General features: G+C 34.1%; 4 protein-coding genes across 11 annotated transcripts; 3 read left to right on the forward strand and 1 right to left on the reverse strand.

Moving 5' to 3' along the window:
* Positions 1–25,345: 25,345 nt before the first annotated feature.
* LOC145807504 (uncharacterized) lies at positions 25,346–29,003 on the reverse strand. The gene is made up of 5 exons (XM_082905848.1): positions 28,768–29,003; positions 27,204–27,275; positions 26,888–27,031; positions 25,681–25,752; positions 25,346–25,521 (listed from the first exon to the last, which is right to left on the reverse strand). Exons 1-5 carry the CDS (start codon positions 29,001–29,003, stop codon positions 25,371–25,373), a joined length of 675 nt encoding a protein of 224 aa, XP_082761974.1. The 3' UTR covers positions 25,346–25,370.
* A 3,854-nt stretch (positions 29,004–32,857) lies between these two features.
* On the forward strand, positions 32,858–42,383 carry LOC145806665 (protein argonaute 4-like). 2 transcript variants are annotated; one of them, XM_082904142.1, is made up of 23 exons: positions 32,858–32,999; positions 34,880–35,139; positions 35,262–35,467; positions 35,566–35,781; positions 35,859–35,995; positions 36,078–36,175; positions 36,315–36,412; positions 36,595–36,763; positions 36,859–36,975; positions 37,049–37,156; positions 37,252–37,314; positions 37,426–37,539; positions 37,623–37,788; positions 37,875–37,987; positions 38,091–38,228; positions 38,502–38,632; positions 38,851–38,916; positions 39,887–39,950; positions 40,054–40,165; positions 40,249–40,322; positions 41,393–41,487; positions 41,601–41,632; positions 41,950–42,383. In XM_082904142.1, the coding sequence occupies exons 2-23, from the start codon at positions 34,894–34,896 to the stop codon at positions 42,123–42,125; spliced, it is 2,739 nt and encodes a 912-aa protein (XP_082760268.1). In that variant the 5' UTR covers positions 32,858–32,999; positions 34,880–34,893; the 3' UTR covers positions 42,126–42,383. The 2 variants fall into 2 exon arrangements, with proteins under 2 accessions (XP_082760268.1, XP_082760269.1); XM_082904143.1 differs by lacking the exon at positions 32,858–32,999 and adding an exon at positions 33,146–33,301.
* A 2,164-nt stretch (positions 42,384–44,547) lies between these two features.
* LOC145789379 (uncharacterized) lies at positions 44,548–50,058 on the forward strand. 7 transcript variants are annotated; one of them, XM_082904144.1, is made up of 7 exons: positions 44,548–44,905; positions 46,991–47,055; positions 47,136–47,401; positions 47,545–48,130; positions 48,483–48,709; positions 49,118–49,349; positions 49,421–50,058. In XM_082904144.1, exons 4-6 carry the CDS (start codon positions 47,970–47,972, stop codon positions 49,171–49,173), a joined length of 444 nt encoding a protein of 147 aa, XP_082760270.1. In that variant the 5' UTR covers positions 44,548–44,905; positions 46,991–47,055; positions 47,136–47,401; positions 47,545–47,969; the 3' UTR covers positions 49,174–49,349; positions 49,421–50,058. The 7 variants fall into 7 exon arrangements, 1 of the variants encoding a protein (XP_082760270.1); XR_014350024.1 differs by having other exon boundaries at positions 44,551–44,905; positions 47,136–47,425; positions 48,483–49,033; XR_014350023.1 differs by having other exon boundaries at positions 44,563–44,905; positions 48,483–49,033.
* A 4,567-nt stretch (positions 50,059–54,625) lies between these two features.
* Positions 54,626–56,199, forward strand: LOC145806666 (uncharacterized). Its single transcript, XM_082904145.1, has 3 exons — positions 54,626–55,388; positions 55,603–55,689; positions 55,788–56,199. Exons 1-3 carry the CDS (start codon positions 55,211–55,213, stop codon positions 56,093–56,095), a joined length of 573 nt encoding a protein of 190 aa, XP_082760271.1. The 5' UTR covers positions 54,626–55,210; the 3' UTR covers positions 56,096–56,199.
* The last annotated feature ends 15,890 nt before the right edge of the window (positions 56,200–72,089 follow it).

A 72,089-nucleotide genomic window follows, 5' to 3' on the forward strand; every position in this document is an offset into this window, starting at 1 on the left:
TTTAGCTGGAAATTTTAAACTCCCCTTTCGAATCTGCTCTTGGATCCTGTCTCGAAAAATAATGCAGTTTTTAGTTGGGTTAGACCAAGAATTATGTCATTTACAATACACTTTTCCTTTAAGTTCCTCTGGAGACGGAATTTTAACTCATTTTGGTAACTTCAACAAATTTGCAGCTAGCAAACGATCAAAAATGTCATCTGCCTTTGTTAAATCGAAAAAGTATTTCCTATGAAGATCTTTCTTTTTAAACTGCTGGTCAATTGTTGTGTCTTTATGAATTAATGCTTCACAGATCACAGGTTCTTTCCCTACAATCTCTACTGCATCAATTCATAATTAGGATCTCTATAATACGTCTTGTATGATGCATTATTTCGATCTTGTTCTTCTTCTAGTAATGCTTCATACTTAGGCATCTTATAGGTTAATTCCACTAAGTCTTTAAACTCAGTTGAGTTAAACTTATTTCGAAGCCTAAACTCTAGACCATTTTGAGCCAATCTCACAAATTCAGGCTCTGGTAAGAGGATCCTACATTTATTTCGTGCTCTTTTAAATTTGGCAATAAACTAAGTAGCCTTCTCATCGGGCCTTTGACTCAATCTTGCCAAGTCTACCATGGAAACTTCTGGCTCTGTTTAGAAGAATTAGGCATGAAATGCCTCTTCCATTTGTTGCCAAGTTTGGATAGAGTCAGGTGTAAGGTTAATATACCATACAAATGCTCCCCTAGTTAGAGAATTTAGGAATAATCTTAACTTTATATAGTCATTATTGGTAAATTCACCGCACTGAGCCACAAACCTAGTAATATGCTCAACCGTTGACTAGTTTCCATTCCCATAAAAAAGGCAAAATCTGGTATCTGAAACCTCTTGGGTATTCATGTACCCTATCTACCCATCCTGGGTACGATTTCCTATACACAAGAGTCTGAACCCCCCGAGCCATTGGTCCACACATCTCTCTAACAATGTCAGTAATTTGGTCCCTAGGGACCATATTTTGTGCTTGTTGAACCACTACTAGAGGAACAAACACAGGATTTGGTGGACAACCTTGTACCTGGGATCCTCTTGACCCATAGGGTGGTATATTTGGGACTAGTTGTCCTTGTGGTACTAGCTGCTGTTGGGGGTATGGGTGACCCCTTTGAGCCTGTCCTGCGAAAGGTGCTGGAATAGGTGTTGTGTCTCTTCCAATTGTAGGAAAACCTTCTAACCCCCCGGGTATAAATTCGAATAAAGGGTTGGTGAACCCCCTCATGCCAGGTATGGCTTCGAACATGGGATTTGGAACCATCCTTATGTCATTTTCTTGTACTAGGCCAAATCCACCAATTTACATGGCTTCACTGTTAAGTAATGAGGCATTTTGACTTGCTATAGGCCTCGAAATAGGTTCATACCAAGACTGAGGTGATGGTCTTTCATAGTTTTGATTACTAGTTTGACCATTAGAATGTCCATTAATTTGCATAGGCTGTTTATCTCTAGCCGATCTTTGCTGAGGGACATTTGGGATTTCCTCCATGTGTCTCGTGTTTGTTGGTTGGTGGGTATTCATTTGATCCAAAAAGGATGTTGCCCACATTTCCATTGTGTTTATTAACTGTTGTCCCATGGCATCTACTAGGTCACCCCATGGATTCATTGGCTGAGTAGATGGAATGGTGGATGGTCCAATTCCTTGGCCTCGTCCAATATTATGAACATGTGGTACTTGTTCCAAAGTGCTGGTCTGTTCGACCATAGGTTTTGATAAAATGGGTGTTTCCACAGGATGTGTTATCACATTATCCTTTGGATTAGGTATTTCTACCTCTCCTTCCACGCCTTCTTCCAAGCGTTCATTTTCTCCTTGTCTCCTACGTCTAGCCATTTGAATTAGTTGCACCGGGCATGCCAAAAATATATGTTGACTTTTTTGGCTTTCGAAAGTTATTTTTGTAATTGTGAGCGTGCCAGTAAGGATCAATCAGTCCTTATAGAATATTAATTGCCAACCAATTATCAGACGATTGTGTTTTAGTTCTTTCAGCCTCAATGAAGATGACTTCTACTGGTGGCTTTGTTTAGGAGAATTAACTGACAATGATCAAATAAAGAACAATTGCAGTATTTTATTAAGTAAAAATAAAAGACTTACAATGATCCAATTCAGTCTCATAGAGGTTTACAGAAATAATCTACTTGAAACTACTCCTATGAACGAAGTGCAGTGTAGGAATTTGAAGTACAAAAATGTAAAGAACAAGAAATGCAAAACTGGTTTTATGGATCTGAGACGGGAGCTTTTCTGGGGCCTTCTCTGCTATTTATACTTTTCAAGGATAACCATCGAACTGCACTTCTAACCGTCGAACCGCTCCTCCATGGTCGTTGATCATGTTGCCTTATAGTTAGCTCCGCTATGTCAATACCTGCAGTTAGGCTTCCCTCCTAATTTTGAATTTAAATGTGAGTAACCGTTGAAGCCACATCACTTTGCATCTCTTTGCTGATCCAGTACTACGCAGATTTACAAAAACCAATAATAACTGCCACGTGTGTGATCATGATTGAAGACTTGAATTGCCTTCTTGTGTTGCCCTCATCTTGCCACGTGTCAGACTGTAATTGGCTTATACAAAATATGTAGCCAACAATTACGTATCATATGTTTTTTAAAATTTGTGGAACCCTTTTTAATGTGGACCTTTTAAAAAAATAAAGTACACATCCAACAAAATAACAAATTTTTTTTTAAAAAAAAAAATTAAACTGTATTATAACTTATGGTTATATTTGGAAAATTTTGGGCCATTTTGCAAATGAGGCCTAAAGCCAACCCCTTTGGTTTTTATTATTTATCTATTAATTATGTATTTAATAAAGATGAATTAGCATTGTCTCACAAACACAAGTTTCTGCTATGTCATCGGTTGAGCGCATGACATGGACAATGGTTAGGTGGTATTTCAAGACTACTGAATGATTACTCATTAGAATAATTTTTTCGTTAGTGAAAAACTTATAACCTAATTGTAGTGGAAAATGATATGTCACAATAGTTATTTTACTCTTTCATTTTACTTCTTGCATGTATTAATGCAATAAATTTCATTTTTATTTTTAGCACTTGTCACATTTAAAAAAATAATGAAACCTACAATACCATATAGAAAGTTACATAAAAAGTGAAGATTTTTAGTAGAACTTGTTAATAATATTTATAATCACCCTTAATTGTAAATTATAGATTTTTCTTAAATTATTTAAATTATTGTTATCTTATAAATTATAAGTATAAGATATAATTAAATATTGTCCCAGTTTTTTTTTTTTTTTTTTTTTTAACTAGCCTCATAGGTTGCACAAACAATTCAATCAAAAAAGGAAAGAAAAGAAAAGAAAAGGTGTACAAATGATACCAATTATTTGAGGGAAGGACCAACTTCTCTCCCGTCCTGTGTATGGATTGGACTGTGTTGCTCAGATCCATAGGTCCATTATGAGTTATACTTTAATAATTTGAGTTATTCAATTTTTAGGTCTCAACCTGTAACATTCTTAAAAAGAATCATGTCAATCCAATGCTCATGGCTGCGTAATATTTTATATTTATCTCTAAAAAATAAATGATCAAATTTCTAAAAAATATTTACTTTTCCTTTTTTTATACAAATGCCATAAAATATTATAGTCACAGTTACCGAATTGAACTAAAATTTTTTATGAAAAATTTATATATTATAATTGAAAAGATAAATAATTTAAATTTTTAAGACAAACTACTGAAAAAAAAAACATAGGGCCTTCGAAGAAATAAGTGGGAGAATGGTACATAATCCATTCCACTATTAGTGTAGGGTGAACTAATATTTTAAAAATCAGACTGGTGAGTGAATCGGAAAAGGAATTGAGTGAACGGGCCACCGATTCAACCGTTAAGTTAAATCGGAATCGAACCGTGACGTAACAAATATATTAAAATTATATTTAAATAAAAATATAAGTAATAAAATTATAAATTAAAAATATTAAATTATCTTAAATATTTCTCCTAATATTTTTTTACTGAAAAATATAATAATATATTTTAAAATATTATTAATTTTAATTTTGGAAGAGGAAATCAAATATTCAATATCCCCTCCATATGATTTTAATTCAAATAATTTGATTGAAAGAAGAACAAAAATTTTGGAGGAATATCAAAATTTCAAATCTCCCTCCAATACATTTGATTGAATCCCATATAGATTGTTTGAGTTTTTTTTTTTAAAAAAAATTTCTTATAAATAAGTAGAGACTTTCACAATAATTTCAAGTTCTTAATGAAATTCCTCGTGAAAGGAGACCCTTGAAAGAGAATTTCTAATACTTATATATATATATATATATATATAATAAGAAAAGAAGAAATGAAAGAAATAAAGAATTAAAAAAAAAGAAATCAAAAAGAAAAATCAAAATTTCCAATTTCAATGACCCAGCAAACCAACTACGGCCCGACCGGTTTGTCGGTTCAGTCGTCAATTTTTCTAATTCTCTCTAAATAAGTTGATTTTAATTTCGAACGATTTAAAAAATATATCTAATTTAAAATTCTGACCGATTGATAATTTAACTGATCGGTCCGTTTCGATTTTCAAAACCATCAGGTTAACATGCCATGTTTCCTTTGAGCGTCATCCCACTCAGTAGATATAATCATTTATAATAATTATAATGGCCCCGTTTGGTAGAGCTATGGGAAAGTGCTTATAGCTTATGCCTAAACAGCTTATAGCTTATAACTTTCAGCTTAAGCTGATTTCCAGCTTATTCTTAAAGCATCTCCTGCCCCACTCAAAGAATAGGCTGTTTTCTGACTTCCACAAAGCTATAAGCTATAAGCTAAACCAAACACATCAAAATAGCTTAAATTAAGCTGAAAGCTGAAATAAGCTGAAATTAAGCTGTACCAAACAGGGCCAATATTTCATTGTGGACCATAAACTAAAAAGAAAAAATATATATACATATATTATCATTGTTTTAATAGTAATTATTTGCTCTATTTACTTAGATAGTAATATTTGCTCTATTTACATAGATAGTGATCATGGTAATGAGAGTTCGACTATCAATAAAAAGTAAAAAATATGAATAAAAAAATGAAAATATTTTATATATACTTTTAAATATTTTCATAAATTTTTAAATATTTTTATACGTCTATCAAAACTAATAGCATCTTTAATAGTAATTATTGCATATCTCTAGAAAAATATTATGGTGCATTCACTTTAAGTAGTGTGTACCATATATACTTTATAATTAAAAATAAAAATGATAGAATTTTAATTTTCTAAGTTATAACTAAATATATATATATATATATATCATAACTAAACACAACATGAGACATAACTTAAAAATTCATGAGTCATAATTAAAATAATGTTACAATTAAAAAAGAAAATTAATTATAACTAATAAAAAAATAATATAATTAAGAGTGTATATGATATACCTTGTTTAAAAAGGTATATATTAAAATTTTCTATATTTCTAAGGGTAACTTGGCCTTTTTTTTTTTTCTTTCTTTCTTTTCTTTTTTTTCTTCATTTTGAAGGAAGAGAGAGCTTGTGAGAAAAGTCTACGATTCCAATCTGACCATCTGTCATGTTATGAACATAGGGACCTCTTCCTCTGCGGACCATCTCTCATAAATAAAAGGAAGTGTTTTGACAAAAGAATTGTGACCCATTCTCATAATTAAATTGATGGTGCTCTTTTGTTTTTTTTGTTTTTTTCCATCTTTTGTGAGTCTATCTACCACTAAGTGTTGCTTGGTAAGGTTTGAAATCTAAAACATTATGCTCATACTTAAATTTTCCAATTCTTTTGATTCTTGTATTAATTTTATGTTAATCTGTGGCAATAAAGATTGAGAAGAATTATTTTCTGGTAAATGCTCCTCATCCCTATCCCTCATCCTTCTCCTTAAACTTTTCTCTTGTTATTAAGGCAACTATGTAGTGGCAAATTATTATTTTCTTACTCTATGAGCATCATTTAAGTGTAAAATTTAAGTAATTGTTGCCTTGTAAGAACAACATATTGAACTAGAATTTTTTTTAAAAAGTGGATGAATAGTTAAAAACATATTTGATTATATACTGAAAAAGTTTAGAGGTCAGCCCATACATATGGGCGGTGATCACTCCTACTTATCACCCTAGTTTCATTTTTAGTAATTTAAGTCAAAAAAATAATTAATTCAATCACAACCAAATAATTTTATCATTTTTTTAAATGAACAACAAATATGATTTTAAAAATAAATCATTTATTTTCTTTAAAAAAAATTGATGAAATTATGTAACTAAAATTATTAAATCAAACCAATGTTTTAAACATGTGAATCCCGTCAAGCATTTCATATTCAACTATGGCATTTACATATTTGGCATGTTGCATAGTCATGTTCTTTATTCTTGTAATTTGATACTAGTGGGTATTTGGAGACAACAAAAGTGACATTTTTTTTTATAACTTTTTTATCATTTTGACTCTTAAATTTTAAATTTTATTAATTTCATCTCCAAAAATCATGTAAAACTATGTTTTGATTATCAGAAGGGAATGAGAATCTCATTCTAGGAATTTAATACCTAGTAATATTCTAATACCCAAGATAATTCCATCCAAAAATTCCTCATAATTTAAGAGTCATATCTTTTAATTTCTTCTAAAAGAAAAATCTATTCAGGTATTTGGTTTAAACATGTTAGAAATTGGGCGCCCATGTGACATGACCCTTAGAACCTTTTGAACCTCATCCAAATGGGTTTTGAATTTGAATTCAAACCTATTTGGATAGCCACTCAGGATATATATCTATCATATCATGATATGGATAGATGATATAGATATCAGATATTATCTCATTTAACAAATGGATAAATGAGATAAATAGATTATATATCTGATATATGGGATATAGGTGATTAAGTGGAAAAACAACGTATGTTTGTTTTTTTTCAAGATACTGACTCTCTCCCAAAATAACGATAAAAGCCATTTGCACTGTAGTTTGTGTGGGTGATATTCAATATTGTAATATCACTTCACTGCTGGGTTGATTGACTAGATTCAGGAAGCACGTGATTTATCCACGAAGTTTTAGATCAAAAAAAAAAGGTATGATCTAAACATTTTATTCCGCTGCATGTTTTATACTTTGATTTACATTGGTATCAGAGCCATTGATGGATATTTTCGTGTTTCCTTTAATCATGTGTATATTTTTACATGTGTATGTTTACATTATATACATGAATGTTTGTAAAGGAGGAAAAAATCTACTTTGATTAGATTAAGAGCATAAATATTTTTTATGTTCATTAATGTCTTTTTTTCATACCATAAACGATTTTATTTTGAAAAAAGGAGTCCGGCAGTACAAAAATCGGACCAGAAAACACCCGGGAAGGCGGCGCGTGTGATTCACGCGCTGTATGACGCCTCCCAGCAGCGCCACGCCCCACCATGCGCAGCCACGCGCCCCCACGCGCCGGATGCCCTGCTGACGCGCCTGCACGCGCCATCACGCGCGCGTCAGCGGCGCTGTCCACGCACACGCCGTCCGCGCCTCGCACGCGCGCCGCGTGCTGGAGCCGAACACCGAGCCGCGGGCTGAGCCGCGCCGAGCCGCTCCTTGAGCCGACTCGCGCCGAGTTGCGCTGAGCGGCGGCGAGCCAAGCCGAGCCGTTTTTCACGCCTGGCTTGGCTATGCTATAAGGCTCTGTTTGTTTGTTTTTAATTCTAAATTGCGTTAATTGACCATAATTTATTCGTTATAGCTTTGTTTTAAGCATAGTTGGTACCGTTATACTCAGAATTAAATTTTATATCTTCTGTAAAATTTTGAAAATTTTACGAAAATAAAAAATATTTTTTCTGTGTTAATAATTCATTTTTTATGCTTTAAAATGATTCTGGTATTGCATAAATAATTTTCTGGGGTTGAAATTTTTATGGTGGACTTCTGAAATGTTTTACTATCTACTGGTAATATTGTCTCAATTTATCAGTTTCTGGATTTTTTATTTCTAATTTTATGTGTGTTTATTAGTTATTTAAAATTCCAGAATATTTCAGAAAAATTCCAGAAAATTCCAAAATGATGTACACTTTAATTATGGCATAATCTGAATATTGAATACAGCATATTTTTTTTGGGTTTGTAATATGTTGTAATTAGAAGAGCATGATTATTTATTTATTTATTAGAATTCCATTATTAAATAAATATAGCATGAGTTATTTGTAGATTTACATTAAAATACTATTGTATGGAATTTATCATGCTTTGTATATGCCATAGTCAGTGGGAGGTTATTCGGTTGAGAGAAATCTTTGTAGATTAACTCCTGAAAACCAATATTTTGCGCATAAATTAAACTAAATTTTGGATAATTGTTACTTGTGGCGCAAGAGATGATTACGAGCATAGCGGAGTTTCGATCTTGCGACTTGTGTAATATTGTCACTATTTAATTTAGATTTTTGCGGCAAAATTATATTATGCTAATCAAATTAATCCCAATGTGAATTTCTCTCTAAATTGATTTAACTTATGGAAGTTAATTTGGTTGACCTAGACTTAGTAGAGATGTTCAAAAGTGAACAAACTAATCCCATTCTTTAGATGAGCAAAAGTCTTGGAGACTTTAGGTCAAACCTTAATTGAGCCAAAGTAAGGAAACATGACTCAAAGTCGCCGTGGTTTTGTTGTCTTGTTCGGCACAATAAAAACTAATGTGTGCGCTATAGTTAGCGGCACGCTACATAGTTTTGGTTGGCGAGTTTTGGAGTTATGAAATTAGTAAGCCCTCAATAGATCTGTATATGATCTTGACTAATGAGCTGCGCGGATTGACTTTGTAATTTGACTTGTAAATAATGTTACATCATTGGATGAAGTAACATTCAAGAGTCACGTCATCCAAGAAATGCGAGCTTAAATAAATTAGTCATTAAGTGTAAGACGAGTAGCCAGTTTAAGCAGTGTTTTGCTCTCTACCCAATTATTGGGAGTGAATAAAAAAAAAATTTATGCACTATAATAGTGTGCGTTGAAGTATCACTTGTAGATTAAAAGATTAGCGCTTAGTAGCAGCAAAATCTATTAACACTAAGTGAAAAGATTAGCGCCAAGTAGCTGCAAAATCTATTAGCATTGCTAACTTGTCTAAGTCTGGACACTTTGTTTCCACACTTAAGTGTGAGACATGGATGAGGTGCTTCTTTGTGTGATTCCTTTACTAGGCTAACGTTTTGAATAACATTTACCACTAAGCGCAAACGTTGCAGCATAGTAATGAAAAGGTCAAGGCTGACAAGGTTGTTATGACTCTAAGAATTTGACGCATGGCTCGTGAGAGCAAGAACATTGTGTTGAATTAGACTATTTAGCCTAATTCGCGCTTAAGTTTCTTCAGGAGCTGTCATAGTTGATAGCTTATTCTCTCCTTCTTGTGGATAGTAGAATTAATTGCAAGTAACTATGAAGCGAGAAATAGATATGGCAAGAGGAGTATCGTCATCTTTCAACTAGATGTATTAAAGTGTATGGAGAATAAAATTGACTTGAAGGTGCAGGGGATTAGCACTTACTAGTTAAATTTGCGACTTAGGCGCAGTTGATATCTCCATGACATCTTTTTATGATCTAATGAAAATGAATTAGTCCTGAGTCATTACCTAGTTGGGCCTAAACCTTTTAAACTTATCTTTGAGAACTCACACATTAAGATGATTGGAATTAGTTTATGACATTGGTCATGAACCAGTGGCTTATTATAGTTAATCACATTAATGAGATGATGACACGATGGTTTGAGTAGGCCTTCTCGGGCCCACTCGCTTATGACATCCTGCTCTCATGTGAATGTGTAACTTTGTTCGCAATGGGTGCGCACAAGTGAGTAGGAAAGCCGTAGAAGGTCATTTGTTTTGGCGCATTTAGTCCACTATGATATTTGTGACTAGATATGTGTAAGGGTATGATAGCTAAGTCTCAATCTCGACATATTTATAGATCATGATACGCATCTGAGTCAAGACTATTTGATCTCCCATAAGTCAAAGGTTTTGAGATGATTTTTGACATTGCACATATGAGGTTGAGATCAATTAGATAAGAGCTTTTGTGCTTTTAGTTTTGACCAAGGTGGCGAGTATCTATTTGAGTTATTTTTAGAAAACTCTGTGAAGAGAGATAGATGCTTAGAAAATTGATTATTCCTAGTACTCAACAACACGATGGTGTAGTAGAGAATAAGGAATTAAATATTGTTAATGTTAGGTGGATAATGGCGCAAAATGTTTTCCAATTAGAACTTGCACTAGTTTGTTGCCTATATCCCTAACTAAGAGCCCTCCATATCAGATTTTACACTCCAATTTTGAGTAATAGGTTAGTGGAGAGCCATCTATGGGCGATCTGTAACCGTTAAGCAGCTTATCTTTATGTTACTTCTCATAAGATTGTGAAGTTAAGACCTAGGGTTCTATAGCGCATTATTGTATGTTGTCTTGTAAACACAAAGGGTCGTATGGCGCATTATTGTATGCGGTCATGCAAATCCTCCGGGTCATGTGCATATAGGTAAGCAGCTTTGTGGTAGTGTAACTAAGTCACATAAAGTTTTATTAGTAAAGGTGACGTGAATAGAGTTTTCGGAACTCTATAAGATGGAGAATTCCAAGCATAGCGCTCTATGTAGCCTAGTTGAGAATGGAAAGAAATTTCCAATATCCTAGGGACAGTGGGAGCGATGTGCCTACTAATGGATTACTCCATTAGAGAAGAATACTCTACATTCTTAGTTGCGTGGTAGCAAATGTGAAAATTTTCCACGTCATCACTGGGTGATTGAGAGGGAAACATTCATGATTGCTCCGCAAGATGATAAAGAGCGTAGGATAATGCCTAAGGCTCTAGTCCCCTATTTTTTAAAAAAGTGGATCAATGTTGCGCAGTTTAAGACAAAGTCTTTGAGGATTAACCATTTTTTATAATTTGGTTGACTTTTCATTATGACGCAAAACTGTTATAAAGTTATGCGTAATTTGGATAGTCATTGTTGAGGCATAAGGCTCGCTAGATACCGAAAAGTCGCACCATTGAGGAAAGTGTAGACCATGAGAAGACTTCCTCCTGGAGAGTGAGGTTATTTTGACTTAGGCTATAATTGACATAAGTTCGGAACATTGATTTGTGGACATTGTGACCCAATTTCTCATTAGAGAATTGGATAAGTAGATCCATAGGGATTTACCTTCTGCTTTTATGGTGAAAAGTTAGGAGCACAAAATGGTTGCTAGTTCCAATAAATCTTTTACAGCCTAAAGCAGTTATCCAAACAGTGGTTCTTAGATTTCATCAAGCCATGATAGGGCAACGATGATCGATGAAGACCACTGAGGCATGATCAATGGTCCAAAAGAAGTTTTTCCTTACTTAGTCATTATGAGCCAGGAATTTATAAGGTTGTCGCCACCTAGGGTGGGCAGTCCTCTATTTTAGATATGATGGACATGGGTGATGTAATTTATATGCTCGGATGTACGATCCTTAGGGATTGTTTTAGGAAAATTCTCGGTTTGTCTTCGATGACTTACATAGAGAATATCCTAGAATGATTCTAGATGCAAAATTACAAATCCATTGACTTACCTATCGGTAAAAGCCAGAGCCTTAGCTATTGAGTGAATCCTCGGATTGTCTTTGGAGGACCTATATTCCTTGATTTTCTTTGTTGTGGGAGCCTAAAGTACGCTATGTGGGCGTATTCGGCATGATAAGTGTTATCTTTGGTAAATGGTCAACTGAGTTGTTTAGACATTGACCTTACTCATTAGACTGTTGATAAAATGCTTTATTAGAAGCATATTAATTTGCTCCTTGTAAAATTCAATGCGCTAGTTGGGCGCATTAAGAATGAACGCAAATTAGTCACCAAAAATATCTTTAAAGAGGTTATTGTGCAAGAGGTAGTGATCTTAAATCATTTCATGTGAGGTGCACATGGTGGATTCCGTTGTATATACTTATCGCAAGAGGTGCTGATAAGGCTTATGTTTGGAATCTATAATTGCGCAAGCTGTGGTTATTTTTTTTTAAATCGATCACTTATTTTGAGATGATGGGATGTTGACACTATTATGGTTTGTGTGATAATGATTAGCAAATGATGATGTCAGCAGGCAAGATTGGCTCACTCACACGAGCAATCGCCCTTGGCGCTTGGGAGTGAGCAAGGATGAGACTGGTGGTTTATTTTTATTCGGAGCCAAGAGAGGCTTAAATCATCCACTATGTATGTCGCCTTGGTTATAACCAAGATGAGGTCGTGTTAAGGACCAAACATGGATGTTAGTACCCACTTTTCATGTTGTGCCTGTTATGATTAGCCAGATTCGAGATCTCATTTGGCGCCTAGAAGGCGAGCAAATAGAGAATTCGGGTTAGGCACTAGAAAGCGACTAGACTAATATCTGTACGGTGTATCGAGTATAACGTCACTCTTTATGGAAGAGTTACTCCACCGTAGCATGTATTCATACTATATGTGCTTGGCGACCGAGTAATGAGGTGAGAGAATGGATCCCTGCTTCCTCACCGTGTGAGTCTTACGTGTCATTATTGATATGACTTTCATTTATGTACCCTTTTGTGACTTTTGACTATGTCATAAGGTAAGGGGTAGATGTTCTGCTACTTTGGTATGTTGCCTGCGGTCATGCATGATTCGGCCTTAAGGGACATCACTGGGAAAGCGGTCAATCCTAAACTAAATGGCATGAGTGCAAAGGGAAGATCATCTAGTATTACACCACTGTTGTATATTCACTGCCGGCAACTCACATCGCTCTGTATGAGAGGCGAATTGAGTGTGAATATATTGCAAGAATTGAGAGGGTCAAACATGCTTTTTTTTTTAGGGATTAGAGATGTTTTTTGGACCGGTGTAATTAGATGGGTCTGGGGTATATGAGACACTATTTCTTTTCTTTTTGGGTTGATGTCTCTATGCTGGCTCATTTTGAGTTTCTAGTATAGAGCTCCCACATGCAAGTGTTCTCAGTAGTCGCACGGTGCAGTGGCTAGTATGAGATTGTTTATTTTTTGGGGAGATTGAGATTGAGACGTGACAGTGTCATGCCAACTCATGTCCGAGTGGGAGATGTTAGAAATTGGGCGCCCATGTGGCATGACCCTTAGAACCTTTTGAACCTCATCCAAATGGTTTTTGAATTTGAATTCAAACCTATTTGGATAGCCACTCAGGATATATATCTATCATATCATGATATGGATAGATGATATAGATATCAGATATTATCTCATTTAACAAATGGATAAATGAGATAAATAGATTATATATCTGATATATGGGATATAGGTGATTAAGTGGAAAAACAACGTATGTTTGTTTTTTTTCAAGATACTGACTCTCTCCCAAAATAACGATAAAAGCCATTTGCACTGTGGTTTGTGTGGGTGATATTCAATATTGTAATATCACTTCACTGTTGGGTTGATTGACTAGATTCAGGAAGCACGTGATTTATCCACGAGGTTTTAGATAAAAAAAAAAAGGTATGATCTAAACATTTTATTCCGCTACATGTTTTATACTTTGATTTACAAAACAATTAAAAGTAGAAGATGGTACAAATTAAAACTTATTGAAAAGAGTAATGTTAAGGATTATAAAAAAATTTGTCATGAAAGATTCTCTACTCTTAGATTATAAATACAATAAAATATCATACACTAATCAAAAGATTAAAAAAATTTATGAAACATTTTATAATATTTTTTTCATGATCACTATCTATTTATTTATAATTATGGAACTAGCTAGGGACAAAAATTAAAGAGAAAGACACCTGTGGTATGTGTCTGAAATGGTGTGTCCAGTTGTCAACACCAATTTCTATTTTAATAAAAAATAATAATATCAAAATATATGTAAATAAACAATTTTTTTTTTTTTTTTGGGTATCAATGTTATGTTAAAACCACCAGCGTTGGTGGCCTGGTCGAAAATGCAACGCATTCCTCAGTACTAAGCCAGGGTTGATTCCTGGGGGGGGGGGGAACATGATTTCTGCTGAGAGCTTATCTTGTATTCTGTTCGACACCTATCCTTAAGCTGTGGCATGTAGTTGAGTTCCATTGATGCCTTGATGGTGGGTCCCTTCCTATGAATTGGGTTAAATCTGGCTGGTAATCGGCTACCTCAGGGCCAAGGCCTGCGGAAGCTGTGATGACATTACAGAACTTCTTTTTTGTTGTTCAAAAAAAAAATGTTAAGTTAAAAATAATATGATTTTTCATATATTAAGGCAACTATATGTAGTGACAAATTATTATTTTCTTACTCTATGAACATCATTTAAAAGTAAAATTTAAGTAATTGTTGCCTTGTAAGAACTACATATTGAACTAGAAATATTAAAATAAGATGATGAATATTTAAAAACACATTTGATTATGTACTGAAAAAGTTTAGAGGTCAGCCTATACATATGGGCAGGGACGGATCTAGGATTACAATTTTGGGGGGTTATTTTATAGTTTAAAAAATTGGAGGGCTACTCTATATAATTTTGAAATTAAAAAAAAAATGGAAATGCGAACTTTTATAACTTTAAATTATATTAAAATTTTTAATATAATATATAATATTTTTCAAATTTTCAAATACCGCCCCCCCCCCAATATGGGCGGTGATGACTCCTACTTACAACCCTAGCTTCATTTTTAGTAATCTAAGTAGTTCATTTTAAAAGTTTCATGTATTAATCATCAAAAAAAATAATTAATTCAATCATAACCAAATAATTTTATATTTTTTTTAAATGAGCAATAAATTTGATTTTAAAAATAAATCATTTATTTTCTTTAAAAAAAATTTGATGAGATTATTAAATCAAATTAATTTTTTAAACATATGAATCCCGTCACCATTTCATATTCAACTACGACATTTACATATTTGGCATGTTATATAAAAGTGACATTTTTTTATAATTTTTTTTATCATTTTGACTCTTAAATTTTAAATGTTATTAATTTCATCTCCAAATCTTGTAAAACTATGTCTTGATTAACAGATTCTAAAAGGGGATGAGAATCTCATTCTAAGAATTTAATACCTAGGCCAAGTTTGGCGACGATTGAAAAATTCAAAAAGACAAAAAGTTAAAAATTTAACACTATTTATCAAAAAAAATATTAAAAAAATAATATACACATATTAATACAAATCAAAAAATAAACTCATGGATTGATACTGACGATATGGTGAAGTCAGTGACCGCGGGGGGGGGGAAATTATAGTAAAATATTCACTAAATTGGATGGTAGAGCTGGGCTCGTAGGGGTCCATCATAGATCCCGTTTTGATAATCTGAACCGTCAAAAAGTATAACTCGTCTAGTACTATATTTCTGTACAAAATCACATCTATCGGATATCGCTAAATACATGATCAAATCAGTTTTGTATAAAAATTGATGGTGTTATAGTTAACAGATAACAAACAAAACTAACACGATCAGATAGCTATCAATATACAATCAACGTGATTTTTTGTAAGCATGTAGTGCTCGACGAACTAAGAGAGAGTACATGGAGTGTAAATTTAGTAACAGTAACAATGGAAGCAGAGAAGAAGTGAAGATTGAGAACCAAGAACTGCCTAAGAGTGAACATTTTCGTTATTTAGGGTCGATTATCACAACAGCGGGAGAGATTGATGCAGATGTGGCCCATAGGATTAAGGCAGGATGGTGTAAGTGGAGAAGTGCGTCTGGGGTATTGTGCGATAAACGAATACCCACTAGACTAAAAGGTAAGTTCTATAGAACGGCTATTAGACCAGCTATGTTGTATGGGACGGAGTGTTGGGCAACCAAGAAACAACATGTAGATAAGATGAGTGTGGCTGAGATGAGAATGCTAAGGTGGATGTGTGGTAAGACTAGACAGGACAGGATTAGGAATGAGTGTATTCGGGAATGGGTAGGAGTAGCACCGATAGAAGATAAGTTGAGAGAGAATCGTTTGAGATGGTTTGGTCATATTCAACGGAGACCAACAGAGGCAGTAGTGAAGAGATGCGATGCTGTAACGATAGATGGAAGTGTTAGGGGACGGGGTAGGCCTAGACTAACGTTGACTAGCATTATAAATAGAGATATGAATCTACTTAATTTGACTAATGAAATGGCCTTTGATAGGGCCGCGTGGAGAATAAGGATTCATGTAGCCGACCCCATTTGATGGGACTTAAGGCTTGGTTTGGTTTGGTTTGGTTATGTAGTGCTCGACGAGTTCTATATATTGAACGATTCCGATTAGTAAAACGGAACCCGTGGTGGAGCCCCATGGGCCGAACAGAACCGACCAATTTATGCCCGAAAAGTAGAGAATCAATCTCCTACACTGCCCTCTGTCACGCTCCTCTTTAGGCTTCTAACCGTACGGCCTATTCCATCACTTTATTCCCCTATACATTTATTTATACAATTTTTTAATACACATTTTTTCATAAAAAGTCAAATAATTAACCCAAACATCCATATTTTTTTCTTCAACTTTTTAGTCTAAAAAGACAAAAAACGCACTTATTTAGGATATCCCAAACAACCCGTAATATTCTAATACCCAAGATAATTCCATCCAAAAAATCCTGATAATTTAAGAGTTATATCTTTTAATTCAAAAATGTTTTGGAATTCTAATTTGTAACCTCTAATAGCTCTAATGTATATGTGGGATTCATCTGATATGATGTTTTGACCTTTTTTTTTTATTATTTTTGACTTTCCACCTCACTAGAGTTAGAGGGATATGTCATTGTTGCTTTTAATTTCTTCTTAAAGAAAAATCTATTCAAGTATCTGGTTTAAACAATTAAAAATAGAAGATGATACAAATTAAACCTTATTGAAAAGAGTAATGTTAGAAATCATGAAAAAAATATATAATAAAAGATTTTCCACTCTAGAATTACAAATACGATAAAACACCATGTACTAATTAAAAGATAAAAAAAATTCATGAAACATGTCATAATATTTTTTTATGATCCTTATCTATTTATTTATAATTATGGCACTAGTTAGGGGTAGGGATGGCAATTTGAACCCGGCCCGACGGGGATCCGATCCCCCGACCCCGATGAGAATGGTTTTTCCCTGAAAAATACCCCTGTGGGGACGGGGATGGTATTCAAAATTAAAACCCCGATCAGTTTCGGGCCGGGGACGGTGATCAGTGTACAAGCCCCGGCCCGTCCCCGTCCCCGTCCCCGGCCCTGAATTTTCCCCGAAGCAAAATTATCATTTTGCCCATATATATATATAAATCAAACCTTCCACTCACACACACAAGCTGAACCTCACACACTCACTCATCCTCACCGCCTCTCATGTCTCTCGGTCTCCCTCTCTCAATCTTCCATCGCCTATCTCCATCCTCCCACAACTCCACCGTCTCCCCCACCGCCACCATCACCGACCAAGCTTTGCCGATCCGCCGCATCACTAACCAAGCTTCACAGATCTGGAATATTCTCTCTCTCTCTTTCGATTTGTTATATATATATATATATATATTATGTTGTTGAATTTGATTTTTGGAACTGATTTGAGTTCAAACTTTGAATCTGATGTTGAATCTGATGTTGTTGTTGAATCTGATTTTGGAACTGATTTGAGCTCAAACTTTGAATCTGATGTTGTTGTTGAATTTGATTTTTTTTTTTTTCTTTTGGTCGGGGACTTTTCGGGGTCAGGAAAACCCGATCCCCGTTAAGGGGCTGGGGCGGGAGAAGTGATGAGCTCCCCGTCGGGGTCGAGACTGGGGATCGGAGGAGTTTCCACCATCGGGGATGGGGGATGGGGAGGGTGATCCCCGGCCCCGCACTGCCCCGCCCCACCCCGCCCCATTGCCATTCCTAGTTAGGGGCAAAATTAAAGAGAAAGACACGTGTGGTATGTGTCTGAGATGGTGTGTCAAGTTGTCGACACCAATTTGGCAAATAATTTACACTTGCAATAAACTTATTGGACTACCACCAACATGGGAACTTTTTATAGCTTGGTATCTTTGTGTCGTATTGTAAAATATCTTTTCTTAGATTTTCTATCCAAACTAGTTTGTCATTTGCAAACAAGTCACATTCAGGTGTCGTTTGGGAAGAGCTCATTTGGACTCTTTTGGCTCTTTGAGCCACAAAAGACAGAATAGGTTATTTGAGCCACAACAGACAAAATATCACATCCAACCCATAATTATTACACTATTCTCTCACAAAAAAAATTAAAAAAGCCAAAAAGGTCTTCCCAAACCAAACTTTTGAGCCTAGGCTCAAATAGCCAAAAATGTTAAAAAGCCAACCCACTTTCCAAACGGAGGCTCATACATGCGTCGGATTTTTTTTTTTAAATTTAAGCGAATTTTTTGAGTTTATAAAACTCATCATGAATATCATGTTATGAATTTTTTATTTTATAAAAAGGTATGGTTTCTGTCCAGTCCGGGATCGAACTAGATCGTATTGTTGGGCCCGTGGGGGCTCACCACAAATCCCGTTTTGATAATCTGAACCGTTCAATATATAGAAATCGTCGAGCAATATATGCCTGTAAAAAATCACGTTGATTGGATATCGACAGTTAAGTGATCAAAACAGTTTTTTGTCAACCAATAATTTGTTCACCGTCCAATTTTTTTAATATGAAACTGATTTGATCATATAGCTATCGATATCCGATCAACGTGATTTTTTACAGGCATATAGTACTCAACGAGTTTTACATATTGAACGGTTCAGATTATCAAAACGGGACCCGTGGTGAGCCCCCACGAGCCCAACAGTACGGTCCAGTCCGATCCCAGACTGGACAGAAGCCATACCCTTTATAAAAAAACATTTGGACAAAAGTCCTTAAAATTTTTTTTTTTCTTAAGGACACATTTCTTGCTTTTTTTTTTTTTTTGGGTAGGTGACACATTTCTTGCTTGTGTCATAATTATAGACAATTTTACCCTGTTATATATATTCAATTTCATTTTCTTCACGGGTTGAAACCATTGTGCTTTTTGATATTTTTCATGCTCTGGATCTCAAAACAGAGAAGGTGTTGGGTAATGTGTTTAATGTTGTATCTTGGAGATTAGTAATTGATTCAATAATATAACTCCGTGATTTGTAATGGACTTCTTTATCAAAAATACTGTGGATAATGTAAATTTATCAAAAAAAAATTATTTTAAAAATAAATGTATGGTGTAAACTTAAAGTTAGAGGGATGTGGGTCACACCCATAATAATGTAGACCATTGATTTCTTTCTTCTTTTTTTTAAATATATTTTTTGAGTTTATAGGATTGCTATTTATTTATTAGATTATTACTACCATCCGGTTTGGAATGCAAAAACATGTGAACGGATGCTAATGTCTAAAAAAATGCACACGTCAACACAGTGGTGGTGTTGGAACTTTATTTTTTAAATATTAAACCTAGATAATTAAGTTTTTTTTTTTCAAATTAACATTAACAAACAAAAATTTTGGTGTTAATGCTATTATTTTATTTTATTTCAACAGTGATAGTGACAATGATAATGAGTGTTGTGGTGGATAGTGGTGATAGTTGAGTCTTAGGGCCTGTTTGTTTTGGGGTTAAATAGATAAGAGGATTAGGATGGAGCTGAGGTTATTTAATATTAATGCTATTATTTTATTTTATTTCAACGGTGATGGTGATAATGATAATGAGTGTTGTGGTGGATAGTGGTGATAGTTGAATCTTAGGGCCTGTTTGTTTTAGGGCCTGTTTGTTTGTAGAGTTGGGGAGGGGATTAGGATAGGAGAGGTGATATAGATGGAGGTTGAAGGGAGATTGAGATGGAAGAGGTGGAGATGGTATTAGAAAAATAGTGAGGGGATTAGAATTTTTTTTATTTTTATATATTGGAAATTTTTTTAAAATATTAATGTTTAATTTTTTATATTTTTTTATTTGTTTTATTATTTTATATAAAAATAATTTAACAATTCATACACTAACAACTATCATCAAAACAAATACAATTTTACTTAACCCCCTCACTATCAATCATTTCCATTCTACCTCTGAAAACAAACGGGGCCTTAGGGGTTGTTTGGGGTGGCCTAAATAAGTGCACTTTTTATCTTTTTAGACTAAAAACTTGAGGGGAAAAAAAAAGGATATTTAGGTCAACTTTTTGACTTTTTTCGAAAAAATGTGTACTAAAAAATTATATAAATAAGTGTATAGGAGAAGTTATTGAGTAGTAGGCAGTGTAGTCGGCTGGTTATTAGATGGAAAATGATTGCCTCCTTTTCAGACTTGAATTGGACGGTGTTGTTCGGCCGTGTAGGCCCACCACGGGTCCTGTTTTGCTAATTGGAACCGTTTAATATGTAGAACTCGTCGAGTGCTATATATTTGTAAAAAAATCACTTTGATCGGATATTGATAGCTATCTGATCGTGTTAGGTTTTTGTCAACCGTTAACTATAACATCATCTATTTTTTATACAAAATTGATTTAATCATGTAGCTATCTATATCCGATTAACGTGATTTTTTATAAACATATAGTACTTGACGAGTTCTACACATTGACAGTTCGGATTATCAAAATGTGACCGGTGGTGGGCCTCCACTGGCCCAAATTACCCTCTAATTTAATAAATATATATACCTAATTTTTTTTCCCCGCTTTGACAGCCTTTCCATCAATTCTCAGTACCAGTCACGTCTTTGTATTAAAATATGTAATAAATTAATTTTTTTATATTTTTAATTTGTGAATAGTGATAACTTTTTAACTTTTTTAGTAATTTTTTGACTTTTTAAATTTTTTTAGAGATGCCAAACTAGGCCTTACTTGTTAAATTTAAACGGTAAAATTTTATTGTCAAAGCCAATGTTAACATAGTGAATTTTTAATGTGTTAACATTTTTTTCTTTTGAATATTTCTATCAATTATGTTAACTGTAAAGAAAAATTAGTGAAACATCTCTCTTTAACTTTGTGTAATAGAAGTAGTCTAAATTTTTTTTTTAATTAGTTAAGATCCCTTGATAAAATTTCTCTGTGTTAGAGTTGAAATTTCTCTGAATTAAGTCAAAATTTCTCTAAGTCAGGCATAAATTTTTCTAAATCAAATTTTCTCTGTAAAAATGTTAAGAGACCCTAATTACTATGAAAATATTATATATTCTTTATTTTATAAAATTTTAATATTAGGAACCTTAAAAAAATTTCCCTGACTGTAATGGGTATGCCCATTGATTGTACAATTTAGTTTGGAAAATTACAAACTTAGTTTGGGAAATTAAAATAAAAATAAAAATAAATTTGACCTTTGTAACAAAATAAATTTTAAGTTTTTAATTTTATCAATTTAAATCATAATTTTTTTATTTAATTTCAATTTAAACCATCTATCTATTTTTGTTAAGTAAAATTAACCAAAAAAAATATTCTAATAAGTAAACACAATGAAATAAAGATATTTTAGACATCTTATATATATCTCAATTGAGTTTAACAACATATCTTTTTTTCACCAGTTTTACTTAATAAAAAAAAAATGATTTAGATTAAAAATAATTGATAAAATTAAAAATTCATAATTTATTTTGTTATATTTTTTGTAATTTTTCCTTCTACTTTTTAAATATTAAAATTGACAGTAAAATTTTAAAATAAACAAATGATATTGTGGTCAAACATATTTGTCCTTTTGGTAATGAACTTTTATAATTGAGGAGTTCTCACCAAATCTCCCTTGGGGGAACCTCATATACTATTACTAGTTTTTTTTTTTTTTTTTTTTTTTGTTGCGTGTGGATTAAAAAAAAAAATGCCAGTGCTGTTTTCAAGCATAAAAATTCATTGACATTGTTTGGCATCACTAATGAAATTGAGTATGGCTAAGTATTTATAAAATCCATAAATTAAATTAGTCTAGTTTAATCTGGTAGATTTGAATTGGATTTTTGAATTTGTGGTCTAATTCTAAATTGAAAAATTGAAGAGTCATTCTACATGGATCGCTTCCGAATTTCACTTCACAGTTTCGGATTAAAATCCATCTGAATCATATGCAATACAGTTCTGATACATAGTATCCTACCTCTTGTATATAAAACCAAAGCTACTGTTGTATTTTTTCCACTCAAAGTTTGTTTACCTTTCTACTCAAAGCTGCTGTTGTTGTGGAATGATGGGCTGCTACTAGAGCTGCAAACGAGTCAAACGGAGCCGAACTTTTATTAAGTTTGACCTTGGCTCGTTCACTTATTAAGCTCGAGCTTAGCTTGATAAGTATTTGGGATCAAGTTCGGCTTGGCTTGACTCGATAAGATTTTTTAAAATATTATTTATATTATTTAAATAAAAATATTATTTAATATATAAATAATATGTTTATTATAAAATTTAAATAAAAATAAATGAACCGAACTTAACGAGTCGAGTTTATTCGAGCTTGAGTTTGACTCATTTAAATGTTAAATGAACCAAGCCGAGTCAAGTTTGTTCATAAATAGTAGCTCGGTTCATTTGCAGCCCTAGCTGCTACTATGAAGCTATTTCTGTGAAGTAGTGTTGTTTTTTGTTGCTATTGTTGTGTTATTTTTTAATTTTAGTTTTGGAATGGTATAATGATGGGACCAATTATAGTATTTTTTTTTTTTGGAATTTGTTGATGGTTGCTGCTATTGTTGCAGTGAAACTAGCTATTACATTTCTTTAAATGAAAGGTAGGACAATATGCACGTTTATATTTTGAAAAATTTTGGGCAAATTAATGTAGAAATGAAAATATTATGTGATTTTTTTTATTAATAGATTATGTAAATCCGTAGTTTCAAACCATGCCCAACTATATTTAAATGTTTGGTTTGTAATTAATGGATTGAGTTTAATTTTATCCCATACTAAATCAATTCAGATCATGTTCACCCTAAAATTGATAATTAAATTTTGAGTAGGGTAGCGATTTTTTCCACCAAAAAACTACTAGATTTAAATATCATTGACCGGTCATAAGACCTGCCCGTAACTGCCCCATGATTTAAAACAAACCAAACTTTATCAAATGGGCCTAAAGTGGCCCAAGAATTTTAGCTAATAGGCCCAACATAAGCATGGGCTTTCTTAATTGGTAACACTTACGTTTTCAGTTTTCTATTTATATTTATAAAAATTTTAAAAATTCAAATAAAAATTTGTTTGGTAAATTTTTTATTTATAAATCAGTGGTCTCAGTTTATAAATTTGGCCAAAAAATGTAAACTCAAAAAAGGTGTTTCCTTTTTGAGTTTTTAGTTTTTTTTTTATCACCTAACACTAGCTACCACCCGTCACCATTTTCCACAACCGTCTTCTGCCACCACCACCCACCACCACCTGCTACCACCATTCACCACCCACTTGCCACCACCACCCACCACCCGCCACCACCACCCACCACCCATTTGTCATCCACCCACCACCACCATCCACCGCCCGCCACCATTACTCACCACCCACCTACCACCACCATCCACTAACTGCCACCACCACTCACCACCACCACCCACTCGTTACCACCCACCACCCGTACCGTCACCCACCACTCGCCACCCACCTGCCACCCGCCACCAATACCACCACCACCCACCACCCACCACCATCCGCCACCGTCACCCACCCACCATCACCACCTGCTGCCACCACCCACCACCACCCGCCACCGTCACCCACCACCATCCGCCACCCACCCGCCACCACCATCCACCACCCGCCACCACCACCCACTCTCTACCACCCACTACCCGCCTCCGTCACCCACCCACCACCACCCGCTACCCACCACCCACCGTCACCACTTTCCACCACCATCTTCTGCCGCCACTTGCCATTTCTCATTCTTTTTTATATTTTTAAATTTTTTTATACATTTTGTCAATTACCAAACGCGTTTGTAATTTATGTTTTTCTAAAAATAAATAAAAAATAAACAAAAATCAATTTATAAAATTTTTATAAATATAAACTGAAAATGTAAACGTTATCAAACAGACCCTTTACATTCAAGTTTGGATTAGATCCGAAATTTGTGAACTGGAATGAATAGCCCTATTCGTATACGGCTGTTTGGGCTTCTTACTAGTTCAGACTGGCCGAGAGCCTGAAAAAAAGTCGTAGAAATTGCAATTCAGTGCAATTTGAAAAAAAAAATTCATGAATTTACAAATATTTTGAGAAGACACTATTGATTTGCAATTTTTCCAAAAAAAGTCACATTTTTCATTTAGTTTTTTATTTTTAGTAAAATTTGTGTTAGATTTTTTATTTTTTATTTTATTTATTTTAATTTTTTTTTTTACATTTCAAGTCTGTTTAGTTTAGAATAATTTAAAAAGTAAGAAAAAAAAAATTAAAAATAATATTTACTAAAAGTCAAAAACAAAAAACTATTAAAAAACAACTTTTTTTTGTTTGTAGTGGAAAATTTTCAATATATATATATATATGTTTTTTAGACTGATTTGAAAAGTAAAAATATTTATAATAAAAAAAAATGTTTCTGAAAAGAATTTCTTTTTATGAGTGAAAAAGTTCATGTGACATTTTAACTTTTTTAAAAGATTTTTTGGTTAACAAATAAAATCTCGAGTGTGTACATTGATTCTATAACAAAGACACCATTTAAGTCAGAGAGTACAACTGTCAAGATTTGACCTTACATCCAAGCTTTGAATAAGGTTTATATATCCAACACTTAGACAGCCATCCTAGAACCACTGCACCAAATCTCAGGGAGTTGGTCATGAAAAGTGTAGAACCTGGGATCTCGGGATTTTTGCCCCAAAGCCTTATCAAAATGCCACAGCTCTTTGAGTTACTTTTTTAAAAGATGATGAACAATATGATGATTTTTTGATTTTTTAACATTTTTAAGCCAAAAAATAACTTTTTACTTGTTTCTCCAAATAACCCTTAAATAGATTTAAAATACATAAATAATAAAATAAAATGAGTGACTTATAAGTCAGCTAAGAGAGAGAGAGAGATTCAAAACATAAGGGGAGATACTTCAGTTGAGGGAACATGGATGAGGAGAACAATGAATAAAGCTGAAAAGAAGCTGTAAATAAAAGACAAAAATAAAGAGATAATTTGACCTTGAAAAAATTTAAAAAAATTAAAAAATGTATTACGGTAGGTCATGCCAAGCAAACTCACTGTAATAAGTTCAATCAATTTTGGGCAATACGATTTAAATGAAGAAGAAAATTAGAAACACATTTAGAAATGGAAAAACAAATTTGAAGATTCCTAAACTAGATGTTGCCATGTTCTTCAAAGGGAAATCCTCTAATGGTCTAGTGCTTGGGATTTTTCCTTCCAAATTGGTGTTTGTGACATTCCTGCAATCAAACCCCATTTTGAAAATTTTGGGTAAGTGTATAATGATATAATAATGCATTAATATATACAATACCAAGATCAATTTATTTACAAGCTTAATTAAATAAATAAGTAAATAGAGGCACAAGATTAAAAAAAAAAAAAAGTTACAAACTTACAAGATTTTGAGATGGGAAAGGTTTAAAACTTCCTGTGGAATTTTTCCAGATAAATGGTTATCGTTGAGGCGTCTACAAGGCGAAAAACAAAACAAACAAGTGTGAGATAGAATCACGAATTTATTGTCAATTTTTTTTTTCTTTTTTTTCTTTCACAAATCCCCTTTTAAATCCTTATTAATTCAAAACACAGTTTTAAGTCGTGAAACACAAAAGCAAAACAAAGTATCCGACACAAAAAACACAAGACAGATAGTGATGGATATATAATTAACTTGGTTAGAAATACCTTCAAACCCAAGCTAATTATATATATACAACCCACCATGTGGGGTCCGCTATAGTTAAATGGTCACATGAGAAACCTTCTATAAAAAGCCAAGCACAAAGTAGACAATACTCTGAACCATAAATCTACTCTCTTTACACTTCAATTGTACTAACTTAAGCAACGAAATAGCCTTTGCAGATACCACACCGATACTCACCCAAACTCACTCTGTCTCTCCTCATTAATGGTGAAAAATCATGGAATCAAGTGAATTTCAGCATCATCAAATAGAATTTTACAATTTGTTGGTCCAACCCACTTTTTAAAAATATTGTCTAGCATTATATTTTTTTGTTTTAATTTAGGAAAATTATTCCAAGCCCTAAGGGCACACCACATGGCTTATGCCACCAATCAATCACCAAAAACATAGCTACCTATTGTTTCCCCATGCACTAACAAGCTCCACATTCTCTACCAATTATCAAAGTTTTTGGGCACCACCATGCCATGCCTATGGGGCATCAAATAACTTCTCCCTAGTTTATGTGTTTCTAAATTTATTGTTAAACATTGAAAAGTGATGTGTTCAATCATCAAAAATTCAAAATTTTATTTATTTATTTATTTAATTTTATTTTTTTACAATAGTTAGCGAGGAAATAGGGAACGGGAAGTTGCATACTCCAGCAATAAAACAAGAGCTCAAACATCATACCTGATAAGAAAATACCTCATTTATTGAGCCAACTCTTTAATCTTAAACTCCCGTTCAATTAATTCAATTATATGATAGAAACCAAGTATATTTTTTGTTAGATTGCATATATATATATATATATATGAATTAGAAAATAAATAAATAAACAAAATTCCAAGCCAAAATACCTTCTACTCATACAAAAGAAATTCACATCTAGGTTTGAGCAAACTCACAAGAACTCAAGGGACTTCAAGTTTCCCAATGAAGGTGGAATTTTTCCTGAGAGATTGTTCTGATACAAGTCCAACTCAATGAGATTCTTCAAATTACCCAACTCAGCCGGGATACTTCCTTGAATGTTGTTTTGGTGAAGTACCCTACACCATCAACACATAACAACAAATTGTTGTTTTGTATTTTAAAGAAATAGAACATAAAAAGTTCCACATAACAGAGATAAAAGGTGGAACCTTATCTGTAAAACTTTTCGTATTTTTATTTTTGTGTTACTGAACTTTTTTGAGGAAATTAGGGAGGGGAAGAGCTTACAGATATTGAAGTTGTTGAAGGTTTCCAAGTTCAGGAACCAAGTTACCAGTTAGGTTTTTAGAACCCAAGTCCCTGCTCGTAAGTGACAAGAAAACTATAATTAATTATTTTCCTTTCTTTTTCCCGGAAAATCAGAAATGAAATGGAAAGAAAAGCTTAAGGCCTCGTTTAACAACTTTCAGTCTTAATCAAAAAGTAAAAAAATTATTATAAGTTGTCACATTATTCTCCTTATTTTTTTATACATTTTTCTTAAAAAGTTAAAAAATTATTAAAATAGCATATTTTCAAATAAGGTCCAAATGTATGAGAAAGCTTAGAAGAATCAAAAGAGTGCACATATGAAGTGACGAAACATTGACACATGTATACATCATAGCAAAACATACAATTTTTTAGAAAAATTACACAGAAAATAATTATATATTTATTTATAAAAGAAATTAAAATATTTATTATTAATATTTATAAAGTTCTACTAATCTTTAAGCACAATTCAATTACTTTAAAGTGGAACATCCCACAAAAGGCAAAAGGAAAAGAATAAAGGGGAAAAGAAATACTTTACAAAGAAAATAAGAATTTGAATAAAGTTATACGCATCAATTGGTATATTAATTAGTGTATCAAAGGATGATATAATATAATTTTAGAGACTTTGAGTCTCTATAATTTATATAATAGATAGGATTTATACTTTTAAAGTGATAATGTCATAACATATATTTATATACTATTTGATATATTACTTGATGCGTGTAATACATAGTAAAAATATATGAGGGAAAAGACTTTGAAAAGCCCATTTGGTATCAATTGCAGTGATATTGGGAGTAACAAGTGATGCATATAAAAAAATCGGATTAAAAGCATTGATCATAAAAATTAAAAATAAAATAATAATAATAATAAAAAGCCTTCGTTTAGTTTTCATTGTGGGCTATATAATCACAAAAGACAAAAAAAAAATTACAAAATCACAAAAAGACAAAAAAGCTATAAAAGTACCAAACTACCCCATATACAAACAAAAAGTCAAAAAAGCATCATTCTATACTGAGGGCAATTTTGTCATTCTAAAGCCAAAAAGTCAAAAAAATCAAACAAGAATACCAAACGACTAAAAAAGTCTCAGACTAAAAAAGTCAAAAAAGCCAAAAAGTCAACTAAAAAAGCCATAACCAAACGACACCTAAAACAAGAAACAAAAATAAAATTTTTTATAACAATTATGAGTTGTGAATCGATTATAAATTAATATATATTATGCATTAGTTGATATACATGTGACTTTTACTTTCACCCTACAGGGGGAGTGATGGGCCAAAAAAATTATCGATACTTTAAACAGCAATTCTATCATTTCAAAAAAAATTCAAAATTTTGTCCAAAATTTGTAATCAATAGGCAAAATTTATTCAAGCTGTGTGTAGCCCCTCACCTCATCAAGAAGGGTAAACCTAAACCATTGATCAACAAATCTAAATATATTTTTCCAGATATTTATCTAGTCCCTAGACTTTCTCTATATTAAAAAAGAGAGAAAGAGAGAAAGGGGCAATACAATAGAATAACTTGTTGATTCTGATTGCAAATGATGTGAAACCAAGTACAAGGGTTGATAATAGTTGAGTCCCAACTATGTAAGACGTTGTTTGGATCTAACAAGCTAAGCTTGAAGACAACAAGAGCATCTCCTTCATTGTTCCCACAAACCATTATTGAGTTTTCATTCAAAACTATTGTTAAAAAGAAGGTTAGGGCTGCAAAGACGCTCCAAAACCATTTTGGTGCTGCCATGGCTTCTCTCAATTGGTTTCTAAGTATATAGAAAGAAAAAAAAAAAAAAAAAATCTAGGGTTTTAAGTGCTTGGAGTTTTGGTGATGAGAGCAAGAGTGATATATATATAGTATATATATTGATAGATGAAGAGAGAGAAACGTTGTTGCTCACCATGGTTATTTCTTCTTCTTCAATTATTTCCATAAAACAAAGGTTTGTCTTTAGCAGTTATGGAGTTTATTGGAAAATTCTATATATAAATAGATTTTTTACACGATTTATCACTAGTGATAAAAAAACAAAGGATTTTACATGTATTTATTAGGGAAAATTATACCTATGTATATTTTGAGAGAAAATATTATAGGTCTCAAATTTTCTATTAAATAAACGATCAAATGTCTCACACGGGTATGGGGTCTACAAACTTCTCACACCGTGTGAGATATTTAGTGATTTATTTAGTAGAAAATTTGGTATCCCTATTTTGAATTTAGATCCTTTCCAGTGCTTTTTACGGAAATGGTCCAGATTAGGCCACGTCCCCCACTTAATGATGGGTGGCTCAAATCTAGCCCATTACAAAACAATACAAAAAATAAATTCCAAAATTTTTCCCAAAACATTCCGTTGCCACCCTTGAGTTCTTGACTAGCGACCACTCTCCGTCCACGAATATTGACGGCGAAGCTCTTCGGTGAACATCGACAGTGACCTCCCTCTCCAAATCCACTCTCGCTAAGTGGCCTGAAATCCTTCTCTCTCTCTCTCTCTCCTCCCACTTCCTCAACACATTATCCTCACTCTCTTCTCCTTCAAAATTTTTCTATGATAACTTTTTTTATAGGTTGCAATCTCATGTTCCTAATTTGAATTGTTTAAATGCAGACTAGTATATGTTGCTTGAATTCATGCTAAAAAAGGACAAGAGAATCTTATTTCATTTTTGCATTGCAATAAATATCTTTTGTAAATAATATGCCCCTACTTCTATGATAGATTTGGTTGTCAAGCCTCATGAACAGGGAACTGCTTTTATCTAAGTTCCAAAACTTATTTGTCTAAGTTCCAAAACTTCCCAATCAATCTAATTTTTTCCAAATTTTTTAAGCAAGCATGGTAATAAACACATTTATACAATCAATCTCGACACTCATCAACAGGGCAAAATTAGAGCAAAATTCCTTAGTTACTCCATCCTCATCAATCTTATTTTTCCAATTTTTGGAGCCATACATATCACCAAAGTGAACTATATCTATTAGGGAAAAATTAGGACAAAATATATCTATAAAATTAGGATTCTTTAGATTAATAATGTGTGTAAGATAGAGAGAAAGAGTGAAAAAGATTCTGGGAGAGAGAGAGAGGCTTCGTTGGCATTTCAACATGCAATTTCACTTAAAATCGCATATTAAAAATATAATTTTATGATGACATGGATTTCCCTAACATGTGATTTCAAGTGAAATTACATGTTAAAAATGTAATTTTACGTGCAAATTTCAATTTAAAATTACATTTTCAAAATGCGATTTCAAAAAATAAGTTAGTTTTTCAAATAATTTAAAAAGTGGGTTAATTCTCTAAATTATTATTTTATTAGAAATTTTTTAAAAAAACTCCCTAAAGTTGGTGTTAGTTTTGTAGTTGATTTTACCATTTCACCGTTAGTTGACTTATGAAATGACAAGACATATATTTAGATCATGAGTTTAAAAATAAAAATATGAATGAAATATAAATTAATTTTTTTTCTATTTCTTTTTTTTTTGTTTATTTTTAAATCTCTATCTAAATTTATGATTCTAACACAATTTAAAAGAATTGTATCAAATATGGCAAAGACCACCCTTAGTTAAAAAATAATAAATTCAGAAAATATATTCTTGAAGAAAAAAAATGTTACTATTTTATTTTTTTGAAGAAAAAAAAGTTTTATGTGTTAAAAAAATAAAATCTATTTTTATTTTGTTTATAATTTTTTTTAAAAAAATATTTGGCTTTCTTTAAGAAATACTAAATTTTGTAGTGTTAATTTTGTAGTCTTATTAGAGGACATTTTAATGTTGGTCTCTATCGAAAATAGATAAAGGGTAAGGTGAGAATTTTCTAAAAGAATTTTGGTTGCCACATCACTACCAACGTTAAAGGAATATGAAGGAATCTGAAATACTGCTACAAATAAAAGATAATGACAGTGCCATTTCAAAAACTTAGAAAAAATATTTGTAATTGTCACAAATTCTAGAGAAATCAATGTAATTTACACTTATTTATTTATCTTACGATTTGTTGATTTAAAGCATGACTCATTTTCATATCACTATTTTCTACACTTTTTCATACTTAATTTTCTAGACCCCATAATAATAAGTGGAATCGTTTATTTTATAAATCTTACAATAAAGACCATCCGTGCAAAAAAATAATTTCATCAGATTTCGATCGATAAATAAATAATTAATTCACATTTTGTTTTATAAAATTGATCATTTGAGTTTAAACTCATCATATTGCCGTTTATTTTAAATATATATATACATATATATAAAATTTGGTCACATGCTTAGTATTATTCTTGAAATTAACTCATATTTATTCTTAGATTTACAAAATAAACGATTCAAATGATTATTGTAAATTCGGAATGAAATTAACAAAATTATATTATAAACTTGTTTGGTTATCTCTGTTTTTTTAAAAGAAAAATGCTCCATCCCCCAATTTTTACTCCCTTAATGATGTAGCAAATAATACTAACTAATCAACTCTTTTTAAACTCTTTTCTCTCTTTTCAAAATTGTTTGACACATCATTGGGGGAGGTTGGGAGAGAAATTGGGGGATGGAAGATTGATTTTTTATTTATTTATTTATATTTTTCTTATTTTTTTTAGTTTTTTTAATATTTTACACAAATTTTTTATTTTTTAAATACACTTAAAAAATATAATATTTGTGACAAAATTTTTAAAAAATTCGCTAAATATAAAAAATACAAAAAAATAAAAATAAAAATTCAATATAATTTCGTATTTTGTTGTAATCAATAATTTTTTTAAAAAAAATTTTGTACAAATTTTATACCTTTTAAATATATCAATATTAGGTAAATCTAAAAAATATAAAAAAAATAATTAAAATATTTTAAAAAATTACTAAAAACATAAAAATGCGAATTAAAAATTTTAAAAATTATTTTTAAAACCCCAAAGCAAATATGTTTGGTTTGGGATTTAGAAAAAGATCTAGAAAAGGGAAAAAAAAATCAAAAATCATTCATACCACTAAAATAAAAGATTATTACTTATTGTCATATTATTAGTGGCTCTATTAAAACATTATTTTTAATACTTTCAATTATTTTTTTTAAAAAATAAATAAAATATAAAAAAAATATTTATATTTTATTTAATTTTACATATTTTTTTCTTTTCATTTTCAAATTATTTCTTAAATATCTCAAGCAAATCCATTTTTAATTTACAAATTGAGCATCTTAGGAATTGAAGATTCCGATTTGATCAGAGCCTTTATGCCCACATCACACGTGCGCTTCGAAGTGCGAGCAAAACAACCCTAAACTTTACTCTCTCAACCTCTTGAAAGTTTTGCAACGGTTGCGAGTGGGCTTTACATTTACATTACATTACATTACACACGTCTCATAGAAGAACCGGAAAATTATTTAATAATTTACACATGTTTGTATTCTTTAATTAATTATTATTTAATATATTTTTTATATTTTTTAATTATTTAATATAATATTTTATTTATTTATTATTTTTATTAATTATAATATTATAAAATAACATTTATTTATATTTTGAAATTATTAAATGATTATCCGAAAAACAGAGAGAGATAAAACAAAAAATAATTACATAATTGGATCATAAACTATTAGATAGTAGCCTGTCTACCACTATAGCTCAACCTCACTCTCTTCGTCTTCTTCTTCTTAGCGTTGACACAGAAGCACACACTTAGGGTTCTTGCTCTTCACAGGTACTCATATGTGTTCTTTCATATCATGTTTTGATTTTCAGAGTTTAGATCCTACTTTCAAGCTCTGTTATGGGTTTGAAAGGGTTTTTTTTGGGTGATTTATAGAGTTGTTTTTTGTGTTTTTTGCTTGAAATCTCTAAAATGTTGTTGTGCTCTTGCTTTGTAGTGATGTTTTCTTGTTGATCTGTTGGGTTTGAGTTTGATCTCTGTTTATTTGCTTTATTTAATTTTTTTTTTTGGCTTTTCAGTGTTTTGGGAAAGTTTCCGCTCTGTGTTGTAGCTGTGGCTTCTCTGACATTTAGGCAATTTTCTATTTCTTATAATATGGGGTTTTGTTGACTTGTATGACCCTTTTCTGATCTGATGTGTTCACTTGGGTTTGTTTCTGGAAATTCTTCTGCCATTTCTGTTTGAAAGTAGTCGTCTTGCTGCATTCTTTATTTATTTGTTTTTCTTTTTGGGTCCTTTTTTTTTTTTTTTACTCTCTATTGTGTGTGTGTGTGAGAGAGAGAGAGAGAGAGAGAGAGAGAGAGAGTTTTGCTCTGCCTTTTCTAGCATTTTGTGCTCTGCATGTCTGCACTGTGGTCTCTGTCAACATATCTTGGTCATTTTGGTTGTGTTTTGGCTCTCTTAATGCCCAGCTAGCTTTGTTTTGGGTCTGTGACATCTAATGTTGTAGACTCCTGAAGTATTTTTTGTGTAACCTTTTTCTATTTTAGCCTCTGAAACATTGCTTCTGGAATTCCTTTTTTCCCTTAACTTCTGTTTTGTTTTTTGATTTTTTAATTTTTTCAAAAAAAAAAAAATTAGCTTTCTTGGAATCTATTTTCTTGGTTTCTTTTCCTAATCTATGGTGAGGTTATGGTCCTTCAACTTTATTTGCATGCACTACAAGATTAATGATCTAAGCTTTATTTTTGGGGGCTTTAAGGGTTCATGACTGTATATGCTCTGTTGTCTGTTAAGAGTGCTCATTTTTTGTGCTAGAGTTTCATGTCTGAAAGCCTCATCAGGAGTTGTAAATGTATTGAGAGTTTCATATGCTAAATCTGCAACTTTTTTTACATTTTAACAACCAATACTATCTTTTTGCTTTGTGGAGTTTGTTTGATATGTATATATAGTGCTCTTCGCAGCTCTTCCTTATTGGAGCGCCTTCAGTAGCCTAATGATTTACCGTTCCAGTGTCATCTGTTCCTATGATTTTAATTGTCTATAGTGTGATTTGAGTTTGAACATATGTTCTGCATTTTTCCTTTTTCTTTTTTTTTTTTTTTGTGTTTTTGTTTTTGTGCTTGTTTCTCCATGCTACTGCTGGTGGCATGTTATGGCTTATCAAGTTATCAAATTTGTTTTTCTTATGCTCATACTCAAGCCGGTCTTTATACATGATGTTTTTATGGTTGCAAGAGCAATATTAAGTAATTGTTACCTAGTAATGTTTCTAATTCTCGGTTATAGAGTCAGAGTGAGGTTCCAATGTGTTTTTTTTAAGAGTTAATAGTTTATGGTAACATATTCTTAAGAGTTGTTGGAACCTGTTATGATGTTGTAGACCACTTAAAGGCTGTGCCTGTCTTTGGAGTTTTGAGACGCATTCACTGTTTAATGCCTCTCTTTTTTCTTTTTTACTTTCTTCCTTTGCTGCCTGGAATCAGCAATCTTGATTTCATGATATTCACAGCTTCCATTTGTTGTCATAGCTTTTCAGTTGCTGTTCCGTTATTGCTTCAGGGTGTTAAAGTTTTCTGATTGGTTCAATAGGTTTCAACTTTGTATTCTTTTCATCTAGTTTGGAAGCATTTACTAGATATGGTTTCATTTCTATGATTTCTGTCAGATATTTTTTACAACTTTAGATGTATTTTGGTTATTTTCAGGTTAGGATCTGGTAATGGATACATTTGAAAAAGATGGAAATGGTACAACAGAATCTTTGCCACCTCCTCCACCTGTTCCCGCAGACGTTGTTCCGATGCGAGCAGAAGCAGATAATGCTCCTGAACCAGTTAAGAATAAGGCTGTGCGTGTCCCAATGGCTAGGCGTGGTGTGGGATCCAAGGGACAAAAAGTTCCGATCCTAACTAATCACTTCAAAGTGAATGTAACCAATGTTGATGGGCACTTCTTCCACTATAGTGTATATCTTATACCTATGCCTTGTTAATACTAATTCACCCCTTTTTGTAGAATTTGATGGAACTTAAAAAGTTGTATAATTCATTCATACTCATCTTTGGTTTTTTTGTAAACTCTAAACAGGTTTCAGTTTCTTATGAAGATGGCCGTCCAGTTGATGGAAAAGGTGCTGGAAGAAGAGTGATTGAAAGAGTTCATGAGACTTATGACACGGAGCTGGCAGGAAAGGACTTCGCTTATGATGGTGAGAAGAGCTTGTTCACCATCGGTCCTCTTCCTCGGAACAAACTTGAATTCACTGTTGTGCTTGAGGATGTTTCATCAAATAGGTATAACAAGTCTTCAATTGCTTTGATTTGTGTAAGCTGTTATTGATGTTTTGCCTGTATATCTCAACCTTTTTTTCCTTTTTTTGTTTTGTTCTCAGAAATAATGGAAATCGCAGCCCCGGAAGTCCAAATGGAAATGATCGAAAGAGACAACGAAGGCCATACCAATCTAAAACTTTTAAGGTGGAAATTAGCTTTGCAGCTAAAATTCCTATGCAGGCCATTGCAAATGCATTGCGTGGTCATGAGTCGGAGAACTCTCAGGAAGCCCTAAGAGTTCTGGATATTATTCTGAGACAGCATGCTGCAAAACAGTATGTATCATACTTACATACTTAGAAGTTACAACGCCTGATTTATGTGCTTTCTAACTTAATGAGGTGCATTTCAGGGGTTGCCTCCTTGTTCGTCAATCTTTCTTTCATAACGACCCGAGGAACTTTGCAGATGTGGGGGGTGGTGTACTTGGCTGCAGGGGATTCCATTCTAGTTTCCGAACTACCCAGGGTGGCTTGTCTCTGAACATAGGTAATAGACATACACACAGGCAGGCACGCTATATGCAGTTGTGTTATGCTGTTCATAATATTTCTGTTACTTTCATTTTTAGATGTATCTACCACCATGATTATCCAGCCCGGGCCAGTTGTGGATTTTCTGATTGCAAACCAAAATGTAAAAGATCCCTTTTCAATTGACTGGGCGAAGGTAGCAAATTTTCCGCCTTAACATTGTTAATTTGATAACATGTTAATATTCATTCATTCATTCATTCTCCTCCTCCTCCTCCTCCTCCTCCTCCCCCCACCCTCCCCTCATGATGTTGAATCTTTCTTGTTTTGATTAGGCCAAACGTACGCTAAAGAATTTGAGGATAAAGACAAGTCCCTCAAATTCTGAGTGCAAAATAACTGGATTGAGTGAGAAGCCCTGCAAAGAGCAAATGTATGCTTCCCTATAGTTCTCTTTTCCTTAGCTCACCCTGAGTGGGCCATAGAGTTCTTATAGAGTTTATGATTATACTGTTCTTACCAAGAATCATTATTATTTCTTCTCTCTCAAGTATATGAATTGTCAGATAATTGAGTTTTAATTTAATGGCTGACTTCTTTCTATGCATGTTATAGGTTTTCTTTAAAGCAAAAGGGAAAGGATGATGATGGCGAAGTTCAAACACTTGAAGTGACTGTCTATGATTATTTTGTGAATTACCGCAACATAGAGTTGCGTTATTCTGCTGATCTGCCATGCATTAATGTTGGGAAGCCAAAGCGCCCTACTTACTTCCCTCTTGAGGTGCAATGATGAATTATTGTAGTGTTCTGTTCAGTTAAAAAGCCGTATACATCCAATTTTTGTATATGAAATTCAATGGTGGCATTGCTTTTCAGCTTTGTTCCTTGGTGTCATTACAACGCTATACAAAAGCACTGTCAACTTTTCAAAGAGCTTCACTAGTGGAGAAATCAAGACAAAAGCCACAAGAAAGGATGAAAGTATTGACTGATGTAGGTGTCTTCCCTGAAAGCTTGGTTCCTATTGTGCCTTGCAATGTCTCAAGTCTTTTTTTGGTTTTGACAGGCTCTTAAAATCAACAATTATGATGCTGAGCCTATGCTGCGGTCTTGTGGAATTTCAATCAGTAGTAACTTCACCCAAGTTGAAGGCCGAGTGCTCCCAGCTCCAAGGGTATTTATCTAATTCTGTTTTCTTTTTGTTATCTGTTTTATTTCCATACACCACTATACTGGATTTTAGACTAACTATAGTTTATTCTACAATAGTTGAAAGTGGGAAATGGAGAAGACTTCTTTCCTCGAAATGGCCGGTGGAATTTTAATAATAAGGTGCTCATCATATTTTTCTTTTCACCTTTATTTCCTTTTTTAATTTTCTAATCCTTCTCTTGCTTAGACTGATTCTGTGATTCTTAAAATATTTTATTTGCTGCTGTATAGAAACTAGTGGACCCAACAAAGATAGAGCGCTGGGCTGTTGTAAACTTTTCGGCTCGGTGCGACGTACGTGGCCTTGTTAGAGATATGATCAAATGTGGAGACATGAAAGGAATTGTACGTTCTGTCATTTATGTTTAATGTAGGTTCACTGCTATTTTATTCAAAATACAACAAATAAGTCCCTTTTGTTCTTGTAGCATGTCGAACCTCCATTTGATGTATTTGAAGAGAATGCTCAAAATCGACGGGCCCCACCTCTGGTTAGGGTGGAAAAGATGTTTGAACAGATACAATCCAAACTTCCAGGGGCTCCTCAATTTCTTCTTTGTCTTCTTCCGGAGCGGAAGAACTCTGATCTTTATGGTTTGTTTGATATGATTTATTTAATGTTTTGTCCACGTCGTTTTCTTTGATAGTGTTTAATGAAGAAAATCATTTAACCTCTTAAGGTCCATGGAAGAAAAAGAATCTTGCTGATTTTGGAATTGTAACTCAATGCATTGCACCAACAAGAGTCAATGACCAATATTTGACAAACGTTCTCCTCAAGATCAATGCAAAGGTGAGATACTATGTAAATTTGTAATTCCTCAAATGTTCTTCAATAGTGTCTGAAGTTCTGATATTCAAATACAGCACTTTCATCATCTTCTTATTTCTTGCAGCTGGGTGGGTTGAACTCAATGTTAGCTGTTGAACATGCTCCTTCTATTCCCTTGGTATCCAAGGTTCCCACCCTAATTCTTGGTATGGATGTCTCACATGGCTCTCCTGGCCAGTCTGATATACCATCAATTGCTGCGGTAACAAGCTACCTTTTACTCATCTGTGGGTTTCTATATGCCCATATACTCCTGCAAAAAATAAAAAATAAATCCTTTCATGTTTCTTAGTACCTAAGAAGCACTTCCAAATGCATACACAAATCCCATGCTTCTTAGTTCTAATGATAATGACTCTCCCCAAATGAAAAACAAGAAGAAAAAAGGAAAGATAAATAAATAAATATATATATCAGCTTGACTCTGATTAACTATCATTTAAATTGATTTGTTTTATCTTATTCAAATTCATAGGTAGTGAGCTCGAGGCACTGGCCTCTGATTTCACGATATAGGGCATCAGTCCGCACACAGTCCCCCAAGGTTGAGATGATAGATTCCTTGTATAAGCGTGTTTCTGACACCGAAGATGAAGGCATATTTAGGTGGGAATTTGTTTTTAATATGAATTTGTAGCCATTGTACCTGCTTCCATCCATGCATTCTCTGTTCCTTGTTTCCAAATTTTGTTGATTGCTTGATTTAGTAATGCTGCTGATTAAATGCCATTCAAATTATTCATGTAATTTAGTTCTAGTTGTATTCCTGTGATTATGATTACGACTTCATTGAGGCAAAGCAAGACTCTCTCTTTCAATTTCAGGGAGCTTTTACTGGATTTCTATGTTAGTTCGGGGAAAAGGAAGCCTGATCAAATTATCTTATTCAGGTAATTATTTCTTCTCCATTTGGCCAATTGTAAGTATGTTTACTGCATCATACCTGGATTATTATCTTCTCTGCTCTCTAATTTTTCTTTAAGCAATAATGGCATGAAAATAAAATCATAGAGCACAATAAAGATACAAAAATAGTTGAGAAGCAACTGATGGAGAAAATGTGAGATGATATTAGCAGAGAACTACCTTTCTATTGAGGGATATTTGAGATTGGAATAAAATTAACTTATTATCTTCTTAAATCTATATTGTTATCATCAAAATCAATTATAAACAATGCGTGGGGCTAACGCTATGGCATTCATATTGTATATGTTGAATGATGGGATAAATGGTAACCATGGATCCGGACACTGTTTGTTATGTGTAATAGTTTTATTGGGATAATGGAACGAATTTTGTACATCAGAGTATCACATGCATCTTACATGAACTCTCATAAATTTGTGAAGTACCTGTGTTGGACTTGTGGGTATGGGTGTGAAATATGTGTGGCATGTCTAGTTGGACATGTGCCAAACGGGGATGTTTGTGTTGGAGTTTATCATGCATAAAATGCTGATGTTAGTTTGTAAACATTTCATTTTTAAGAGATGAAAGATGTATTTTAAAAAATGAAATCTAGCAGTTTCTGAGTGTCATTGGGCATGAAATTAAATGAATTTGACACCTAAACACATGCTTCCATTCAACACCTGTATGCAAATCTATGTAACGTAGACCACATGTATCATTCACTACTTAAATTTTGTACGCTATATTGCTCCATACCCTGTTAGATTTGATAAGTCTCTGCATCATAAAAATTTTGGACATGCATGTGTATTTCCTCATTTCTTTTTAATTGTTCTACTTTCCTTTGTACTATCTAATATATGCTCATCTCATGGTTCTCAGATCCACGTGCATTTCTGTTTTTTACCTTAATTCTTAATCAATAATGTTGGTGAATTTTTCTAGGGATGGAGTGAGTGAATCACAGTTCAATCAAGTTCTAAACATCGAACTCGATCAAATTATCGAGGTTTTCTAGCTAACTAATGCCCTTTGATAATATGCTTAGATGCTGTGTCTCCTTCTCCTGCTTGGTAAAAAGAAAGAGTTGAAAATTTATTGTATTTGTGCAGTCCTGCAAGTTCCTTGATGAGAAGTGGTCGCCCAAGTTTGTCGTGATTGTTGCGCAGAAAAATCACCATACAAAATTTTTCCAGCCAGGATCTCCTGACAATGTTCCCCCAGGTTAGCACTCTTAAAAATCATGTAAAAAATCTAATTTTGCATTGAATATAAAACCCATAATAATTTTATATTATATTATGCAGGGACAGTGATAGACAACAAAGTTTGTCATCCACGGAACAATGATTTTTACATGTGTGCACATGCTGGAATGATTGTGAGTATTACCATATACTTCTGGAATTAACTCTTTACTGATCTCACATCATTTTGTTTTGTCAAATACCTATTTTAGTCTTGTGAAATTCAACTGTAGAACACGATACATCCATGAGCCCCCATAAGCCCTTTGGGCTCATTCTGTCCTTATCTTCTCTTGGTAATTTACACTATGTTTGGATTGAGTGATTTGGAGAGAGAAGAAAGGGAGAGAGAGATGTATTTTTCTTTTTTGTTTGGATAATTTAAGTGGAGAGAAATGGGAAGAAATGGATAGAAACAGAGAGAAATCCATTTCTCTTATAACCCTCTTTTTCAATCTTCCCAAAAGTGGAGAGATTGGGAGAGAAGAAACCAACGGATTCTTATATTTCATAATACCAATTTTGTCCCTTTAAAAATAAAAGAAATAAAATGATTGACAAAATATAAAAAGGTTATTTTGGTAATATAATATAAAATAATTTCTTTTCTTTTCTGGTATGAAATCTAACCAGACAAGGAGAGAAATCAGAGTTATTTTTTTTTTTATTTTTTTTCCTCTTATAACCTAATTAATCATTTCTTTTCTTTTATGTCCTGGCTCCCAAACATAGTGTTAATGTTCTGAACTCATCCATGACCGCTACCCTTCTCTTCTCTCCACTGCCACTGGCTGTTTTAGCCGAAGCAGCTACTACCTTAGCCATTATTAAATCATATAGATGATTAATGTCAGTGGAAATTTGAATCTCTCTCTCTCTCTCTCCTGCTAGTTGTCTCGCTATAAAACGATAGAATTCTCATCTTCTGATTGAATGCTTAAATTCTGGCGGGAGATTGCCACCTTTAGAATACACTTATCTCTTTCTTGTAAGCTTCCTCTAAAATTTGCTAGAGAATTTTATCCCTAGAATCATTAGTTGATTTACAATTTCTATTAAATTACAAGTGTTTAGCAATTTATGAAGGATAATGCAGCAGCAAGTTACGAGTGTTTAGTCGTAGTGTGGCTGTTCTTTTCACTCTTAGACAATGAGAATATATTGAACTTTGGCTATTTGTTTTAACCCTTGTTTTTCTTAATAGGGGACTACAAGGCCAACACATTACCACGTCCTGTTAGATGAGGTTGGCTTTTCAGCTGATGACCTCCAGGAACTTGTGCATTCCCTGTCATACGTGTAAGTAGATTCTGAACGAAGCATTCTTTGGAGCCAATTTCACTTTAAGCATATGTCTAGAGCTGTAAACAATATATATCCTTCTAAATTGTTGGTTTTTTGATTTGTTTTAGGTACCAGAGAAGCACTACTGCAATTTCTGTAGGTAATTCTTGTTTCTTAATATAAAAATGCAGCCTCTTATCAGGCAGAAACATCAACAGGCTGTGTTGGTGTTTTGTAATTAGCCTTCTCAATTTCAAGCACAAAACAATATCGCACCTGTGTGTGTCAAACACGGGATTGGTGACTATAGATACTTTTTTGGTCAAATGCTAATGGTAGTTTAGTTATCACATGTGATGATTCAATCAAGATAGTTGTTGAGTTACTCAAATGCATGACATTCTATATGATTCCCATAGAAGAGTAATGGTTCGCCTTCTCTCTCTCTCTCACTCTCTTGCGTGTGTGTGTTTGCAGTCGCTCCAATATGTTATGCCCACTTGGCTGCCACTCAGATGGGGCAGTTTATGAAATTTGAGGACATGTCAGAAACTTCCTCAAGCCACGGTGGAGTGACATCTGCTGGAGCTGTTCCTGTCCCTCAGTTGCCCCGATTGCAAGAGAATGTGTGCAATTCCATGTTCTTCTGTTAAGGCTTGAAAGCCCCATAAGCTTTTCTCTCCTTGTGTAAAAACGGTAGGTTAGATGTATGGTTGTATATAGTAAGTATCTGGCTTGTTGTGTGACTTTTGACCCAAGCAGTAACTTGGATCCTTTTAGTTTATTTGGTGTGACTGTCCTCTTGACTCAAAACAGCACTTGGATCCTGTTTGTTTCCATGGTGTATCAGTACTCCGTTTCTGTTTTGACACCATGGTTTGTTTATGTTCTGGCTATGCCTGCTTTGCTCCTTTGTTGCTTGGTTGCAAATTTATGAGTGGCTGGAGAATTGTTATGATGGTTTATTGTTCTGTTTGATTCAGCAAAAAAATATTTTTTGAATTTTTTTTCACATTTTCTGGCTTTTGGTTTGACAAAAGCAGATGACAAGCTTGTTTTTGGAGCCAACTAAGCCTAGCTTAGTTGGCCGACTATCCTAAGGGTTTAGGGTTCAACTCTACGGAGAGTTGAATTAAGCGGGAAAGCCCTCGTTGTTTTGCAAATGGTGGAAAGATCAACTTATTTAATCTAACAATTAATAATTAACTTTTGCGTATCAAAAAATAAAAAAAAAAACAAGCTTATTTTTTGGTGGGACACATCTTGTAGTTTTTTGGGACTAGTCTTATCAAGGCCACTGCACCTCCACCACTCCCACCATTACTAGTAATATAATCATTAATACATTAGTTTTAAGATCCCAACCAATCTATAAAAAATCGTTCTTGGCCAAAAAATATTGTGCTTTAAACAAATAAAGCATAAATCATTTGGGTCATAAATACATTTTAGCTGCCAAAACAGAGTTCAACATTCTTCTGTGGGTTACTTTTCTAGTTTCATGTTCTCTTGTCAAAAAATCAAAGCTATTGTAGTGACTTGCAATGCGTGAAGCATAGAAGTCACTGTTACGTGACTGGTGTAGGTGTTTCAATTTAATGATCTGAATGGTTGAGTTTTTAGAATATGTCGTGTGGAATAAACTTATAAATTTTTTTGTTAATTGGACATTATTAGCTTTTTCATCAAATTATATTCATATTTAATTTTATTATGTAAAACAACAGTTATCATTTTTTTTTATACAAATGTGTTTTGATGAAAGAATTATCGATATCTGATTAATTTCATTTTTTATAGACATATATATCCTAAAAATAGAACAATTAGAATAATTAATATGAGTTTCGAAATGGGCCTCATTGCATGGATACACAGGCAAGTGAGCGATCCTTCTAGAGTAACGGTTCTAGGGATGACAATTTGAAACTGACCTAACGGGGACCCAATCCCCCGACTCCGATTTGAACAGTTTTTTCTCGAAAAATACTCCTGATGGGATAGGGATGGTATTTAAAAATCAATCATCGATCAATTTCAGGCCAGAGATGGTAATAAGTGTCCAGGCCCCCGGTCTCGTTTGTTCCCAAAGTGGTATATATATATATATATATATGCACTTTTTGATTGACTATTTCTCTCTCTCTCTCTCTCTCTCTCTTCCTCATCGTCTCTCATCTCTCTCTCCCTCTCACTCACTCAAAGAGAGAGAACAACGAATCAGAGTCGTCGCGATGCCAGAGCACCGAATCTGATCTCTCTCTCTCTGCCGCGATGTCAGAGCACCGAATTTGATCTCTCTCTTTGCCACGATGCCAGAGTTGTGGAACCTCCATACTCGGGCATCGGTTCTCTCTGCTACGACAGATCTGAGCAGTTTTCTCTCTCTCTCGCTCTCTACTCAGATCTCTCTCCCTCTCTATGATGTTGATGATGTTGTTTGATGATGTTGAGGATGTTGAATTGTTGTTGCTGTTGCTGTTTGGTTTTTTTTTTTTTTTTTGGTCTGGGGAATTTTCAGGGTCGGTAAAACCTGATCCCCGTTAGAGGGTAGGGACGGGGACGGTGATAGGTTCCTGTCGAGGATCGGGGTTGGAGACGTGGAAATTTTTACCATCAGGGATCAGGGATGGAGAGTGTGATTCCTGACCATGCCCCCACCCCTGCCCCGTAGCCATTCCTAAACAGTTCAACAAATCTAAACCAATATCCTTTCACCTGTAGTTGAGGGTTGGCATGGGGCTATCCTTAGGCCGCAAAATGGTTTTCCTAACTATATTTGGTTCAGATAGAAATTCAAAAGGGAAACGAAAAAAGTAGATAAATGTGAATGTGAATGAAATATAAATATATTTAACTTACATTTCGTATACCTTTTTAAATTTCTTCCCAAATTCATTAACCGAGCATAGCCTAATGTGTTTTCATGACTGTTTTCTTATATAATTATGTTTCACTTAATGTATTGTTTCCTGACTCGTTGGGTTGGGTCATTCGTGGATCAAAACATTAAGTCCAAGCCTTACAAGAGATATTATTTACACTAAAAAAAATATTAAGTACTCTAAATCTCTCAGTACGCTCTGTTTAATTATTTAGAATTTTATGTTACTCTCGATACACCTTGTGACGGTGTTTGGGAACCCAGGTTGGTGCAGATTTTATTCACAACGGAAAAAAATTCAAAAAAGGCGCACTGTAGCCGAGTCAATAAGCTAAGTCCAGCTGTATGGCACTTCGTGCGTAAAATGACGTTTTTACCCTCCATTGCTCTACCTATTTGGCACTATGACATTCATCTCTCATATCTCAAAAAACTCTCACAGAAGCTCTCTACCTGGACGCTTTGACCGAGTCGACTACCTCTCCGGCGGCTCACTCCGGCGGCACTGTTACGGAAGACAAAGTGGCCGATCGTTGAGGACCTACTAAGGTACGGTTGGCAAACGCCATTATCTGAAATTTATCTTCACCGATCTGCAACGTAATTTACAATAGTTCTCCTCTGCAATTTTTTTTTCTCCGTTCGTCGTTCAGTAACCGATCTTCCTACTTATCTTCATCTGCTCGTGTGCAACAGAAATTACATTGCAATGCAACCCATTTTTCCTTTTTACCGTCTTCCTTCATTTTGGGTTTTGTTCAGATTTTCTTCACCAAAATTTTTTTTGACCCTTTTTGCCATCTACATAACAACTACAATGTTAAAAAATGAATTTGGCACAGACCATCTAGAAGTTGTCTGCATCGTTTTTTTTTTTTTTTTTTTTTTTTTTTTCCAATGAATTTCATTTCCTGTGTAGAGTACAAAACATGGACAAAATTTCTCAAACTTAATTTTTTTTTTCTTTTCCAAAATTATTCCCATATATGAAATTTTGGTTTCATCAAAAAATTAATAAAATTTCTAATTTACATTTGATGAATTTTTAGTTTGGGAAAAAATACATCTTTTCTAATTTCATTGAACCTGTTCTTTGTAGGCCCTAATTTATTGAATAAATAATTTCGTGGTTCAGAGTGTTGGGATTTTTGTTATGGAATAGCAGATTCAGCAAATAAATGTTGGAAGTGTCGTCCATAAGATTGGGCAAATACTTTAATGGCTTTTTTTTCTTTTTTTCTCTTTTTATTTTTTTTTTTGGAGTTCATGTTTGGAGATTATTGAATTGGGCCGTTTCGTCTATTATTATACTCTTCATTTATTTTTTCATTTTCTAATATGACTTGGTATATGCTAAAGATGAGTCTTGGTATATGCTAAATGTGCCATACTGTTTTGGACCTCCATATTCATTTTGTAATTCTTTTTCTTTTTTTTTTCTTTTCCTCCGGAATGTTTTCCAATTTATGGGTTGATTTTATAATTGCGTCGTAACAATTGGTGTATTGGAATTTATGAGTTATGGTACGTTATGAATTTGTTTTGCAATTCTATGAGGTATTGAAATTTGTATTGGAATGTTGTTGCCTTTTTGGTATCCTTCACCAGGTATAGATTTCATGAATTAGTAATTAATTGATTATAACAAAAAAAAAAAACAGCGTTCGTTTAGGTTTTTCCCAAAGGCACACAAATGTGGTTAACACATGGACACAAAAATCTTTATGTCTACTAATGGACAAGTGTTAACTGTGCATTGCATTTGAAGTGCCCACAGCTGTTCCAGTTTGCTTAAATAACAATTTAGTCAATCTGTTATGCTGTTCACAAAAATGGGATGTAAAAAAAATAGATTGTTATTCCTTCATTCTTTTTCTGTAATATATTATCTGTTACATTAGCTTTGGAATACTTGTATTGCAATTATAACCCCAATCGGTGGTGCTGTTGTAGTCATGTGCTTGCTCTCTGTGTAGTCATGTGGCTTCCTCTTTTTCCACTGCCACGTCGACATGGCTACAACGCATGTGTGCTTGTGGCTATGGCCATTGTCTTGTGAAGGTATCCAGATCTCACAAAAATCCTGGGCGTGCATATTATGTTTGCACCCGGCCCGTGGTGAGTTGTACCAAATGATTATTTGTCACTCCAGTTATATGCACACTGTAATTCCCATAACTAATAACTGTTTTACGTTTCTCACTCATCAGTAATGTGGTAATTGGATTGGTTGGTGTGACGAATCAGGGACAAGGATCCCCGACCATGACTCTGGGTCAACCGATGTCATGCAGTTACGAGCTGATGTCGTGAACATTTTCAATACTTTGCGTTTAATGAAAACGGTGATTTGTGTGTTGTGCATCATGGTCATCATCTTATTATTGCGAATGTAAACCCCGTAAAAACCCCTTCGTCAATATGTATACATTTGTTAGTGTCTTGAAGAAGTACTATGTTGAACAAGTAAATGCATTGTCATCGTTGTTATGTAAACGCTACATGTTGTTAGTAATTATCGTACTACTTTTTATCAAACTGTGGAAGTTGTGTTGTACGTATTGTTCATAATTTATGTTTGAAATGTATTAATCAACTGCGTTCTAATGTATACAATATGTCCTCTCACATTAGTGTAATGGCTGCAACACGGTCGTCCCTTTGCACCCCGTCTAAGAATAAAAGGGTTGGCCCATCAGGTACTGAAGGCATTGTTGATGGCTTAGATAATGCACATAAGGCGAACTGGGACAATGTAGTGACATAAATCTTCTTACAGTGTGTTAGGGACGCAATATTAGCGGGTCGTCGAGTAGGTACAATCATAACCAGAACAGGGTATAATGAAATCGCACTGAAATTCGCTAAGCGCACGGGTAGACGTCATGACATTACACCACTTAAGAACAAGTACAGCAGTTTGAAAAAGGAATGGTAGGCCTGGATCAAGTTGATGGATACCAGTAAGGGTGTGACTGGCATTGGGTTTGATAGGGAAACTGGGTTGTTCACAACGTCGGAGGATGGTGGGACAATCTCAAATCGGTATGCACGAACATATATTTTATTGTACGTAATAAGTAGCCCGTGTAATTTTGTACACACATGTAACTGAAAGTCACTTGTTCGTTGAATGTCCCATGTCACTGACGGAAAAATTAAATTGTACTTTCATTTCCCATTTGCAGACAAACAAGATCACTTACAAGTTCAAGACAAAACCATTGGAGCATGAAGATTTGATGCGCAAAGTATTCACCGTTGCAACTGCGACTGGAAAACACCATTAGACGCTGGGGGGGAGAAGGCTGTGGATGTTGGCGAAGGTGAATCTGACTCAGTGGACTCTCCTAGGTTGGCACCATTTACCGAGCCGTACAGACCGGTCGTTAACTCACCTCCAAACTCCCCCACCGTCCACCTTGACGAAGCAGACCTCGGGACAAAGCGGAAAAAAGGAGGTAGCACTAGTAGAAAGTCGAAAAAGGTTTCTATTGGAGCATCGGTTCTTGCGGATAGTTTTAACCATCTGTCTAAGGCGATTGAAACACAGAAGCACTTGACGGTCAGGCACGGAACTGGTGCATCACAGAAGTATGGCCTTGAACCATGTATGCAGTGGCTTATGGCTATTCCGAACTTCATCAGCACCCCACTGTTCCATTTCGCCTGCATTGCGTTAGAGAACGCGGATTACCGGAAAATATTGATGCGCATGCCAGATGATGAGAATGTAGTTGGTTGGCTTCAGGCATTGCAAGTTTCAAAAGGCCTGTGAGTACTTCGGTTTGGTCTTTCACGCAAAAATGGGACGTCTTTGGTTTTCATGTCCTTTTGTGTTTTTTGTGGCCTAGTTCTGTGGGTCTTTTTTTTAAGTTGTTTTGTTTTTTTCTATGGTTTCACAGTGATGTAGTTATTGTTACTATACTTTTGTGGACGGTACATACTTTTGTCTTGCGCAATATAGGATCATGTTGTAACCTTTACTTTTGGGCATAGTTCACTTTAATGGTTGCATGTAACGTAATGGATAGTTAATGTGTCGCAATTTATGGTTGAACATTACTGGTCCAAATGTGCTTAGTTTGCAACTAGATAATTGATTTATGTGTTGTGTGCATTGTAGGAGTCATCAACGAATAATGTGGAAAGGTCAAAGCAGCAACTATAGAAATTACGATCATGTAATCATCGAACTCGCAGAGGAAGAAGAAGACCTACAAAAAAGCGTAATCGGTGATGCTGCGCAGCATGCAATGGAATATTACCTGAAGTACATGGAGAAGATCCCATGCCGAACTTCTATTTTGGCCGATCGTGCATGGATTCAAGAATTGTTTGATGGGCACATAGGTAGACGTGAACAAAATTTGCATATGCCGCTGTTTGTGTTTTAAGCGTTGTGTGACACATTGCGAAGCGACGTTTACGGGTACCTACAAGACCCCATGAATTATACATTGAAGAAAGTGTTGCGATTTTCATCCATACGTTAGACGGATGCAAAAACTGAAAACTTCAGGAACGCTTCCAACACTTGGGAGAAACTGTGTCGTGACATTTCCATGCAGTGTTGGAAGCGATGAAGTTGTTCACCAAGTGCATTGTAAGCCCACCAGAGATCAAAATAATAGGCATTCATATTTGCGATCTAGAGAGAAATACGTGCCTTTCAAGGTTGACATATTGGTTGCCGTTATCGGTTAATTTTGATTTTATGTAATGTACGTAAATCTCATGTCATGTACGTTATTGGTGCAGCATTGTATAGGAGCGTTGGACGGTACTCATGTAGAAGCCATGTTGCCTGCCCGTGATGCTGGCACATATTACGGTCGCAAAGGATATCCAACCCAAAACATACTAGCAGTATGCGACTTCGACATGTGCTTCATTTTCATATCTTGTGGTTAGGAAGGAAGCATGCATGACAGTCGCATCTTTAACGAAATAATTGGGAACGAACATATACCGTTCCCGCACCCCCAAGAAGGTAACACATTTGAAATTAAGTACTCAATTATTAATTTTGTTGAAAATCTTTAATTGATTGACCAAATGTAGGTAAATATTACCTTGTGGATGCGGGATATGCAAACAAGAAGGGGTATTTGGCACCATACAAAAAATCCCGGTATCACCAAGCAGAGTTCCGGGATCGTGGACAACCCGATAACCCAAGAGAATTGTTTAACGAGGCACACGCGTCATTGAGGAGCGTGGTGGAAAGAACATTTGAAGCGTGGAAATTGCAGTGGAAGTTCCTAAACAACATGCTAGACTATGATTTTGCGACGGTGCAGGTGTCATTGGTTGGTGCGTCAATGGCCTTATACAATTTCATCCGTAGGCACGAGATAGCTGCTAATGCACACAACGAACATGTCAGCTGTTCCTCTGTTCCAGATGACATGCCCGCCGCGGAAGGCGGACAAAATATGGATGATGGCCTCATGGTTGGAGATACGGATGTAGATATGGCAAGAGTTCGCGTGCGCATCCATGACTATTTGTTTCACATACGGAGTCAAGGACTATTGTGAAATGCTTGTTATCTAGTTTATGTGTTTGTGTAATTTGTAATTTGTATTTCCGCATTGCAATGGAATTGTAACAAATTATTTAAATTAGTAATTCGTGTACGGAGAATGATTTTTTGAAGTACTAAATCTTATTCGAATAAAATGAAAAATTAAAATAAATTGTGAAAATTAAATTTTATATGTGAAAATTAAAATAAATGAAAAATTAAAATAAAATAAAATTTTATATGTGAAAATTGAAATAAATGAAAATTAAATTTTATATGAAAAATTAAAATAAATTTTATATGTGAAAATTAAAACGAATGTTGACAAACAAATTGTTTTTATTTTATGAAGAAATAGATGCAATTTTCAATTAAATGAAAATTTTAATTAATTTTAATATGGCAACGTAACAGGAACTTGATTAATTAATTCATTTGAATTTATTTTGGTAACAATTGTTTGCACGAGTAATGATTCATCCCTCCTTTTCCCCCCACCCCCTTTGACTCCCTCTCTCTCTCATTGGTTACCTTTTCTTTTTCTTTTTCTTTTTTTTCCTACTCCTCTAATCACCCCCTGTCACGTGGCAAAGGGGGGTGAGGGGTGACCCCCAAAAAGGGGTCCCAAGCATTATTCTTGTTTGCACCATGTGATAATTGATTGGTAAATGTGGCCACGTGTCAAAGCAGATTTCAGTTTCTAATGTGGGAGGAATGGTGGCCACGTGGCCATTAACAAATATGTGCAATTAAATAGCAATAGGGGTAATTTGGTCAATTTACATTCCACTATCATTTCAAACATATTTTTCAATACAATAAACCCAAAAAAATCTATCTTATCTTCTCAAACACAAAACTAAAGGAAATTTTTTTTAAGGTCCCCAATAATAACAATTTAGAGCATAAAGGACACCCAAAAAAATAGTGATGCATCAGGTCCCTGAACAACTTGGCGCGCGTTTTTAATTATTTTGTGGACCAAAATACCCTTGCCAAAATCAACACAGAAACGAAACTCATTCCGACGTCTGAGTTCTATTCCAAACATCCAGCATCTTCACGAACAAGAGAACAGCAGAATTAGGGTTTCAACATCATCTGCACTATCGACATTAGAGCTTCGTTATCTTCTCCAAAAATCATTCTCATTCTTTCCTCACAAATTTCTTTGACCTAGGTTAAAGCTTCGTTTTCACTGCTCATCATCATCTCAATCTATCTTCGTCACGTCGCATCTTCATCTCGGGCCATATCAGCTCGTCATTCAAGTTTCATCCTAACTCTGGTCAGTTTTTCTACAATACAACTAGATTTTCTCTAGAAACACAGTTAATAGCATTTTATAATAACCTTCCATAAATTAGGATTTCAATTTCGTAATAAAAAGCTACATGAATTTGGAAAAAGCTATTTCTGTGTGTTTTGAACTTATTCTTGAACATGTTTGTGTGATTTTATCTGTAAATTTCTCTGGCATTTGAATTTCTCTGATTTTTGCTTGATGTATGTTTCTTCTTTCAATTTTCTCTGGCATGTTTATTTTCATAAAAATAATTTTCTGTGTTTTTATCTTATTCTTGAATATGTTTCTGTAATTTTGTCTATAAATTTTCCTGCTCTGTAAATTTCTCTGTAATATGTATTTTTAATTGGAATGTCTATTACTCTCTTGCCTCTGTCTAAGTTTCTTTGGTATTTATAATTTTCTCTGACCACATCACATCACTTTCCTCCCTTGAGTGTCTCTATCATGGTTAATTTTCTCTAGAATTTTAATATTATGAACTGGAATGAATGTTTTTTCTTTGAATTTTCTCTGCCATGTGTATTTTGAGAAAAAGTTATTTCTCTGAATTTTGATCTTATTCTTGAACATGTTTCTGTGATTTTGTCTATGAATTTCTTTGCTTCGTAAATTTCTCTGGAATATGTATTTTTCTCTGCAATGTCTATTACTCTCTTGCCCCTGTTTAAGTTTCTCTGGTATTTATAATTTTCTCTGACCACATCACACCACTTTCCTTCCTTGAGTGTCTCTATCATGGTTAATTTTCTCTGGAATTTTAATATTATGGACTGGAATGAATGTTTTTTCTTTGAATTTTCTCTGCCATGTGTATTTTGAGAAAAAAGTTATTTCTCTGAATTTTGATCTTATTCTTGAACATGTTTCTGTGATTTTGTCTATGAATTTCTCTGCTTTGTAAATTTCTTTAGAATATATATTTTTCTCTTCAATGTCTATTACTCTCTTGCCACTATCTAAGTTTCTCTGGTATTTATAATTTTCTCTGACCACATCACACAACTTTCCTCCCTTGAGTGTCTCTATCATGGTTAATTTTCTCTGGTTGTGTATGTAAATTTCTCTTGCATTTTAATATTATGAATTGAAATTTTCTCTGGAATGGAAATTTCCTCAATAATGTGTAATTTTCTCCGGAATGTGTATTTTTCTCTGGTATGTTTATTTTGTTTAATCCTTGGTTTCAATATGGTGTAATTCTCAGTGGCATGTTTACATTACTTTGTTTATTTTATCTTGCTAATTGTGGAATGGAAATTTTCTTTCGCTTGCCATGTTTACTTTTTTCTATCATTCATTTTCTCTGGTATGTTTACTTCTATATGTAATTTTAACAATTATTGAAAATTTCTCTCCCATCTTTATGATGCTGTGTTGATTTTCTCTGACATTTAATTTTTAATGTCCAATTTTCTCTGGCATGTCAAATTTTCTGTAATTTTTCCTTATCTGTAATTTTCTCTGACATCTCCAATTTTCTCTTTTCTGTAATTTTCTCCCTTATCTGTAATTTTCTTTAACATGTCCAATTTTCTCTGGGATTTAATGTTGACATCTTTATGTTTTAATCATTGTCTAGAAATGGCAAAACGTAAAAGCAGCGAAATACCGAAAACACCAAACAAAAAATAGAAACTCTCTCAGTCTTCTTATGGACTAAGATCAAAAATCAGTAGCAAAACACTAGAAACACCAAGCAAGAAAGAACAACTCTCTCAGTCTTCTTATCATCTAAGATCAAAAACCAGCAGCAAAACACCACAAACTCCTTACCAAAACACACAAGTCCAAGCTGATGAAGCAACTAGCATCCAGATGAGTACCCCAACTTCAAAAGACTCAAGCTCAAGGGGGAAAAAACCTATTAAACTCTACAGAAAGAGAGCTCACTACAGCATTCAATTCCGATCCAACTTCTCATCTGTCGTCTCCTTTTTTCAAACACTTAAATTCAATTCAAAACAACTTCTAGAGCTTCAAAAGACCCCATTCTGGTATTTGATCCAAGCTCTAACCACTGGAAGGATCGATCCAAAGAAATCTAGGAAATCCGATGATGATATAGTTGCCATAATCTAATGTTACAATGAAAAAACAAAAACATTCACAGTTGGTAAGAAGAACTTGACCTTTACAGCAAATGACATGACCTTGATTTTTGGTTTGGAAGGAGGTAAAGGAGCCATGTCATTAAGATACTCTAAAAAGCCAAAATCTGCATTCCTCAGGAGAAGATTCCAAAAGGACACAAGGCTCACTGGTCCCGTTCTTAAAAATGCCTTGGTCAAAGCAATGAAAGGCAAGCAACCAACTGACTTCAAAGATGTAGCAATCATTGTTACATTGTACTTGTGTCTCACCCTATTTTTTGCAACAAGTGGGAATTCAATAGGTTGGATTTTTATAAAGCATGTGGAACCTCTTGAATCAATGAAACAGTATGATTGGCCGGAAGCAATCACATCAACATTGATTGATTCTATTATGGCATTGCACAAAACTCCAGAAAAAGTTACGGGGTGTGTCATTGCATTGCTGGTAAGTATAATATCCATTCAAATTTGCAGTTATCATACTTACAAATTTGTGCGTTTAGAAAATTTTATTTACTTTCATTTTCATCACAGTATTGGCTATGTGAACATGCAACTATCATTGACTCGGAAGACAGTAACACAACTGACTTCCCAAGATGTGCCAAGTGGAACCTGCAAACCTTGACGAAACAGCTGCAGAAGACACCAGTCCACTCTCTTGCACCTCGGCAGGTTAGATTCCTATTGCTACTGAAATCTCAGTGAAATTTCAAAATTTTTCTGACCATTGCTTTGTTTCCCTCCTTGTGCATTGATTGATTAAGATCAATTTTCTCTGAACTATCAATTTATGTTTTCTTATTTAGTTACTACTGGTCTATTTCTGCCATTGTAATCAATTTTCTCTGTCATCCAAATTTCTCTGACCATAATTGTAACACATTAACTTATATGCCCTGATTGATTTTCTCTGATATCTAAATTATGTTGGTTGTTTCATAATTTTCTCTGGCCCATCAAATTTTATCTCCTTGTGTGTAATTTTCTCTGCCCATAACTTATGTGCCTTACATCTTTGATAAACACTGTTTATTTCTACCCTTCTAATGAATTTTCTCTAGAATCCAAATTTCTCTGACACAATTGTAGTAAAACATTAATTTATATGCCTTGATTGATTTTCTCTGATATCTAAATTATGTTGCTTGTTTCATAATTTTCTCTGCCTCATAAAATCAACTCCATGTCTCCAATTTTCTCTGGCCCATACAATTTTCTCTGAAGTTTGTTTCCCATTAGTATCATTTAGATGAATTTTATTTTCCTTATTTGAATTTTTTCTCTCAGTGAATTTTGTAACATTTCTCTAATAAAAGAGTCTGCTGTTACAGATCGATAACAAGCAGCTAGTCAAAAACCCATCAGAGGAGTTCTGTCTTGGCAAAAAGACGAAGAAAGAATCAAAAAAGGCAATTGTCAAATTCAAGGAGACATTACAAGATCCATCTGAAGATGGAGGGAATGAACAAGCAGAAGGCAACATAGAAGAATACGAAGCCAGCAATGAACAAGAACATCAAGCAAGCAGCGGAGAAGAAGAAACCAGAGAAGAAAGTGAAGAAATAGAAGCAGAAGACAAAGAACAAAATGAACAGAAAGAAGAAGACAGTGAACAAGAAGATGAAGAAGAAGATGAACAGCAAGAAGAAAACAAGGATGAAAGTGATGAAGAAGAAAATAATGAGCCGATGGACTAACAACATGATAGCATTTGTAGATCAACAATGCATCAGCCTGAAGAATTTGAGGAATCAAAGGATGCCCAAATTGCTGATCTACGTCAAAGACTGAAGGCACTTTCTCAATCTAAAAAAGAAGAAGACAGAAATTGAATTGAATTACTTGCTGAAAAGGATATTTCAATAAGAATCCTGACATCACTTAACTCAGAACTTCAAGAAAAAGAAAACACAATCCAAATGAAACTAAGGATCTTGGAGGTTGAAAAAACAGACGATACAAAAACAATTCAACAGTTGAGGTGTTCAAATTCAGAGCTTGAAACTGAAAATGTTAAATTGCATGAACAAGTTCAAGAACTATCCGTCCAACTAGCAACACAACCATACCGAACACCAACACAACTTCAACCACAAGGTCAGTGAAAATTTTGAGCCACAAAAAGTTATGTCCTTGTGTCAACATAACTCAGAGAAATTTCTATTTATTATAATTTTCTCTGTCATTGGTAATTTTCTCTGGAAGTTATATTTCTCTGAACACATTAGTTATATTTCTACTGCTCATTTAATTTTCTCTGTATATTTTCTTATTCCATTTTTGGGGCTTGTTTGATTTTCACTGTGTATAGTTGGAATGCAAGTGGAACAACAACCAACAACCCAACAAGAACAAATGGCACACAAAGAACAACCGAAACAAAAGACAAAAGTCTATGGTAACTGCAAAATATTGAATCAAATAAATTTACATATTGAACTATCATCTGTTACTTCAGAGAAATTTCACTTTTCCTAATATTTTCACTGTCTACAGTCAAAAAAGATCCGACGTCAATGATAAAAAATTTAAAGGCAAAAGAAAGGAAGGAAAAGCAGCATGATCCAGAATTCCAATATCCCAAAGTTGCGAGAGTGACTAGAGCTTCAAAACAAGCTGCAAAGCAAGTTGAGCAAAGCACGAAGGACAAAGAAGTGCTTGATGCTGATGCGTACATCTTGCTTCAACCTGTAAACATCAGAAAATCTTGGGTCTTTCCACAAACTCTACCGATTTCAAGATTAATAAAAGATCATGTAAAAGACATCTTGCAGCACATATCAAATGTGTCTGGGCTTGAGTAAGTACAACAAACAAAATAGAACATAACAAACAACAAATTACACACTTATATTGCATTAACAACAATTCAATCCCTTCTTTGTCATCTTGTAGAGCTTTAATTTGGACAAGTGAGTTGAATCTCATTACCTTTGAAGACATTGGAAACCTAATAAAGCAAAAAAAAATTGCCAACAATGTAAGTCTTTCCCTTTCATCAAAATTTCTCTGCAATGTTCCATCAGCCTTTATAAACCAATATTACAATTATAAATCATATTTTTCAGGTCATTAATGGCTATGGAGAGATCCTTTTGACTGACCAAATGAGAGAAAAACAATAACTAACCTCATTTTTTTTCACATCCATGAGCTTAGTATGTTACTACTATTTTATTTGATTTTCTCTGGAATTTACTAACTACTTTCTCTTCTTAATATACTTTTTGAAGCCAGTTGTGTCACTAGTCATAACAAAACCATTTTTTGATTTTCTTTGAACACAGAATTTCATCAAGATGACAGAAAATCAAACTTTTCGAGTGTCCTTATTTGACAAGCATATTGAAACAGCATGGAGGAACTATAGGTTCCTCCATTTCCCAATAAATACTGGAGGTAATGAGAAGTCCACACATGGAAATCATTAGACCTTGCTTGTCCTGGACAAACAAGACAATTTATGGAGGTTCTACAACTCACTGAGGCCAAGGAGGGATGATGCAGAAGACAAATATGTCAAAGATGCAAAACAATTGGTAACGAGTGCAAATTTCTCTGATCCATCATCAGCTTTCTGTGATGATAATTTTCATAGAATCCCATTGATTTGTCCGTAAATTTCTCTGTTATTTAAAAATTATTTTTTTACAGCAAGATTACGTGGAGAATTTTTTGAAAGCTTGCCTTGAAAGAGACGCTCAATCACAACCCTCTTTCAAATTAATAAACTCACAAAACACAAGTTACGACTTTGAGTATGTCAACAATGCTCCACAACAAGAAAGTGATTCATAAGTTTCATACATCTATAAATAAGATAATCTGATTTGCATGTTTCTTAAAACTAACCATACCTATAATTTGTATGCAGCCTGGATTGTGGCCTCTTTGTCTGCTATATAATGAAACAATATAGCAAGCATGAACCTATCAGCTCCAAATTGTCCACACAAGAGATAAGGTTGATGAGGGCAGAACTCATAGAGAGATTTGTGACCGAAGTTGGCTGGTCATGGACTGAACCAATTGAAATACCTCCAGAAGAACCACAAATGTAATAGTGAAACTAGTGAAAGGAAGACAATGTACATATCCACACAGAGAAAATTGTCTCACATATATGTATATATCCATACAGCGTTAACCATTCAGTTTTTTGTTGATACATTGAAGGAATGATGATCCTTGATATATATGTATATATCCTATCTTGACTAATCTAAATTTCATTTTTTTTTTATTTCAACTAATGTGAATTTCATACCTATCGATGGTTAAATGTATATATATATTTTATTGTCATTCACAGAGAAAATTGTCTGCCAGAGAAAATTGTCTACAGAAATTTCTCTGGTATGAACTACCAGAAATTCACAGAGAAATTTAACTTGTATCGTCTGAAGGGGATGCCTATATGATCATGTAATCTGTAATACTTTGTGTTGGTACAAAACAATCATCAAACTCAACAAAACACAAAGCGCACAGTAATTTTATCTGCCACTGGAAAATTTCACTGCATGAATTTCAAATTTCAAAACACAATGCCCAGATAGTTTTTTCTGATGGTGGAAAATTTCTCTGGATGAAATTGACGGATTCAAATTTCTCTCGCCAAAGAAAGTGCCTATATGATCATTCAATCTCTAATGCACTGTGTTAGTACAAAACAATTATCAAATTCGAAAAACACAATCCACACATTACTTTAGTCTGCCATTGTCAAATTTATATGGATGAATATGAAACTTCAAAACACAATACACAGAATTTTCCCTACCATAGGAAAATTTCTCTAGATGAATTTGACAGGTATTACAAACCCATTGCCTATAGTATATACCAACAAACACAATGCACACTTTAACTGATATTGAAAAATTTTTCTGGATGAATTTGATTGATATTATTATATACACTGTCTAAAAAATACATTTCACAAAACAAAATACATAAAGTAATCATCAAATATATTATTCAATCAATAAAATGTATAATCCTCAACTATTTAACAAAGGTTCCTTGCATGTCCTCTTATTATGGTGACCAATATTCTCACAACGACTACACTTAATCACCCTTTTAAACTCTCCAGTAGAAGCAATTTTGTTTTTCTTCGGCCTCCCAGCAGGTCTCTTGCTCAATGGAGGTAAAATCATAGCATCTTCAATGCTACACACAGGTTTTTCAACAGTTGGAACTGGGCCAATTGAAAACGAGTATGCTTGACGATACATATCAGCATGAAAAAATGGTTCAACAAATGAATTCAAATTCTTTCCACTCCTAAAAATTGCAACAACATCATGTTGACATGGATACCCATTTATTTCCCATTTTCGACATGTACAAGTTCTCAACCCAAGATCAACCATAACCGAAGGAAAACAATGCACTTCAAAGACATTATCAGATGATAAACTCACATTCCATGTCCTCCCATCCAAAAAAGACTTCTCCAACACACTATCCATACGAGGACACAGAATTTTATTCCATTTACTAGAGAGCACCCTCCTATCAGACCTCATATTCATGATTTGCAACCGTATCATGTCCACCAAATTTGTTATTGGCAAGTGCCGAGCTTCTCGTATCTATGAATTGAATGACTCAGCAACATTTGAATACATCTCACCATAACGTTTCCCCGAAAAATATGCATCACTCCAATTTTCATATGGTAAACTTCTCAAGAAAACACTCACAATGTCTCCTCCCTCATTTTTTAATTCATTTAACTTGAAATGAAATGATGCCTTTGTTGGAGCATATGCATATTCTGAAAACTTGGACACAATCGTCTCCCTAACCAAATTTGTGTTTCCATATGACAACTTGTCCCTCAAATTTCTCTTCAGATGTTCCAGACAAAATCCATGAAAGCAGTTAGGGAAAAACCTAGCAATTCCCTCCACAATACCACAATGTCGATCTGATATGAAACTTATCACCCTTTTTGATCCCAATACTCCACATAAATGTTCAAGAAACCAACACCAATTGTCTTTATTCTCAGCATCAACAACAGCAAAAGCTACAGGAAAAAAACTTACAAAACAAATAGGAACAAGCATATTAGACATACACATGCAGAGAAAAATAGAACAATAAGCAACCAGAGAAGTTTGACACTGTCAACATCTAGAGAAAATTCACTTAGTGCCCAACTCCAGAGAAAATTCACACATTGGCAACATCCAGAGAAAATTAACTTAGTGACCAACTATAGAGAAAATTCACACAATCATAATATCCAGAGAAAATTCACTTAGTGACCACCTACAGATACAATTCACACAATGACAACATCCAGAGAAAATTCATACACTGACCAAAATCCAGTGAAAATTCTCACAGTGGCCAAAACCAGAGAAAATTCACATTCACTCAATTCCTACATGTATAGAAAATTCACATACTTTGATAAAATTAGATATATTTACAATTACCTTCATTCCCATATTTCCCCGTTACAGCAAGCATAACTCCTTTGTATCGTCCTTTCAAAAATGTTCCATCAAGAAAAAGCAATGACCGACAATATTTGAAACCAGCAATGCATGCATGAAAAGCCACAAACACTCTTTTGAAACGCTTGTTATCTTCAAAATCTAACTCAAAACGACTACCTAGATTGTTCTTCAATGCCTCATCAAAATACCACCGTAATTGATCAAATGACAAACAAAAATCCCCATATGTATTACATTTTGCTTTTTCAACACCCAACCAACCACAGTTATAACTGATTGAGACCCCATACTTGTCTTTCATTTCTTTCACAACATCCACTGGACGAGTTAAAGGTTTTGCACTTACCTCTTCAAGTATCAGCCCAGAAACTAAGCTGGAAGTCATCCTCGAATGTTTACTCGTACGAACCGTCACACCACACGTATGTTCATTGTTCAAAGTCCTTATGTAGAAGAACCCATTTGTTTTTTCAACAGAAGCATGTACACGCCACATACATCCCCTTGATTCCTTATATGCACATTCTGCCGTAACCCTCAGCTTGTCATTTTTAACATACGTAAACTGAAAACCAACCTCAATAGCATACTTGCATAAAAAAGTACGGAACTCAACCACACCACCCTCAAACTTTTGTCCAACACTCGTAATATTATTCCGCTAACTAGTCGACAATAACACCTTTTCTTGGTGAGAACAAAACTTAGAGAATGAATTCCTTTCAATATCCACCAGCCTATCACACTCACCATCCACAACATCTACCCAATTAGACCCCACTTCATCATCTTCATCAGAAGTACTACATCTAGTAACTGAAACATCAACTATATCAACACCGCGTGCACAAACAACCCTCAACATATTCAGAAAATCAATATTATTTCGAACCATACAATTCGGATGGCCCAAAATAGAATATGAAATACATATAGTCTCAGGTTTCAAATTCTCCCATGTTTTACACAAAATGCCAACCAATTCCTCAAAATTCAATTCGCATGAAACATTAATGACAATAGTATCATTCCCATATTTGCACAGCAACAACATTGCACTGTCCATTGAAACTGAAACAAAAAAACAACAAAAATAATTTGTTTAACATAGAAACACTTCACAAGAACAACATAAAAGTCCAGAGAAATTTCTAAAAATTATAATTTTCTCTGAACTTAAAATAAAAGTCCAAAGACATCTACAAATTGATATTCACCTTCAAGATGATAAAAAACAAAATCACAGAAACTTAATGAATCACAGAGAAATTTACTGCTAACTATTAAACACAATCATGGAAAAAAAATCACACAGAATATCTGTTATGAAATTATAGGCTTCTCCATAATTTTCACCTCAGTACAAGCTAACAATTTTCTATGCGTCATTCTGTAATATTGCACTCATAGAAAAATCCAGAGAAATATACAAACTTATATACACCTTCAAGATAACAAAAAAAACTGCATTGTCCATCTAAACTGAAAAAAAGAACACAAAAAATAACTTTTGCTTAGAGAAACAAAAACTTCTATTCATCTTCTACAAATATATAATTTTCTCTGAACTACAAACTGAAAGTGAGTAACAAACTTACAATTTTCTCTGAACTACAAATACAAGTCCAGAGAAATTTATAAACTTACATTCACTTTCTCATATTCTATCTGCATTAGAAACTTCTAATAATATGTCTATATGCACTTATAATTTCCTCTGGACTACACAAACAAAAGTGCAGAAAATAAAATTTCTCTGGTTTGACAAAACATAGAACAAAACTTATCATTGATTAGCATGTTGATAAAAAATAGAGCACGAAAAATGAACTCTAAATATCAAAATCACTTACACTGTCAACACTATTTGAAATTGATCAAAAAACAAAGAATGAAAAATTAATTCCAAAAATAAAAATCAACTCTATCAAGCTGGCCTCTCTCTAAACAAAAATTCAAAACAAAAATCAAAATCCATGTGGAATCTAAATCGAAAACAAACCTGATTCAACTCCACTCGAAAACTTACGCGATCAACACACTGTCAACACTCTTTGAAATTGATTAAAAAACAAATAATAATAAATTAATTCCAAAAATAAAAATCAACTCTATCAAGCTGGCCTCTCTCTAAACAAAAATTCAAAACAAAAATCAAAATGCATGTGGTATCTCCATCGAAAACAAACCTGATTCAACTCTACTGAAAATCTACGCGATCAACACACTGTAACACCACTGAAATCTCCGACGAAATCTCCAACGAAATCTACACGATCGTAGCAATCTTTCTCGTCAACTCCACTGAAATCTCCGACGAAATCTCCACCATGAAATCTCCACTGAAATCTCCGACGAAAACTCCGACGAAATCTCCACTGCAAATTCGGTTTCCAAAATCTATCAGTTAAGTCAACAATATAATATTCAAACAAATTTATGTTATAAAGGAAGGGTAATTTAGGTACTTTACAACCTAAAATAAATTTGAGGGACCTTAGCCATCAAAACATATTATTTTGGACCTCTCCTTCTATCAAAAGTAGAGGAGGGACCTTAGGCCAATTTTTTCCAAAACTAAACTACCTTACTAAAATACTCAAACCACATAAAAACCTCAAAAAAACCCACTTCCCAAACACCCACTATAATTTTTTCCAAATTACTCATCAAGGTACACCCAAATAATAAGTAATGAACAAAGTCACCATGTTCAAACTTACAGTGTTGAACAATATTATTTGGTTCGGACTTTTAGATCTGAACATGTTAACTTTGTTCGGCAATGTACTGTCGAACAAAGTGAATTTATTCAGATCTGAAAAACCGAACATCAATGACATTAAATAGGCTAAATATTCGTTTTTACATTAAAAACAAAAAATAAAATGTAAAAAACAAAAATCAAGAATTATATTTTGATATTTATATGAATATTTACCTCATTTTTGATGCGTTGTTTCAAAAAACAGTTTTCATTATTATTCTCATCCATTTTTTGATTTTGTTCAAATTTGCTTCTATTCTCAATGATAAAAAAAAAAAAAACAATGATATTGATGATAATGGTGAGTTTTGATAGGGTGGTTTGGAGTTTTGATGCGAAAAAGAAGAAGTGAAAAGTATTGAAACTTAAGAAAAAAGATAAAGAATATGTATATGTGATCAGAATGTACCATAAAAAAATATATTTTTTATTTTAGAATTTAATATATATTATCTTTTTTAATAAATTTATATTAAGGTATAGTAGAAATTAAAATTACAAAATTTTAGTTTGACATACTTGATGATTTTTTTTTAAGTGTAAATAGAATCCCCAAGACCAACATAACAAGCTTGGCTCAAGTGGGCTAACGGGCTTAGTCTTCCTCTCACAAGCCACAGCCAGATTTCAAACACTATGCACAGGCTCAGCTCAAGCCTCATTTGGCGAATTCTATTTACACTCAAAAAAATATTTAAGTGAGCCTAATTTTTCATAATACCCTATTAAATTATTTTTGGTTATAATTTATTGTTAGTACACCTTTTTTTTTTTCTTTTTTTCTTCTCAAATTACCTTTTTGAGGCACACCCAAATAAAATAAATTGAAAATTTCAAATTACTTTTGAAAAATCTTTCTTTTGTTCATATACATACAGGGAACACGACCGATGAAGGCGGCACCAACGAAGGCAACACCAACAAAGGCAGCCATAGTGAAAGAAAACCGCGAAGGAGAAAGAGAGAGTGAATTTCGTGTTCAGACTTCCATAACCGAACAAAGTGAATTTGTTTGGACTTCTAGAACTGAACAAATTCACTTTGTTCTGCTGTATATTGCTGAACAAAGTAAATTTGCTCGATTCTGAAAGCCTGAGTAATAATAACGAAAAACACGTTGAATATTTGTTTTTATGTAAAAAAACAACACATAAATCAATAGTTGTACTTTGATATTTATGTGAATACTTACCTTTTCTTTTGATGGGTTGCTTCAAAAAACTGTTTTGATCATTACTCTCATTCAGTGTCTGATTTTGTTCAATTTTTCTTCTATTTATAAGTGACAATATAATAAAAAAATAATGCTATTGATAATAATTGTGATGTCTTGAATTGCTTTTTAAGAAATTTGAGTATATTAATTCGAAAATCCTTTTTATCAAGGTCCTTGTTGCTATTGAGCTCTAAGAGTCTCGTGTTGCCACCTATTCTTTTCCTTGTGGTTGTTCATGTATGTCATAATAGGTTCCGAGGTGTCAACTTGTATTTCGAGCATTGGAGTGAATCCGAGAATGGTGAGAGTGCTCTAAGGTTGCTTTTGTCTCACTTCAAAGTTGAGACCGCTCGAGTGATACTTTTGTCGCTCGAGCGGTAAAGTCGTCCTTCCAGTTCTTTGTTCTGAAGTCTGTTATACTGGGAGTGTGTTTTCACCATTTGAGCGAATGTTTCACCACTCAAGTGGTTTGTTCGCAGAAGGGAGAGATTTTGGGAGTTTGAATTCACTACTCGAGCGCAAGATTCATCGCTCGGCGATGTATCCGCAATCAGCTCTGAAAAATGTATCCAATTACTTAAAGATTGAGCCTTATACCCTATTTCCCTCACTTTTCACTTCACTCTCTCTCTCTCTCTCTACATTTTATTTTCCTTTCTTTGCTCTTGTCTCTCTCTACAAAACCATCCACCCACCTCATTAATTTCTTGATCTTTCCAAATCCATTGGGACTTTGACCTTAGTGTTTTCATTAAAGTTGGAGAGCTCATCAAGGGTTACTTTGTGTGTGGTGAAGATCGGATTTTAACACAGTTGATTTTGAGGCTTTTCTCATCTTCTCTCTCCAAAACTTGAGGTAAAGAATTGTTTTGAGTTATATATATGGTGTTAGCATGTCTTTACATATGGTTATTAAGTAGAGAGTTTGAGATTTGAAGTGATGGGTTTTGAAAATGTGGAAAAGTGATATTCGTATGATTTTATTCATATTAGTGGTCGGACACGTGCGTTGCACATGACACATAATTTTTCATCAACTGTAATACTGCAATTATGCATGTCTCTTAAATTGGTACGTCATAATCCTTATCATCATGTCTTTTATTGAATTGAATTTTTTTTGATTGAACGGAATGTCCAAGATTATTATCATGTCTTTTATTTTGGGGCATTACAATAATGGTGAGTTTTGGGGGGTGGATTGGAGTTTTAGAGTAAGGAAGAAGAAGAAGATGAAAAAATATTTGTAACTTAGGAAAAAAAAATGAAGAGACTTAAATAAGAGGAACACGTATAATTGATTAGGGTGTACCGGAAAAAAAAAATATTTTTATTTTAAGATTTAATGTGTTATTTTTATTAATAAATTCACATTAAAATATAATAAAAATTAAAAATTAAAAATCTGAATTCGACATACTGAGACAATTTTTGAGTTCAAATTTAGGTCAGTTGGCCTGATTAGGTAGGGGCTTGGGCCAAGTAAAAGCCTCACGAGCCAAGCTACGGGCTTTTGGCAAATTCAAAATAAATAAATAAAAACAAAAATTATTCCTAGTTTTTGTTTAAACATATGGATAAATTTGGAAAATTTTCAACAAAATTAAAAAAAAAATAGACAATCTTGTTACTATATATGAAAAGTAGTAAATTTTATTTAAAGCTCACATTTACATAATACAATATGAAAAAAGGCATTCTTTTATTTAACAATATAGATCCGTCTATAATACACACCCCTAAAAGGTAGCATCCATTTCAATTGCAAACGCGCTGTGTTTGGTTAGGAGCTTTATGAAGAGATTTAGAAAAGAAAAAGAAAAGATATGTGAAATGTGAATAAAAATGTGAATAAAATATACTTACATTTCATATAATTTCACACATTTTTTTTTTCTCTTTCTAAATTTCTCAATTAAACACAGCATTAGAGTTACGATATAATATCTCTATATCAGTAGAAATTACCTAAAATACTACCATCTCCTTCTTCTTAAATTGTGGATACAAATGTATGTTGCAGCCATGGAAACAACAATTAAAAAAGCAATCCAACGAGTCAAACCAGGCGGAGAATCATCGGTTTGGGGATCAGAAGAAGGTTGTGGATATGGTGGGATGTTTTGGATTTGGACAGAGAGAGAAAGCTTCATTCCATGAATGCAATAATCTTTGGCTGTGATGAAGTAGTAAGGTCTTGCCTCCATAAGCTTGACTATCTCCAATTCATTACTTTTTTTCATCTTCTTCTCATCAGTTATGCAATTTTTGTAATTAGTCTTACTCACCTCCAATACTTTGTAGCTGCTGTTGTTGGATACAAAATCTATGGGGGGGGGGGGGGGGGGGGGAGAGAGAGAGAGAGAGAGAGACAGCAATGAAGAAGGTTAATACATGCAATATGAGACCTCCAAATATAAAACCTAAAGATAATGAAATCAATCTGTTGACAAACACAACACAATAGTTTTTCTTTTTTCTTTTTTCTTTTTCTGTTTTTGAGGATGAGATAATTGGCAAAAAAAAAAAAGGAAATTGATGACTTCATTTGTAATTGCTTTTTTTTTTTAAATATATATAATTTTGAAAAAATTACAAATCAATAGTCTCTTCACAAAATATTTACAGATTCATGAAAAGATTTATAATTTTAATTATTAAAATTGATAAAGTATACTACTAATTTGTATATTTAAAAAATAAAATAAAAAACATGCACTGAAGTGCAATTTTTTCTATAATTTTAAGGTCACAGATAAACTTAAATAGAGTAAAAATTTTCATCTTAGAAACACGAGAAAGGAAAATTTAGATATATGAGTATTTTCTGATAAGTAACTAAGAACACCATCATTTACAAAGATTCATTATTGTTAATACTTGTACTTGCTTTGCTATTTGTCGAAACTTGGATGAGGAAGAGTTATGTGGGCATAAAACAAAAAAAAATGCGTTCATGGGGCATACTATTCTACCATTAACGGATAAACACATTAATAATTATAAAAAATATATATTTAAAAATATTTTCTTCTCTTCTTTTTTTTTCAATTTTTTTTTATTTATGCTAGTACTATTTTTAGAGTCCAAAGTGTATTTGGGGATCTTCATTGGCATCAAAAGAGTACTAAGAAAAGAATCCAGATTTTCTATAATGTATTGTCTATAGTGATTTTAGTAGTGTCGCACAACGTCGTTTTGGGGCAAAATTTACATTAAAAAATAAAAACTCTCCTTTTTGCTTTCCTTTCTCTCGCCATAGAACGGTGTCATTTTGAAACAGTACAAACAATTCACTATAGAAGATCCAGAAAGTAATTGAAAAAAAGGTCAAAAAATAATCCTAATCATTATTACATTGTTGTAATATTTTATTTTATTTTAATTAAAAAAAATCTTTTGCCAATCCAAAAAAAATATATATATATTGAACTGAAAAACTCAATTGTCACCCCAATAATAAAGTAGGGTATGAACTCCTAGAATTTAGTACAAACTAGAAAGGGCCGAGTTAAATTAATGATGATGTAGATTGTAGGTGTGTGTGAAGACGCCAACTTTCCAAGCACTTCTATTATGTTTTACACAATACTCTCTAATGATAACACTTTGCCAACATAATTTCTTGTACGCAAGCCACTACATTCATTATTATCTTTCATTGGTATTTTTGCATTCGAGAATTGCTACATATTACTTCTTCTTTTTTAAATTAGTGATAAATTTATTTTTATAGGTATGTGTGTAAGTGATTTTCCGATCACACTGCCCAATTTAGTACTCAGCTGGAGAACACTGGCAGAATAGATGACACCTGATTGACCTGTAACAGAAAGAGAAGATTCCGGCGGTGGTTCGTCCACCCGGGGATACTCCGACAATCAAGTCAGTATATCTCTCAAAGATAATCAATAGTGCAAACTCACTATTCAGAATATAAATTGCGTATCTTAGATCCACGGGGGTGCCTCTCTTTTATAACTAACTCAATTCTTGTCCCAACAGGAGCCTAACTCTAATGGACTTAGGATTACTATCAATCTTGGACTCCTAGTAGGATTGGGATAAACTCTCTAAGAGTCTTATCATTTCCCAACTGTAGTCTTCCCCTTTTCTAGGACTCTTGTGCCTTATCCGCTTATCTCGGATTTTAATATCTTCGGAGGTAACCTCGGCCTCACCGAGATAACCTCGGCGACATGACCAGGACACGTGGCACCTCGACTGACACGTCGGTGTCACCTTAGCCACGTGTTGGTACTCAGAAAATATATCCCCACAACTGCCTCCTAGGTTCTATTACCTCGGCATTTTGAGGTGATGGAGCCTATATCATTCCTTTCTTCCAGTACGTCGGTTTACAGTATCTCAGCCGAGATCATTATGTTGGCTGACATGTCTTCGCTAAAGAACAAGAATTTCAAGAACCCTTTCACGCGTATGAGCTGTCATACAATAATTCAACCGTTTACGACTGCATGAGCCGTCTGACAAAGCCATCTTCCTAGGCGCATTGATGGACTTTTTGTCGCCGTTTCCAATTTTTAACAAAATTTGCTTCCATTTTTTGCCCTTTCACTTTTCATTGTCTTTGTTGCTCTCTCTCTCTTTAGCTTTTCTCTCCAAATCCTCCATTATTCAAGCTCTCCTTACTCTGTAACTCGTTCCATTCATCCATTCCGGCGGATTTTCCATTGTTCCGTTGCCTTCACAACCGTCACTTGATCTCGGCAATCCTTACACCGGCTTCCTTGCTCTGGTAAGTCACCATTCCTCCTGGTTTTTCAGTTTTTGTTGTGTTTCATGAAATTCTATTTTATCATTTAGTCGCCGTTGCTGTTTTACTCGAATATTTGATTTGCGAATCATGTATCTGAACATGTTTATTTCATAATTTTGCTCTTTGTCCATGTCTTGAACACACGCATTGTTCACTACTTTCTTGCACTTTTGCCACTGTTCTTGACCTTGTACCCCTTGTACTCACTATGTTCTTGATAGTCCATCTTTGTTCTTGATTCTGAAACTTGTTCTTGTTTTCTATTTTTTTGTGTCTTTTCCAGATTTGTGCCTTCAATCTTCGTTTCCATAGACTTAGGTTTGGGATTTGTCTGTAAAACCTACAATTTAGGAAAAACTGAAACGAACTCCTTCTAGATCCATACAAACCCTTACCAAAGTGTACTTTCAGGCTTTTGGGCGAGGTCCTTTAAACCTTCCAAAAATACTTTTTCCTGAAATTTGATATCTCCATTTAAGCCGACATCATGGGTATGTGGAAACATAGGGTAAACACCCCATCCAAACTAGAATTCTTTAGACAAGAGTTTGAAATCCCAGCCGACGTCCATCTGAGGTTGGCTGGGGATGATGACTCCATCATGCCTACTAATGACTCTATGTCTTTCCCTGTGGTAGCCTTCATTGAGTGTGGACTTTGACTCCCACTCAACACCCTTTTCCGTGAAATACTTCATTATTACAAGTTGAACCCAATGTAACTTTCCATCAATTCCTATCGAACCATCAATGGTATCATAGCCTTAGCCAAACAAGAAAACGCTAGGATCACATTAGCCGATATCCAATATTGCTGCACTATGTGTGGCCTCAAAAAAGACACCGGCTACGTTTACTACCTCAAGCCGAGGTCCACTGAATACAAAATCGTTGCCGACCTCCCTGACTCCAACAAGGGAGCTGGGGACGATTATTTCATTACTTCGGGGAACTGGGAGTTTGCCCCAGATGCAGACCTTCATCTCTTCCCTCTCCTTCGATCAGTTTTTGTAAAGGGCAATGGTAAGAGCCCTGCATTCATACCTACTTGTTTTTTAAAGTCTTTCATACTTTATCTATTTCTTAATGTTTGTTTTTCTTGCAGCTGTTCCTAAGCCACCAAAAAACTTTCGCCAATCCTTCATTCCCAGCAAGGATTTGAAGAGACTTTTGGACTTGCCAGTCCATAAACGGAAGGCGCCTCTGCTTCTCAATTTTATTCCAACATACAAGTCAGCTCTGCTCGACGTCCCTAGAAAGAAGAAGAAAAGCCTTTCTCCACCATCAGCCACAACTCCACAAACCGCATCCACATCTCGAACAGACCAAGGGTCAACCTCTGATCTAGTTGAGCAACCGTCAACCTCGGCTCCATACTTGATTCCAATATCCCAACGCCGCCGTCGACGCCGAACAGTTTCTACTGCTGAGATGGGTCGCCCAAAACCAGTTGCCAAAGATCTCCTAGCTAACATTCCAACTGATGTTGACGCCCAGCCGACACAAACCCAGCCTCCTTCAAAGCCAAAACGAATCAAAAAGGCAAAGCCAAAGGCAAAGGTGCCTCAGATCGAAACTGGCTCTGAGGATACCTTGCCAATTTCCAAACTGGCTCCAAGTGAAAAAACTACCTCTGTCCCTGCGAAGAGGTCCGCTGAAACACTTCCATCCGAATCCACCAAATCCAAAAGGCCAAGGTCATCTTCTGCAACGACCTCGGGGTCTAAGAAGCCTGATGCCCCCTGGACCCCCGAGATTACTCTGGAAGATAAGCCTGTTATGGCTAGTGATAGCGCCGATGATATCAACGTTGGTGTCGCCCTCAGTACTGCTCTACTTCTTCCCGGCGATTTCAACCGAAATGCCGAGTTGAGTAAGTACGAAAATTATGCTTTGATGCTCCAGCGATCTGTTCAGGTAAGTATCTTTACTTGGTAATTTTTCCTCTCATGTATTTTAGAAGATTTTGTAATAACTTTTGTCTTGTATTTTTTCAAGCTATCCAGCATGCCCATTCTTTCTCTATTCAATCTTTATCGGGAGAAGTTGGCCGAGATGAAGAGGGAGTTCTCTACTCTTCAAAAAGCCAACAAAAGCCTTCAATCGAAAATGAAGAAGTTAGAGGACCAGACCGAAGCTGCCATCAAGGCTCAGACCGATGCCGAAGAGGAATTTGAGTCTGTTGAGGCCATTAGAAAGGTTGTTGAGTCCCAAAAAAGAGAGGCCAAGAAGAAGATGGCCCAGGCCCAAAAAGAGCTGCAGAAGGCCTTAACTACCAAAGAGGCTAAAATCAAGGATGCCGACGAGAAGGCATATGCCCAGGGCATGGCCGATGTCACGGAGGCCTACGAAAAGCAAGTGAAGGAGGCATGCAACAAGGGTTTCACTCTTGGTTGGATGTCCTTTCGAAAAAAAACTTAATGTCCCTGAGGACTCGCCTTTGAGAAACGCCGACGCCATTCCTCTTTCATTGCCTCCAACACCAACTCCAGCTCAATCTGGTGACGACGACTTTAAATCCGAGAAGGAGGAGGTTTTGGTAAGGAAGTCCAAAGATGCTGCCGGGGCCAAGTCTCTTCCTCAAAATGAGCAAGTCCTGTACTTGACTCAAGTTGAGGAGGTTCGCAAAGATGCTGCTTCTGAGAAAGCTTTATCCGATGTTCCTCTTGCCGATAAGAGCCTAGATGAAACCCTACAAGAAATCAACGCTGAACTTACGGCCGAGAAGGTTGCCGAGATGTCTTCTCAGCAATCCTCCGAGGTCCAAACCCAGCTTGCTGAAGACTCTTAATTTTGATGTTTATTTTCTTCCATCTTTTGTACTTTTGCTTTTCTTTTTTTTGGGAACGATTGTAAGCTTTTGGCCGACGTGCCTTTTCTGAATATTAATACAACTTTCCTTTTCTGAGTGCTTGTATCTTTGTCTTCTTTTTACTGCTCTTGCATGATTCTATACTTAGAAGTTTTGGCATGTCTTCAATATACACTTCAATCCTTGTGCAACCTTCTCGGGGTGACACACCTCGGTTGTACAAACTGATGATTTATCTCGGCAAGTACCTAACTACCTTTCTCGGCGTAATCTTGGTTTCACCTTATAAATATAAAATTTCAACAAGTGTTTAACCTTAGTCTTCAATCTTCTAAATTGTCCACAAATTTCAACAAGTGTTAAAACAATGATCTCGATTTAACTTCAACTTATAAATTGTTCACAAATTTCAACAAGTGTTAAACAATGATCTCGGTTTAACTTCAACTTATAAATTGTCCACAAATTTCAACAAGTGTTAAACAATGATCTCGGTTTAACTTCAACTTGTAAATTGTCCACAAATTTAACAAGTGTTAAACAATGATTTCGGTTTAACTTCAACTTGTAAATTGTCCACAAATTTCAACAAGTGTTAAACAATGATTTCGCCTCTCTCTGCCTCCTTATGTGAACCTAAGTTCTACTTGGATTCTCATTATACATGTATTCTAGAGACAATGTCAAGTATCTTGAAAAGAAAACCAAGATGAATCTTTATTTATTTACTTCGGCAAATGGCAAA

The sequence above is a fragment of the Camellia sinensis genome, chromosome 14, assembly GCF_055761805.1.
Source record: "Camellia sinensis isolate YWXY chromosome 14, ASM5576180v1, whole genome shotgun sequence".
In the NCBI taxonomy this organism is placed as follows: domain Eukaryota; kingdom Viridiplantae; phylum Streptophyta; class Magnoliopsida; order Ericales; family Theaceae; genus Camellia; species Camellia sinensis.

Excerpts from the sequence above, each read along its gene's own strand:
- LOC145806665 (XM_082904142.1), top strand. The coding sequence starts at position 34,894 with ATGGATACATTTGAAAAAGATGGAAATGGTACAACAGAATCTTTGCCA. Across the intron at positions 35,140-35,261 it reads GGCACTTCTTCCACTATAGT|GTTTCAGTTTCTTATGAAGA; the intron begins GTATATCTTATA and ends AACTCTAAACAG. Across the intron at positions 37,789-37,874 it reads GAAGAACTCTGATCTTTATG|GTCCATGGAAGAAAAAGAAT; the intron begins GTTTGTTTGATA and ends TAACCTCTTAAG.
- LOC145789379 (XM_082904144.1), top strand. The coding sequence starts at position 47,970 with ATGCAGTGGCTTATGGCTATTCCGAACTTCATCAGCACCCCACTGTTC. Across the intron at positions 48,131-48,482 it reads TTGCAAGTTTCAAAAGGCCT|GAGTCATCAACGAATAATGT; the intron begins GTGAGTACTTCG and ends TGTGCATTGTAG. Across the intron at positions 48,710-49,117 it reads ATTGTTTGATGGGCACATAG|CATTGTATAGGAGCGTTGGA; the intron begins GTAGACGTGAAC and ends TTATTGGTGCAG.
- LOC145807504 (XM_082905848.1), bottom strand. The coding sequence starts at position 29,003 with ATGGCAGCACCAAAATGGTTTTGGAGCGTCTTTGCAGCCCTAACCTTC. Across the intron at positions 27,276-28,767 it reads AATCAACAAGTTATTCTATT|GGACTTGGGTTCTAAAAACC; the intron begins GTATTGCCCCTT and ends ACTTACGAGCAG. Across the intron at positions 27,032-27,203 it reads CTTCAACAACTTCAATATCT|GGTACTTCACCAAAACAACA; the intron begins GTAAGCTCTTCC and ends TTGATGGTGTAG.
- LOC145806666 (XM_082904145.1), top strand. The coding sequence starts at position 55,211 with ATGAAACTAAGGATCTTGGAGGTTGAAAAAACAGACGATACAAAAACA. Across the intron at positions 55,389-55,602 it reads AACACAACTTCAACCACAAG|TTGGAATGCAAGTGGAACAA; the intron begins GTCAGTGAAAAT and ends CACTGTGTATAG. Across the intron at positions 55,690-55,787 it reads ACAAAAGACAAAAGTCTATG|TCAAAAAAGATCCGACGTCA; the intron begins GTAACTGCAAAA and ends CACTGTCTACAG.